This window comes from Rhinopithecus bieti, unplaced genomic scaffold, assembly GCF_001698545.2.
Source record: "Rhinopithecus bieti isolate Rb0 unplaced genomic scaffold, ASM169854v2 scaffold_315, whole genome shotgun sequence".
NCBI lineage: Eukaryota > Metazoa > Chordata > Mammalia > Primates > Cercopithecidae > Rhinopithecus > Rhinopithecus bieti.
In genome coordinates, this window is record NW_016803481.1 from 6,686,792 (window position 1) to 6,748,855 (window position 62,064).

The 62,064-nt window shown below is 44.6% G+C and overlaps 1 protein-coding gene, 1 long non-coding RNA gene and 1 pseudogene across 7 annotated transcripts; all 3 read left to right on the plus strand.

Moving 5' to 3' along the window:
* Positions 1–1,904: 1,904 nt before the first annotated feature.
* LOC108537221 (dnaJ homolog subfamily C member 5 pseudogene) lies at positions 1,905–3,562 on the plus strand (annotated as a pseudogene).
* A 659-nt stretch (positions 3,563–4,221) lies between these two features.
* LOC108537273 (uncharacterized) lies at positions 4,222–5,570 on the plus strand. Its single transcript, XR_001887746.1, has 2 exons — positions 4,222–5,071; positions 5,121–5,570. It is a non-coding gene; the product is annotated as an uncharacterized LOC108537273 (long non-coding RNA).
* A 22,209-nt stretch (positions 5,571–27,779) lies between these two features.
* On the plus strand, positions 27,780–60,530 carry ENTPD4 (ectonucleoside triphosphate diphosphohydrolase 4). 6 transcript variants are annotated; one of them, XR_001887948.1, is made up of 14 exons: positions 27,780–29,311; positions 37,216–37,320; positions 38,277–38,474; positions 39,296–39,501; positions 42,554–42,704; positions 43,202–43,305; positions 45,119–45,178; positions 45,460–45,614; positions 47,592–47,758; positions 50,246–50,570; positions 52,035–52,120; positions 53,338–53,499; positions 59,791–60,030; positions 60,288–60,530. XR_001887948.1 is itself a non-coding variant. In XM_017885682.1 (14 exons), the coding sequence occupies exons 3-14, from the start codon at positions 37,313–37,315 to the stop codon at positions 54,871–54,873; spliced, it is 1,851 nt and encodes a 616-aa protein (XP_017741171.1). In that variant the 5' UTR covers positions 29,144–29,311; positions 37,030–37,111; positions 37,216–37,312; the 3' UTR covers positions 54,874–54,916. The 6 variants fall into 6 exon arrangements, 4 of the variants coding, with proteins under 4 accessions (XP_017741185.1, XP_017741182.1, XP_017741171.1 ...); XR_001887955.1 differs by having other exon boundaries at positions 29,138–29,311; positions 59,851–60,030; positions 60,288–60,529; XM_017885682.1 differs by lacking the exons at positions 59,791–60,030; positions 60,288–60,530 and adding exons at positions 37,030–37,111; positions 54,645–54,916 and having other exon boundaries at positions 29,144–29,311.
* The last annotated feature ends 1,534 nt before the right edge of the window (positions 60,531–62,064 follow it).

A 62,064-nucleotide genomic window follows, 5' to 3' on the forward strand; every position in this document is an offset into this window, starting at 1 on the left:
TGACTTCAACAATGAAGCCACGGACTGTAGCAGTGAGTGTTAACAGCTCCTAAAGGCCGCGCGTCTGGAATTGTTCACGCCTCCAGGTGGGTTTGTGGTCTCGCTGGCTTCAGGAGTGAAACTGGAGACCTCAGCGGTGAGTGTCACAGCTCACCAGGGCTGCATGGACCCAAAAAGTGAGCAGCAACAAGATTTATTGTAAACAGCAAAAGAACAAATCTCACTACCAGGTGGAAGACAAGAGCACGTTGTTGCCGAGGCTGGCTCAGGCAGCCTGTATTTATTCCCTTATCTGGCCCCACCCACATCCTGCTGATTGGTCCGTTTTACAGAGAGCTGATTGGTCTGTTTTTGACAACGTGCTGATTGGTGTGTTTACAATCCCTGAGCTAGACACAGAGTGCTGATTGGTGCATTTACAATCCTCTAGCTAGACATAAAAGTTCTCCAAGTCCCCACCAGATTAGCTAGATACATAGTGCTGTTTGGTGCATCCACAAACCCGGAGCTAGACACAGATTGGTGCATTTACAATCCTCTAGCTAGATGTAAAAGTTCTCTAAGTCCCCACCAGATTAGCTAGATATAGAGTGCTGATTGGTGCATCCACAAACCCTGAACTAGACACAGAGTGCTGATTGTCACATATACAATCCTCCAGCTAGACACAAAAGTTCTCCAAGTCCCCACCCAACTCAGGAGCCCAGCTGGCTTCCCCTAGTGGAGGCTGCGGGCCCAGCTGCATGTCAGTCCTGGCACCGTGTGCAGGCACTCCCCAGCCCTTGGGCCGTGGGTGGAACCCGGCACCGTGGAGCAGGGGGCGGGGCCTGTCGGGGATGCTTGGGCTGTGGGAGCCCACCTGGGAGTGGGGGGCTTGGGCATAGTAGGCTGCAGGTCTTGAGCCCTGCCCTGTGGGGAGGCGGCTGAGGCCTGGCCATAATTCGAGTGTGGCACAGGCTGGCCAGCAGTGCTGGGGGACCCAGCACACCCTCCGCAGCTGCTGGCCCTGGTGCTAAGCCCCCCACTGCCTGGGGCCAGCAGCGCCAGCCAGTAGCTACCAGTGTGGGGCTGCCAAGCCCATGCCCACCGGGAACTCGAGCTGGCCCATGAGCCCGTGCAGCCCTGGTTCCCGCCTGCACCTCTCCCTCCACACCTTCCCGAAAGCAGAGGGAGCCGGTTCTGGCCTCGGCCAGCCCAGAGAGGGGCTCCCACAGTGCAACAGCAGGCTGAAGAGCTCCTCAAGCGCTGCCAGAGTGGACCCCGAGGCGGAGGAGGTGCTGAGAGCAAGGGCTGCTAGCACGTTGTCACCTCTCATAAGAACTCGGGAAGCTATTATCACCCATCACCATCATCATTATCAAAAAAACTGCTGATAAAAGCACTCACCAGAAAGGAGTAGGAGAAGGTGGCAATGAACCTGACAGGGGACTTTTGTGGCCGGGGCAGCCTGGGGAAGAAAGTGCTGAGAGAAGGACATTCCCTATCTCCCTGAAGATCTCCAGCAACCCTAGGAGAGACCCACATCCTGAGCTGGGCTTTCAGGGGCCCAGGCTGCATCTGGCTGGAGGGAGTTTGTTTTATGTGACAACTCGGGGCAGGGAGCCCCTACTTTGGGGGTAGGGCCTTAAGGCCCTTGAATATGGACAGCAGTTTATCAGCCCTGTCTCCACCCATCCCCAGGAAGCTCTCAACTCATCAATCTCCCTTCCGTAGAGCAGGTATTTTTTTATTTTAAAATAATTGTAGCGTCTCTGTTGCCGCTGACAGTGCTGCACCCGCACCTTCTGCTGCCGCCGCCACCGCTGCCACCCGGGGTCTCTAGGCTGAGGAGTGTGTCGGCCGCTGCCCAGCAGCACCACAAAGCGGGGAGCAAGAGCCATGGAGCCGGCGGGAGGGCTGGCGGACCGGCAGATTAGCCTAACATGGCAGACCAGAGACAGCACTCACTGTCTACCTCTGGGGAATCATTGTACCACGTTCTTGGGCTGGACAAGAACGCAACCTCAGATGACATTAAAAAGTCCTGTCAGAAACTTACCTCGAAATACCACCTCGACAAGAACCCTGACAACCCAGAGGCCACAGACAAGTTTAACAAGGCCCATGCCATCCTGACGGACGCCAAAAAAAGGAACATCTATGACAACTACGGCTCGCTGGGGCTCTACCTGGCCAAACAGTTTGGGGAAGAGAACGTGAACACCTACCTCGTGCTGTCCAGGAGGTGGGCCAAGGCCCTGTTTGTCTTCTGCAGCCTCCTCAGGTGCTGCTGCTGCTGCTTCTGTGGTGCTGCTTCAACCGCTGCTGTGCTGTGGGAAGTGTAGGCTCAAGGCGCCTGAGGGCAAGGAGACAGAGTTCTACGTGTCTCCCGAGGCTGCAGTCTGACGAAAGGGAGGCCACAGACACACCCATCGTCCTACAGCTGATGATGCGGCTAGGGGCCGTGTCCTCCTGGCATCACCGGCATCACCGTCATTCCTTGGTGTCTGTGCTGGGCACAGCTGGCTTGGGGTCTGTGGTTTCCTGGGCCTTGTGGCAGGGTTTCTCCCATGGGGGAAGTCGGTATGGAAAGCATAGGAGGCCCCTTCCGACCTTCCGAGGTTGACATCGCGTCCTCCGCACAGTGTTTTGATCCTGGGTCTCCTTGTCACATGGGCTCTGCGACTCCTGTCCTTGGAGGTGTGTCTTTCGCCCGCGTTGGAGTCATTTGTCTGTCTTCCTGCACTTTTCCAGGCTGTGAGCTGGATTGATGGGGCCAGTCTCCTCCTCCTCTAACCTGGGGTCATTCTCCACATTCCTTCCAGCCCACCGGTCCTTTCCGTAGCCCTTTTTGGATATTTACAACCACAGATGGTAGCACCAGCCCAATGAGCACAGTCAGAGAGTAGATTGTCTGTGTGTGAGCACCCAGCTGCTGCAGACGGGGGCTCTTCCAAGACCCCTCCTCCCGTGTTTGCCAGAGCTCCCATCTGCCCCACTTGCCTTTGCCCCATCATCGATTATTCAAGCAGAGCCGGATTCGTTAGGTCCCTGGAGGAAGGACTGACTGGACCAGAGGGACCCTCTAGCTCAGGAGGGTTGGGTCCCTGGGAGGCCAGCAACCAGACCGCAGAATCCATCTGTGGACTATTGGAAGTCAGTCTCTTGTCTGTCCTAGACCTTTTGGGTGGCACCCTGGGTAGGGGAACAGGTGAAATGAGCCTGATGTGCTTGTGCTGGCTGAGGGCTCAGAGCTGCCCCCACTCTGTGGCTCTGAGCCCTCGATGTACTGGGCCTGCCTTTGGCCCCATGCTGCAGACTCCAGTGGGCCTGGTTTCTGCAGAACGTCCGTGGTGACCACAGCAGAGCTGCAGAGTTCTCAGTGGAGATGAAGCTGAGGAAGAGGCTGTGTGTGGTGGCTGTGGCTTGGATCAACCAGATGAGTCTCCTGAGGTCCCTTTTCCCTGCCTGCCTGCTGACTCGTGGCCCCAGCTCAGTCATTACCCTCAGTGGCCCACCCAAGGCTGTGCAGAGGGGTAGGTTCAGGTTCACCAGGAAATTGCCAAAAAAGACATGGATGTGAGGACAAATCTGGACATGCTTAGGAGCGGGTTGCTGGTTGAGGGCCCCCAGCTGACCCCTACTGCAGATCCCCATGTGGGTGATGAGCTGGCTGCCAGCACCAGGTCCTGGGGCAGTTTTGTTTGTCCCACTTTTCTTTGGTTTTTCTCCCTAAAACGATCATGAAGACCTTTGATGAGAGGAGAGCTATGCACTGTGATATTAAATCAGAAAGAATTTGTCAAAATCAGACCTCTCCTAAAAGAGTAAGAAATTCATTGTTTGGCCTGTCCTGAAATGCTAGGCAGCGAGACGGTGGGGTGCCTTCATGCCGCTCAACACAGCAGCAAGTTCAGCCTGAGATGCCGGCTGTACTCAGTCTTTGTGATTTTTGTAGATGTAGCTTAGGAAGTGAGTTATTTTTCCCCAGACTGGCAAAGAGCCAGGTTCTAACCTTGGACCTAAACTAGAAAGCCGCCCGTCGGGAGTCCTGGCTCAGCCCCACCAGGCCGTCTGTTGGGCCTGCACACAGCTCTGTGGCTAGAACACTCCAAGGCCTTTTGGTACTCATCAGAGTGGGCCCCTTGGCAGGTGACTTTTCAGTTACAGAGTCCAATGAACCATTTTTTAGAACCATGCAGCTCCCTGCAAAGGGTGGGGTAGAGTGGGAAAGAGGAGCACGTCTGGAGGTTTGTGGAATCCGGTCCCTGCAGAATTTGTAAAACCTAAATAAATCATGGCCATGACAATTCTCACATTGTGATTATAAGACCCCCAGGAAGCCCAGACACTCGGGGCCTGGAGTTCCTCCCACTGCCTGACCCGGAAGCAAAACCGTTTCTGGTGTTCTTCCCTATTGGTTTCAAGGCCTTGTCTTAATTCAAGGAAAGAGAACCTCCCAGGTTTTCTCTTTTTCTTGAGTGGACTGTTTCCCTATTAATTAAAAGAGGTGGTGAGTCCCCTGGGGGAGCTTACATGCCTCCCTGTCCACGTGCGAACAGATCAGGATGCCCCCAGCACCCCTGACTGCTGGTGGCAGTGACAGGACCCCAACTCCTCACTCTTGGGCTGCGGACGATGCTGTGAGCAACTGTGGCCATGGGCACAGAACGTCCCACTGGACGCTGCTGCTGGGTGCTGCCAGGGGCCTGCTGGGGTCATTGTGCTTTGAGGCCTGTCTGGTTCACAAGGGGGTCCAGGCAGCACTGACTGCTTCCCACCTGCAGGAGGCGTAGGAGCAGCCCCGGGAGCCCTTTCATGGCAGCTGCCGGTGTGTAGATTTGTCTCCACTCAGTGACGTGGGATTTGTCTTCCTTTTGGCTTTATTTTTAAAATGCTTTAGATACCACTGCTCAGTGTTTCGAACTTTCCCAGTTCTCTGATGTTCAGTTAATGCGACCAGCACCCAGTGGGGACCTATTAGAAAAAGAAACTGGCATGCGCACGTGCCCAGCAGGAAGCTTCAGCTCCGTGTCGGCTGCTGCCGTCCAGGAAAAGCCCTGAAGCCTCACACAGTCGAGGCTGCTCTCGGGTGCTACATGTTGCCCATGGTGGCACCCGTTGCCCTGCCGAGACCAGAGCGTCTGTTCCAGGCGAGCCTTGTGCCGCAGGGGCACCAGCATGCAGGCTGCCACTGGAGGGTCCGGGTGCTGCGGGCAGAGTTCGACGTGGGGCTTGTCCGCCCTCCCTTAGCTCTGGCTCAGTGCATCCTGCTGTGGGACATCTCGTGAGGGGACACGAAGTGACTAATCTCACCCTTTGCCAGTATTTGGAGCTGCGAACCCACGTGGCACAGGACTGGCCTGTGTCTGTTATTTAGGTTGTGAATCATACTGTGGAATTGGCAAAAGCTACATTTTTACTGTCCTTACCAGCAACGGTTCGCGTCGTCACATGCTGTGAGTGTGGGCTGTGGTGTGTCCGTGTGTGTACATATGTGTATATGTATATATCACACAGCAAGCGTGTCATTTGTGCTGCTGTCCCGTGGTGAAGCCACAAGTACAATTTAAGGTGGCTCTGAAACGGCCTTTGGTTTCTTGGGAGTTGGGCAGGGANGTATTTGGAGCTGCGAACCCACGTGGCACAGGACTGGCCTGTGTCTGTTATTTAGGTTGTGAATCATACTGTGGAATTGGCAAAAGCTACATTTTTACTGTCCTTACCAGCAACGATTCGCGTCATCACATGCTGTCAGTATGGGCTGTGGTGGGTCTGTGTGTGCACATATGTGTACATATGACACAGCAAGCATGTCATGTTGATGTCCAGCAGTGAAGCAAACAGTACAATAAAAGGTGGCTCTAAAACAGCCTCTGGTTTCTTGACGAGTCGGGCAGGGACCTTTAGGAGGCTTTCCTGGCAGGTGCACAAAAGGAACGGCTGAGCCTACTGTGTGCAGAGTGTGTGTGCCCAGGGCACTGCCATGGCCCCCAACGGCATTGGCCTCTGGTCTGCAGGGTCAGGTGCCCATCCTGGGGGCTCTGTGTCATGCTCACCTGACCCAGGTATGTGTCCCAGTGTGAAATCTAGGAGGTGACTGGAAACCCTTTCCTCCCCTAAAATATTAAAGATGATTTTCTAAGCAACAGATACAATCAATGGCAAAGCTGCATCTGAAGGGCAGCCCAGAAAGGGGCCCTGTCCTGGCCCTAGAGGAACTGGGCCCAGGGTCCTGCAGGTGGCACCTTTTGGTATATTTTGTTTCCCTGGAAAATGGGGAAAATGTTTCAAGCCAGGTGAGGGGAGGAAGTTAACACTGAAATATGTATTGTTTTTAAAAATTAAACGCAGGCCGGGCACGGTGGCTCAAGCCTGTAATCCCAGCACTTTGGGAGGCCGAGAAGGGAGGATCACAAGGTCAGGAGATTGAGACCATCCTGGCTAACACAGTGAAACCCCGTCTCTACTAAAAATACAAAAAACTAGCCGGGCGAGGTGGCGGGCATCTGTAGTCCCAGCTACTCGGGAGGCTGAGGCAGGAGAATGGCGTAAACCCGGGAGGCGGAGCTTGCAGTGAGCTGAGATCTGGCCACTGCACTCCAGGCTGGGCGACAGAGCGAGACTCCATCTCAAAAAAAAAAAAAAAAAAATTAAATGCAAATGCATGGAGGCTGGTTGTCCATTCTCTGGTTTTGTCACTGGCATCCTGGAATCCAACCGTGTTGGGGTGGAGGTGCTGTCAGACTCTGACTGATCCTGGCTCGAGCACACACATCTAAGGGCCAGACTGGTTTTGCATGGTGATCTCTGTCTTATATGTCTGAATGTTGACCTAAAATAAAGATTACTGTTGTAAAATAAATGTTTTCACTGCAGAAAACAACAACAATAATAATAATTACACGTTTTCATGTTTACATAAATAACAAGTAACTATTTATTAGGTTGGTGCAAACATAGAAAAGCCAAGTCATATTTTATAATTACCTGAAGTCTCACCACCCAAAATAATCACCTTTCTTTATTCCAGATTATTTCAATGGATTATTTTTGTTTGTTTTAAATGTCATAGACATCATCAGAATATAATTTTATTGTTTCTCACTTAACATTCCTTCATAAACTTTCTTTGTTATTACAGACTTCATATACACAATTTTAAAAGTCCACCTTTGATTTTAATTAGATGGTGTATCCTTCTCTGAGCATTCCTGCATTATTAGGCTGTTTCCAATTTTACAGTATTACACAGAATGTTACATTAACATCTGTGTATTATAGCATACTCTATAATTTTAATTACTGTCTGATAGTAAATCTCCAAAATGAAATTTTTATAGTTAAAGGGCATAAACATGTATAAGGCATATAATTTAGAATATATAGATCAGGTATCTCAAAATGTTTTTCAGTTTTTTTTTCTTACAGTATATGTCACACATATTCATTGTAAAAATGTTAAAACACAGAGACAAGTATATGTAATGGAAAAAATGATTAACAACCCTGCCACCCCCAAATAATCACCTTAATATTTTCATATATTCCCTTCCTCCCACATTGTTCTGGGACCACTTTGTATATAAAAAATTGTATTTTTCTCTTATTTTAACTTATTTCTCCACATCAAGAATCCTTCTAAAACATGATTTTTAGCTACCACCAAATGGCCCATTATGTGTGTATATCCAAATTTATCCTTTATTGGTGGTTATTCGTGGTTTTCCCAAATTTTTCAGTATTATAAATGACACTAAAGCAGATGCTAAAATGTCACCACATTTATGATGAGGACTTTAGTGGAAGTCACAGAATTATAGATCTTGAGCACTCGTACACCTCGAGAAATTCACTTACCCAGGACCCTGCAACTAATCTCAAGTATATCTATATACTTATTTTATAGAGGTAGTATCCTGCACTTAAGAGAATGGGAATGGAGGCCGGGCATGGTGGCTCACACCTGTAACGCGAGCACTTTGGGAGGCCTAGGCGGGTGAATCACCAGAGGTCAGGAGTTCGAGACTAGCCTGGCCAACATGGCAAAACCCTGTCTCTACTAAAAATACAAAAATTAGCAGGGCATGGTAGCACGCACCTGTAATCCCAGCTACTCAGGAAGCTGAGGCGGAAAAACCGCTTGAACCTGGGAGGCAAAGGTTGCAGTGAGCTGAGATTGCACCGCCACACTCCAGCCTGGGTGACAGAGTGAGACTCTGTCTCAAAAAAAAAAAAAAAAAAAGAAGAAGAAGAATGGGAGTGGCTTGTGCAAGTTCACAGATCTGGGACGTATCAAAGAAAACAACTGGAAAGCTAATGTGTTGGGTCCAAGGCTCTTTCCCACGTGATTCAATGAGATCTTGTTATTCTGAAACATTTCTGGATCTTGAGTATTGTGAAAGCTAGGAAAGCACGCCATGATGATATGGTAAGGAGAGCCTAGAGAAGATTGATCTTTTATTCAGTATCAGCCTGAGCAAAGGGAAGGTCTCTCGTGGTGTGTCAAAGGTCTCTAGCTTTAACTCTATTCTGTCCAGCACTGGGATGACAATGGATAAAGCTGGCAAGCCTTAGACTTGGACTCTGGCTAAGTTCAACAACAAATCTATTGGAAGAATGAAGAGTAGTTCACATGGTCAAGGAAAAAGCTGAAGGAGCGGAGTTCTCGGTAGCAGGAACTCATGGACGGCAGTCATGGATTGCAGCTGTTGGGATGAAAGAGTTCCATTGCTCTGCATCCTGATTCCAAGGAGAGAGCAACTGATTGGCCAGACTGAGTCAAAGGACAATAGCCCCCAGACTGTGTTCAGTGGGGTCTGGAGACTTCCTCCAGCAACATCGTGCTGTTATTACTTGCAGAAGAAGGAAAGGGTCTACACAGACAAAACTGGATGACTACAATGCAGTTATTAATTAAAGTGTAATCAGTCACTAGGGTTGTGTGTTTTCTCCAGCAATATTCAGTCTCTCTGGGGCAAGCTCAAAGAAAAGCAAATCAGTGAGACTGAACAAGGTGAGTATTGTGTAATAAGGAACTTACTCTAGCAATTAGAACTTACACAATTGTAGGAGGAGCCAGGGAAGTAAGAATCCAAATATGGAACTGAAGGATCAGAAAAAAGCCACTAACCAGGCCTGCACCAGAGAACGGCTGGGCAGCTGCAGGCTATGTGGAAGCTAGCCACATTTGGTTGCTGAAAGTGGACTGCAAAGGGGGATGGTGTCAAAGTTCATAGAAGAGTGCTGCTGCTCTGTGAGTTCACATCAAAGTACCTGGAGATGGGCCTGAGGTCACTGTTGGTCAGTACAGCCAGCAGTTGGGAAGAGAGTCCCAGCAAGGGAAAAAGGGAGTGCACCCTGGAATCTCTGGCACCCCTGTGTCTACCCCTAACCAATGACAAACACCAGCCTGGGTGTCTACCTCTAATCAATGACAACCTTCAGAATAATGGCTGCTGTTTCACCTTGACTCCCAAATCTTGCACATTTTCACTGTTGGCCAAATCTAACACTCTGAACCTTTCAAAGAAAGGAATCTGAGAAACAGCTCCCAGTGTAAAGAAGTCATCAATAGAAAAATGGCACGGTGAGTATAATGGAAGAAAAGACAGACAAAGGGATTTAGGGTATTTTCAGAGGAGTGAAATTATGACACGGGATCATAAAATCTAGAATACAGGGACCCAGGCCAGGCACGATGGCTCACGCCTGTAATCCCAGCACTTTGAGAGGCCAAGGTGGGCGGAACATGAGGTCAGGAGATCGAGACCATCCTAGCTAACAAAGTGAAACCCCATCTCCACTAAAAAAAATACAAAAAATTAGCTGGGCGCAGTGGCGGGTGCCTGTAGTCCAGGAGAATGGCGTGAACCTGGGAGGCAGAGCTTGCAGTGAGCCAAGATCGCACTCCAGCCTGGGTGACAGAGCAAGACTCCGTCTCAAAAAAAAAAAAAAAAAAAAAGAATACAGGGACCCCATAACATTGGCAGTCTCAAGGTCAAAGACACTGTGGGTGGTAGAGTCAGTGAACTGTAAGCATAAAAGATGATAGTCAAAGTGGCATTGTTTGAACTTGAGATTTTGGATATTGTGACGTGGTGACCTGTGATAATGAGGTATAAGGTGGCTAAAGTGATGAAGACCAGGGCATTGGAAGAATCATCCATGTGGATGTTGAAATAGCTGGGTACAGTGGCTAGGACTGGGCAGAGAGAAAGTCAATGAGTCTTGAGCTGAGGTCTTCAGTAAGCACGGGGCAGCTGCCAGTAGACTGTTAGGCACAGTAGCGAGGATGGGTGGCGGCAGCTCAGCCTTCAGGTACATGAAGGTGAGGGGGAAAACTCCACCCTTCTGAGAGGGTTACAGGGGAACCAGTGTCCTGAAGGAAGGAGCCAGATTTAAGGTAACAAAAGCAGGTAGCAGGAAAGAGAGATTACAAGGCCAGGTACGTGACTCACGCCTGTCATCCCAGCACTTTGGGAGGCTGAGGTGGGAGGATCGCTTAGGGCCAGGAGTTCGAGACCAACTTAGGCAACATAGCGAAACCCTTGTCTCTACAAAATATTTAAAAATTAGCCAGGCATGGTGGGTGTACACTTGTTGTCTCAGCTCCTCAGAAGGCTAAAACAAAAGGATTGCTTGAGCCCAGGAGGTCGACACTGCAGTGAGCTGTGATCACACGGCCCCCTGGGCAACAGGGTGAGACCTTGTCTCTTTAAAGAAAAAAAAGAATACCAGAGAATGTGCTGATCACTCCGTAAGTGCTCCAAGGGAGGGTAACAAAATGTACAACCCTCCACCCCAGAGGAGGCGTGGGAGATCGAGTCAGGTTAGGGATTATATTAGGACTCTCCATTTCCAAATGTCAGAAATCCAACTCAAGCTAGATTCAGCAAAAGAGAAGAGAATGTGTTTATCCATATAACTGGAAGTGTAGTGGTGCTGCTTGCTGGCTTCAGTGCTGATCACAGGGACCCAAGCCACGTCCTCGAGGGGCTCTCCTTCGGTCTCCCTGCTGTGCCGTCCTCTGTGTTGGCCACGCTCCCAGGCAGCCTCTCCCCATGCAGCAGCAGATGGTGGCCCAACAACCCTGGGAAGTGTGGACCTCCCTTATGGCACCGGGGAAATTTCAGCCTGAGCCATCCATGGTGGTTAGTGAGGCTGCATCTCTAGTGGCCATTGAGAGGGCAGAACCCACCAGAATCACATGTTGGCAAGTGGGGAAGTGGTCCTTCAAAGGAAAACTGCTTTGCTGACATCAGGAGGAGGGCAGGGCCAGGCATGGTGGCTCACGCCTGTAATCCCAACACTTTGGAAGTCCAAGGCAGAGGATCACTTGAGCCCGTGAGTTGAAGTCCAGCCAGGGCAACATAGGGAGACCCTGTCTCTACAAAAAAAAATTTTTTTAATTAGCCGGGCAGGGTGGCACATGCCTGTGGCAGAAGGCTCTCTTGAGCCCGGGAGATCGAGGCTGCAGTGACTGTGCCACTGCACTCCAACCTGGGTGACAGAGTGAGACCCTTTTTCAAAAAGAAAGGAGTGAAGTGTACTGGATAGGCATAACCTCAGATACCCTCCTCAGACAGACACAGAGGTCGGGAACGAGAGTGAAGGTGACACTGAGTCACTCCAGAGGCTGGATTTGGACTTCTAGTGGTCACTGAGGAAGACAGGGATATGAGGCAAGATGACGTAGGCACTGGCTTCTTAGGGGAGCCCTCAAGTCACTCCTGAGTACCTGGAGTACCCGGGTGGGGCCGTGGTCACAGCGCCATCTAGTGCCATGTCATGATGTAGCCGGGAAGCCGAGGGGCAAGATGCCCCCTTGATGCTCCTTTCGCTCCAAACAGGGTGGTCTACGAGGGGCAAGGAGCTGCTTGACAAATATTTGAAGGCAGGGGGACGTTTGGAGAGAAAAAGTTAGGGAAGATGTAATGGCAGCTCTTGGCTATTTGAAGAACTGACCTCTGGGAGAGGGATGAAACTCACAGAACTAGTACCCTTAAGGGGAGCTACAGGAATTTGGGGTGAATGATGACAACTAGAACTGTCTAATGAAGAAGTGGGCTTTCTTCCGAGGGAATGGATTCCCATCCCTGAAAGTGTTTAAGCTGTGATTTGGATGTCTTTAGTCAATGATGTGACATAAAATCTCCTATATTGGGTGCAAGATCAAGCCGCAACACGTTTAAGGTAGCTTCCAGATTATAATTACATGAGTTATTCACAACCTGAATGAGGAAGGAATCATCCACCAAATGGTGCAGTAGCTAAATGTTGTCTTCAGTGTCCTTTCACTTCCCTTTTGGGGCTCCTTATTCCTGTCTCCAGGCACCTCTATTTCATACTTGGAAGCTTGAAGCTCTCATGAGGTCTACCTGCTCCCAGGGTTGCCTTCTAGACATAACAATATCCCCATTGTAAAATTTGTCCTCTTCTTCCCATAAAAACTTCTAGGATCTGACAAACAGCCTGTAATCAACAAATAATCCAGATGTCAACTCACCTCTTGAATGTCAGAATTCAAGAAAGTGAGCTCTGTTTGAGGAGCTATAAACTTAATTAGAAACAGCCAATATCATACTTTTTATTTAATTAATTTATTTTTTTGAGACAGAGACTCCCTCTGTTGCCCAGACTGGAGTGCAATGGTACAATCTCGGCTCACTACAACCTCCACCTCCAGGTTCAAGTGATTCTCCAGCCTCAGCCTCCTGAGTAGCTGGGATTACAGGCATGTACCACCACACTCAGCTAATTTTTGTATTTTTAGTAGAGACAGGGTTCCACCATGTTGGTCAGGCTGATCTTGAACTCCTGACCTCAAGTGATCTGCCCGCCTCAGCCTCCCAAAGTGCTGGGATTACAACCATGAGCCACCACACATGGCCGATCATACATTTTTAATTACTTTTCATTTAGTAGCTTCTGTGTTCACTGTTAAATGTGTTTTCATTAATCTTGTCTTCTCCGGTCATTTTGTTAGACCCCGTAGGCAACAGTTTCATAATATAATCTTCTGAATGCTCCACAAAATTTAGTGTTTCAGTAATAGAATACTTGATGAAGATCAATGTTTGCAAATTCCATTTGTGAGTTTGTTCCTCTGCATGGAGGATGTCAGGCGCTGTGATAGACAAGAACGTGTAAAGGTGAATAAATAGAGCTCCAATCCACCTGGAATAGAAGTAATATATAAAGCGCCTACTAAGTGCCAGAAACTGTGCCACACACATGACACAGCATTATTGCGTTTTACTCAGGCAGTTTCATGAGGCAGGAACTTCTAGTTTCATTTTATAAACTAGAAATTTAGGCCCGGAGAGGACTTTGCCTAGAAAATAAGAGCCAAAACTCAAGCCCAAATTAGTATGCCTCTCCTTTTCCTATTAAAAAAAAACAAAACAAAACAAAACAAAACAAACAAACAAAATAAATTACAAAACAAATTAGTTTTTACTGGAAAAGGTGCACGTTTCCTTTTGAGAGTCCCCAGAAGCAAAAGGACCACATTTTCCCTAGGATTGGATCCAGGGAATGGAGGAGCAAAAACTTCCTAGTTTAGTCTTGATGGATACTCCAAGGGAATCAGGCAAAACCAGGGGCGGGAGTGGCTGTGTCTGATGGGGTAGAACTCTTGTCACCTCACTGTCCGTGGCCACTGAGGCACCTCTGGACCGCTTCCTGCCGCCTTCCTGCGCCGCGGTGGAGAGCTCGGACGCCATCTAGTGGTAAGTCCGAGGCTTCACTGGAGGGTTCAAAGAGGATCTGGTGCCAACGTGCGTTGAGGATTCGCGAAGAGCTGAGATTCAGAGTCAAAGGCAGTGGGTCCTGAATCCCAGGTCAGAACACATCATAGCATCCCAAAAGAAAGCCACTTGCTGCCCGTGTTGCGCTCAGTTCCATGTCCCGGAGCTCAGTGGCTTCTCTCCACCCATACCCTCAACTTCCAGGCTTCCGGGAGAGATGCTCTCCTATCCTTCTTTGTATTACACTTCCATTCATGTTAGTCACAAGTGAAAAACAAAAGCCTCAGCTAATCAAGTCTTGCAACTCCAAGACACACACACACACCCACACACACACGCACACACACTAAACTGTGGCAGAGTCATTCATCACACAGCCTCTCTAGGGGAACTTTTGCTAAACACAAGATCCAGGCGAGAAAAATCCAACAGCCTGGGGAGGCAGATGGATGAGGCCCACCAAGGAGGAAGATGTCCTTGCAAAAGGAAGCTCTGCACACAGAAGCTAGAAACCGGAGACATCCTCAGCAGGTCCACCTTGAGGGCCTCGCTCCTGCTCTCACCCCCTCTCTCTACCTGATGCCATGCCAGGTCATGCCTCTGCCCTAGCCCCACTTTCCCACAATGGCAGGCAGTTGTGCCAAGCTTGAAGAAGGGAGGCAGGCCTGGCCCTGGGGTCACAGGCGATGGACAGCCAGGCTGCGTGGTATCCCAGAGAGCTTTCTCTGAATGCCTCCAGGGGATGAAGAGTTCTCTGAGCTCATTTTTATGCTTCACTCACCCAATTTAGTCACTTGTTATGTAAGTGGATAAATAGTTATATGTTCTATGGATGCATATATATATATATATTTAATTTTTTTATTTCCATAGGTTTTGGGGGAACAGGTGGTATTTGGTAAAATGAGTAAGTTCTTTAGTGGTGATTTTTGAAATTTCGGTGCACCCATCTCCCAAGTAGTCTACACTCAGCCCAATTTGTAGTCTTTTATCCCTCACCCCTTCCTACCCTTTCCCCCTGAGTCCCTGAAGTCTATTATGTCATTCTTAAGATGCATATATTTTTAATTAAAGAAATATATTCCCATTTTAGGTCTTGTAGTAGCCAAAATAATCCCTCTCTCCACCTCTCTCACTCCCACGCATGTCCCTGATCTAATCCTTGGAACCTATAATACATTACCTTACATAACAAAGGGGATTTTACAGATTGATTAAGGACCTTGAAATGGGAGAGTAGCTTGGATTAACCAGGTGAGCCCAATGTAATCACATGAGTCCTTTAACATCAGAGAGACTTTCCAGGCTTTGGGAAGAGAGAGTTGATCACTGCTGACTGTGAAGATGGAGGAAGAGGCCCAAGCAGCAACCAAGGAACGATCTCTGGAATTTGCAAGTGGCAAGGGTGGTCTCTGGAAGTTGGAAGTGGCAAGGAAGCAGATTCCCGCTAGAGCCTCCAGAAAAGTATGCAGCCTTGTGGCTGGTGAGACCCTTGTAGGCCCATGTCAACCTAACTGTAGGGTAATAAACTCGCATTGTTTTTAGCCACTAAGTTTGTGACAGTTCATTAGAGAAGCAATAAAAGCTATTAATAGAGTTCTCACATAGGCTTTATGATCACACAGTTTCATTTAATATCAAAGCAAGACCTGCCTGGAGCTATGCTGCCTCTCAGAGAGTTTGTATTACCGTAGGGCACATTTTTGGATTTTGTTTCAGGACCTAAGAGGAAAGGCATCATTTCTGTTAATAATCCATGCTAATACTCAGAAACCAGAAGATCTACTCTGTTCCACCTAACAGAGATGGCCCCTAGTGCTCCTGGCCTCCAATGAACGTCTTCAGACCCTTCAAAGAGATCTCAGTTAGGGGCTTTTGGAAATGGCCTCTGGGCCTTTCATGATTCACTAGGACATATTTAGAGAGAGATGCATGAATATGTTCTGTAGAAAGGGCAAACCCTTAAGAAATACACCTTGAACCATAAAATTGTCCACACCTCCGAAAGGCAGTAATTCCATTCTTGGGAATTGATTCTAAGGCATTTAATTCCAAAGGTGCTAAAAAATGTGCATGAACATTTTTATGATAATATTATGTACAACAGTAAAAACAACAAAGGAAACAGTCAAAATTCAAACTAAATGAAACCTTTAATAAATTATGATTCTCTGCTGGTATGGAAACATTAAAAATTACAATTGTTTATACTCCAGAAGCATAGGGAAATGTTCCTATGATACTCAATGAAAACAGTGTATTAAAAAAATATCATTCAGGCCACGTGCAGTGGCTCACGCCTATAATCCCAGCACTTTGGGAGGCCAAGGCGGGTAGATCACTTGAGGCCAGGAGTTCAAAACCAGTCCGGCCAACACGGTGAAACCCCATCTCTATTAAAAATACAAAAACTAGCCGGGCAAGGTGGCAAGTGCCTGTAAGCCCAGCTACTCCAGGAGGCCAAGGCATGAGAATTGCTTGAACCCTGGGCAGCAGAGGTTGCAGTGAGCCAAGATCGTGCCACAGCACTCCAGCCTGGGCGACAGAGCGAGACTCTCTCCCAAAAAAAAAACAAGTCTTTATTCAATAATCATTTGTTGGCCACATGCTATGTATCAAGTATTGCACCAAGCACCAAGTAATGAAAGGGTACCAAAGTAAATATAGTCACTGCCCTTGTAAATTGAAGTTTGCCACGATGGCAAAAATGTAAAGTGATCCATTCAAGTGGCAGGTGACATACCAAAAAAAAAAAAAAAAAAAAAAAAAAAAAAAATAAAAGCAAGTTGTTTTGTTAGAGTATAGTTAATATTCTGATTAACCTTCTTACATTACCTTTTCAGTTATGATAATTATATTAAAGTACAGGGCAGGAAGAAAACATAGACCTCTTGATCCAAGTCCCGATGCAGTGGACTCCTCACCGAGGAAGCCAGCCCTGAAAGCATTGTTTAGAAACACAACAAACAACAGCCTCTTCCCCAGCGAGGGAGCAGGAAGCCAGCTGTACACACAGGTCACTCCCGAGGGGTGGTCAGCTTTGGGAGGCCACCTTTGAGCCTGAACTGACACCCTCTGTGTGTGCGTATCTGGGAAACTTTCACAGGACTGACTAAGCATGGCCCTGAAAGACAGCAACTCCTGTCTCTACCTGTCCCCCAGCTGCTGAGAGGAGAACTGTGAAAGCAGATGTGTTGCTTTGCTCATCACTGTTTTTATGCTGCCATTGGTGTGGGGCAAGTCACATACACTGGCCTCCATCTCCCTTCGTGGACAAGGAGGCTCTGAGCTTGTTCATTTCTTTTTTGTTTGTTTGTTTTGTTTTTGAGACAAGAGTCTCACTCTGTCGCCCAGGCTGCAGTGCAGTGGCGTGATCTTGGCTCACTGCAACCTCCGCCTCCCGGGTTCAAGCGATTCTCCCATCTCAGCCTCTCGAGTAGCTGGGATTACAGGCAGCCACCATCACGCCTGGCTAACTTTTGTGTTTTTTAGTAGAGACGGAGTTTCACCACGTTGACCAGGCTGGTCTTAAACTCCTGACCTCAGGTGATCCACCAGCCTCAGCCTCTCAAAGTGCTGGGATTATAGGCTGAGCTTGTTCATTTCTAAAGTGCCTTCTGAAACTGCAGCTATGGGAGCTGTCCGGGTCTCTAGGACAAGTAAGAGGAAACCCAGGTAGGCAGAGCCCCTGACCACTGGATTGGAATCTGAAGACACCTTTAGGATGGTGCAGACATGAAGAACATTTGGATCACCAAACAACTACAGAGCAAATGACATGAGTGAAAGAGAGACTCATTAGTAATGTACATTAATTTTCCAACAAGTAGCATAGCTTGATTAGGAAGGGCATTTATAGGCCGGGCGCGGTGGCTGAAGCCTGTAATCCCAGCACTTTGGGAGGAGGCGCTGACGGGGGTGGATCACGGGGCAGGGAAGATCGAGAACCATCCTGGCTAGATCACTGTGAAACCCGTCGTCTACTAAAAAAACAATAACAAAAAAACTAGCCGGACACCTTGTGTGAGGTGGGCGGGCCACCTGCTAGTCCCAGCTACTCGGCAGGCCTGAGGGCAGGAGAATGGCGTGAACCCGGGGGAGGCGGAAGCTTGCAGTGGGAGGCTGGAGTCGCGCTCATCTGCAGCTCCAGCCTGGCCCTCCTACAGGAGGCGAGAGCTGCCATCTTCAGAAGAAAGTAGAAAAAAAAGAAAAAAAAAAAGGAAGGGCGCTTATAGAGATGTATTCTTCTCCCTTGACTTACCGTCCACTATCAAATTAGGAGGTGCCATTTAATAATGATTCACAGTGGACTTTGTATCAATTATTATTATATGTCAAGCTTTGTACTTAGCACTTCACTTGGATTATTTCATTTAATTCTCACAGCAATCTAAACAGGTGAATAATGTTATCTCCATTTTACCATTGAGAAAATGGGAGCTTAAAAAAGTAATAACGTGGCCAGGCACAGTGGCTCTTACCTGTAATCCCAGCACTTTGGGAGGCCAAGGTGGGTGGATCATTTGAGGTCAGGAGTTGGGGACCAGCCTGGCCAATGTGGTGAAACCCTATCTCTACCAAAAATACAAACATTAGCTGAGTGTGGTGGTGCACACCTGTAATCCCAGCTACTTGGGAGGCTGAGGCAGGAGAATTGCTTGAACACGGGAGATAGAGATTGCAGTGAGCCAAGATTGTGCCACTGCACTCCAGCTGGGTGACAGAATGAGACTCTGTCTCAAAAAAAAAAAGTAGTAACTTGCCCAAGGTCTCATAAGTGACTAATGGTTCAGTTCTTGGAAGTCCAGATTGAGGACTTCATGTATTGTCATTACAATTGGAACTTTGTGTGTGGTTATTTCTACTTGTTCTTCCAAATCCAGCACATGAAACTGCCTACCCTGCCCTCCCACTGCCCCACCTCCAACCAGTTTCCAGCTTACTGTGATCTGTGTCTCTGTGATCTGTGATTGCTGCCCACGTGATGTCCCTGCTGCCAGCCCCTTGGTCTTGGACCTCCCAGTCTCTAGGACCGTAAAATAACACATTCTTTTCTCTTTCCTTCTTTTTTTTTTTTTTTTTTTTTTTTTGAGACAGAGTCTTGCTCTGTCACCCAGGCTGGAGTGCAGTGGTGCGATCTGGCTCACTGCAACTTCCACCTCCTGGGTTCCAGCGATTCTCCTGCCTCAGCCTCCTGAGTAGCTGGGACTATAGGCGTATGCTGCCACGCCCAGCTAATTTTTATATTTTTAGTAGAGACAGGGTTTCACCATGTTGGCCAGGCTGGTCTTGAACCTCTGACCTCAAGTGATCCACCCGCCTCAACCTCCCAAAGTGCTGACATTGCAGGTATGAGCCACCTCGTCTGGCCATAAATTTGTTTCTTTTAAAATCTAAATTTCATTGTAAATTACCCAGTTTGTGGTATTCTGTTAGAGCAACACAAAATGGACTAAGACATCCCCCATTTCTGGGCATACATCCAAAGGATTAAAAGCAGAGTCCCAAAGACACATTTGTATACCCATGTTCATAGCAGCAGTATTTACAATACCCAAAGGTGGAGGCTACCCACATGTCCATCAACAGATGAATGGATAAATAAAATGCAGTATATCCACACAGTGGAATATTATTTGGTCTTAAAGAGGAAAGACATTCCAACACATGCTGCAACACAGATGAACCTTGAAAACCTTATGCTAATTGAAATAAGCCAGTCACAAAAAGACCAATGCTGTATGGTTCCACATATATGAGGTGTCTACAGTAGTCAAATTTATAGGCAGAAAGCAGACTGGGGGTTGCCAGGGGATGGAAAAGAAAGGAATGGGGAGTTATTTAACAGGTATAGAGTTTCAGTTATGCAAGATGAAAAAGTTCTGGAGATTGGTGGCACAGTAATATGAATACGCTTAACATTACTGAAGTGTACACTTAAAAATGATCAAGATGGGCTGGGTGCAGTGGCTCACGCCTGTAATCCCAGCACTTTGGGAGGTTGAAGCAGGAGGATCTCTTGAGCCCAGGAGTTTGAGGTTACAGTGAGCTGCTATTGTACCACTGCACTCCAGGCTGGGTGACAGAGACACTGTCTCTATAAATAAATAAATAAATAAATAAATAAATAAATAAATAAATAAATAAATTTAAGATGTTAAATTTTATGTTATGTGCATTTTACCACAATTTTTTTTTAACAAAAAAGGAATCCTTCCTCCTCTTCACATTTATCGTTCTCCTTGTGTCTTCAATCCCATCTCATGCCACCTCTTCAAGGAGGCTTATTCATTCCTTCTGCATTCTCCACTCTGGGATTGCCACAGACAGTTGGAGCGGCAAGGCTAAGAGGACGCACACGTTTTAAGATGTTTAAGATGATAAATTCAGATAAACTAGTAAATCAAATGTTACAGCCCCTTTAAGTTTTACTTTTTTGCATTTATTTTTACACACACACATATATATATATAATCTATATATCTTTGTAACAACAACATGGAAAAGTCTGTCATGCTGCGGTTTCTGTACGATTGAAAGTCAGGCAAGTATCAAGGCTCAAGCTCTGCCCTGAAGCCCCACACTCCCCACCCATCCTCCCAGCTGCTCAGGCCAGCCCACAGCCTTGGGCAACAGCAGAGGCTTCCATAGTCAAGGCCACAGGGCTCCACTTTCCTGGGGTAGCTACAGAGCTGCTTCTAGGACATGGGATCTGTGCAGTCAGTCACAGATGGCTGGCACTTAGAAAAGCCCTGCTCACTGGGCGGAACATGAGGTCAGGAGTTCGAGACCAGCCTGACCAACATGGTGAAACCCCATCGCTACTAAAAATACAAAAATTAGCCAGGCATAGTAGCACGCGCCTGAAGTCCCAGCTACTCGGGAAGCTGAGTCAGAAGAATCACTTGAACCCGGGAGGCAGAGGTTGCAGTAAGCCAAGATCACACCACTGCACTCCAAGGGAAGAGAAGGGAAGGAGGGAGGGGAGGGGGAAAGGGAAGGGGAAGGGGAGGGGAGGAGGGGCACAATGAAAACAAGCAAATAGTCTACTAAATATGTTAGAACACAGGGAAAATATATACGGGGAAGTGTCTGGACATCAGGCTTAAAAGTTGACAGCGACTTAACCATGGCCTTGGGGTATCATGCTAAGGAGACTAGTCTGAAGCCATCCTGTCCATGACAGCTGATCACCCCATTGATTTGCGGCTGATTTGCTCAGGAATTTCAACCTTAACCTAAAGATGATGGTGCATTCGGGAAGGATGCTGAGAGGAAGAATGGTATGTTATCTGGTGTGAGGAAGGAACAGAGGTTTAGAGGTTTAAGGGGTCCAATAAAGTACCCACTGCTTCCTGCTTAAGTATGAATAATTTTAGAAATGAAACAAAACTGTATGAGAACCTGTGAAAGGAAAATGTCTTGGGGCCCCAAAATCACTAAGCCAAAGGGAAAATTCAAGCTGGAAACTGCTCAGAACAAACCTGCCTCCCAATCTACTCAAAGTCATCCCTCTGCTCACTGACATAGATGCATATTCGGATTGCCTCCTTTAGAAAGGTTTATCAGAAACTCAAAAGAAAGCAACCATTTTCCTCTCACCTACCAGTGATCTGGAAGCTCCCTCCTTGCTTTGAGTTGTCCCCGCCTTTCTGGACAGAACCAAAGTACTTCTTACATATATCGATTGATGTCTCATGACTCCCTAAAATGTATAAAACGAAGCAGCACCCCAGCCACCTTGGGCACATGTCATCAGGCCTTCCTGAGTGTGTGTCACAGGCACACATCCTCAACCTTGGCAAAATAAATTTTCTAAATTAACTGAGACCTGTCTCAGATTTTCTGGGTTTACAAACCAAAGTATCATCTTTATCACAGATGAAGCTGATACTGAAAAATGGGGCTTATATCTGATCAGAACAACATTGACTCATGTGCCAGTCATCATGCTAGGAGACAAAATTACCTTGATTAACCAGGCCAGGGTCATAATTTCTGACCCAAACGGACCAAGTATGACGTAAGTATATTCCTTCAGAAATTTGAGGTACTGTTCCCAAAACTAGAGAGATGGGTCCCGAGCAGTAAAAGCAACCATGTCTGCTGCCTACATGTGCGTGCGTGTGTGTGTGTGTGTGTTCAGTTACTCGTCTCCCATGTGACTCCTTTATGGTACAGTTTGATCACTCTGCTTTGATAAGAAAAGTTTGGAACCCTAGATTTTGATGTTGCTTTGAACAAGTCACTTTCTCTTTCTCTCCACAACAAAACACCATGAAATAAAAATCCCTTTGCCTTAGGAATGCTGGGCTCATAAATGAGACCATGCCTGTAAAGTGACATGATCTTCTGAAGACAAACGCTGTGTAAATATGTAGGATTATTAGCCAAGCCACTCAAGACTAACCTGTGCGTGAATGTATTGGAAAGCAAACAGGGCCAGGGAAGAGGATTCCTCATTTACAAGGGCCACAGGATTCCTTTGTTTCCTGACATCTAGCGTGGTTACCTCCCCACAACACCCACACACAGCCAGGAGGGACAGGTGAGCCAATTTAGTTTCATTGGAATGATGGATTAAAACATTTGGAGAGCAGAATTTCAAGCAATTGCCATGTTGGAGGGTTTTCTAGACAGATAATTAAAGAGAAATCATAATTGCATTTTAGATATTGATTGTTGTTCATCTGCCCTAATCCACTCATCAACATTCCCGTATACACTGTTACAAAGAAATCTCAAGTTCAACAAAAGAAGGAAAGAGATCTTCTATCTTATGTTTGATTTTTTTTTTAAAGTTTTCTTTGGAGACAGGACCTTGCTCTGTCACCCAGGATGGAGTGCAGTGGTGCAATCACAGCTCACTGCAGCTTCAAACTCCTGGGCTCAAGCAATCCTCCCACTTTCACCTCCCAAAGCCCTGGGATTATAGGCATGAGCCCCTATGCCTGGCCCTTATGTTTTATTTCTTAAGAAGAAAGAGGCCGGGTGCGGTGGCTCATGCATATAATCCTAGCACTTTGCGAGGCAGAGGCAGGTGGATCACGAGGTCAGGAGATCAAGACCATCCTGGTTAACACGGTGAAACCCTGTCTCCACTAAAAACACACACAAAAAAATAGCTGGGAGTGGTGGCAGGCGCCTGTAGTCTCAGCTACTTGGGAGGTTGAGGCAGGAGAATGGCATGAACCTGGGAGGCAGAGCTTGCCATGAGCTGAGATGGCGCCACTGCACTTCAGCCTGGGTGACAGAGTGAGACTCCGTCTCAAAAAAAAAAAAAAAGAAAGAAAGAAAGAAAGAAAGAAAAAAGGAAAAAAAAAAAGAAGAAGAAGAAAGAGAAGGAAGGGAAAGAGGAGGGAGAAGAAAAGACTGTCTTAGTTCATTTGTGCCACTATAACAAAGTACCACAGACTGGATAATTTATAAAGGACAGAAATTTATTTTCTCACAGTTCTGGAGGCTGGGAAGTCCAAAGCACATTTTGTATCTGGTAAAAACCTGTTCCTCAAAGATTGAGCCATCTAGATGTCTTCATCTGACAGAAGGTACGGAAAGACAGAAAGGATTGAGTACTAGGTACTTACAGGGTAGAAGAGCAGAAGAGAGTAAACACATTTCCTCAAGCCCTTTTATAAGGCCTCTAATCCTACTCCTGAGGGCTCCACCCTCATGACTTAATTAATGCTGAGAGGCAGAACCCCCTAACACTAATCACATTGGCCATTACGTTTCAACACATGAAAACTGGGGGGCACATTCAGACCACAGCAGAGAGGGAAAGTAGAAGAGAGAAACGGAAAACCTTACTTCTAGTCTTCTCTTTTGCCTCTCAGAAATCATAGATTTTAGACCTGGAAAGAACCTTAAAGGTCAGCCTAGCCATCTCCAAGAACCCCTTTCCTTTTAAAAATTATACATGGTTGGTGAGGACCAGTGAGGCAAACTAAAGTTTCTAAGCTTACACAGCCTATTGGTAGCATAGCGGGATAAGGATTCAGGTTTCCTGCCTCCCAGTTGGGTACTTTTTACATTAAGTCATCCTGTCTCTCATTCAGTTTTACGACCTTGAGCAAGTTACCCAACCAGTCAACAAATATTTTTAAAGACCTAACAACAAGTAATGGAATATCCAACAAAAGAAATTTAAACAAATAAAGAGCTTATTTTTCTCTCCTAATAAGAAGTCAGGGGGTAGACATAGTCACTGGTACTAGTTCAGCAGCTTCATGATACCTTCATGGACCCAAACAATTCTATCTTTCAGTTCCATTGCATTTATTGTTGGCTCTTACCAGCATGACTGTTGTCCCATGGTTGCAAAATGGTCACGTATCTCCACATATTTTTTCAATATTTCATTTAACACTTTTTAAGTCCCATGCATGTAATGAGTTACTTTGATTTTACAAGCATGATAGCTGTATTCTTTTGTAGATGCTCCATCAAACTGAGGAAAATCATTCCCTTTATAGTTGATAAAGGCTTCTTTAAAAAATCATGAATGGATGTTGAATTTTGCCAAATTTTTTTTACATTGACTGAGATCATATAAATCATATGAATTTTCTTCTTTATTCTGTTTATGTAGTGAATGACATTGATTGACTTTCAAATGTTGAGCCAACTTTCCATTCCTCAAAAAAAATCCCACCTGGTAATGCTATCTTCCTCTTTTCAGATGTTGCTGGATTTGATTTGCCAATTCTGTTTTGTTTTGTTTTGTTTTGTTTTGTTTTTTTGAGATGGAGTCTCGCTCTGTCACCCAGGCTGGGTGCAGTGGCACAATCTCAGCTCACTGCCACCTCCACCTCCCATTTTCAAGCAATTCTCCTGCCTCAGCCTCCTGAGTAGCTGGGATTAAAGGTGCCCACCACCTTGCCTAGCTAATTTTTTTTTTTTTTTTTTTGAGATGGAGTCTTGCTCTGTCACCCAGGCTGGAGTGCACTGGCACGATCTCCTGCAAGCTCCGCTTCCCGGGTTCACACCATTCTCCTGCCTCAGCCTCCCGTGTAGCTGGGACTACAGGCGCCCGCCACTGGGCCCGGCTAATTTTTTTAAATGTATTTTTAGTACAGACGGGGTTTCACCATGTTAGCCACGATGGTCTCGATCTCCTGACCTCGTGATCCACCCGTCTCGGCCTCCCAAAGTGCTGGGATTACAGGCTTGAGCCACCGCGCCCGGCCACTAATTTTTGTATTTTTAGTAGAGACGGGGTTTCACCATGTTGGCCAGGCTGGTCTCAAACTCCTGACCTCAGGTGACCCACCTGCCTCAGCCTCCCAAAGTGCTGAGATTACAGGCATGAGTCATTACACCCCACCTTGATTTACTGACACTTTGTAAAATGTTTGCACCTATGTAAGAAATATAGGTGTGTGATTTTCTTTCCTTTTTATTTCTTGGTATCAGGATTATTCTGAACTTACAAATTAAAAAGTGTTCTCTCNTTTTTTGAGATGGAGTCTTGCTCTGTCACCCAGGCTGGAGTGCACTGGCACGATCTCCTGCAAGCTCCGCTTCCCGGGTTCACACCATTCTCCTGCCTCAGCCTCCCGTGTAGCTGGGACTACAGGCGCCCGCCACTGGGCCCGGCTAATTTTTTTAAATGTATTTTAGTACAGACGGGGTTTCACCATGTTAGCCACGATGGTCTCGATCTCCTGACCTCGTGATCCACCTGTCTCGGCCTCCCAAAGTGCTGGGATTACAGGCGTGAGCCACCGCGCCCGGCCACTAATTTTGTATTTTAGTAGAGACGGGGTTTCACCATGTTGGCCAGGCTGGTCTCAAACTCCTGACCTCAGGTGACCCACCTGCCTCAGCCTCCCAAAGTGCTGAGATTACAGGCATGAGTCATTACACCCCACCTTGATTTACTGACACTTTGTAAAATGTTTGCACCTATGTAAGAAATATAGGTGTGTGATTTTCTTTCCTTTTATTTCTTGGTATCAGGATTATTCTGAACTTACAAATTAAAAAGTGTTCTCTCTTCCTTTGTTCTTTCAAACGAGTTTATATAAAATCAATATTACCTTTCTTAAATGATTGATAAACATTTACTAGTGAAACCATCTTGCTCTGGAATTTTCTTTTTAGGACCTTAAAGATATGGGGTGAGTCAAATGTTCTATTTCTTCTTGTGCCAGTTTTGGGAAGTTGTATTTTCAAAGACTTTTCCATTGAATGTAAATTATTGAAATCATCAGCATAAAGTTATTCATAATGTTTTCTTATTATATTTTCAATTTCTGTGTATCTGTAGGGATGTTCCTCTTTTATTCTTGATATTTGTTATTAGTGTTTTTCTCTCCTGTTCAGTCTCACCAGGAGTTTAGCAATTTTGTTAATATTTTCAAAGAACCAACTTGTAAGTTGGTTAATGTCTCACATTATTTTTTATTATTTTTTTCCTCCTATTCACTTCGACTTTAATCTGCTTTCTTATTCTAACTTCATAAGGTGGAAACTTAAGACAATTGATTTCAAACCTTTTTTCTTTACTAAAATAAACTTTTAAAGCTATGAATCTCTTTAAGGACTGCTCTGACTGCATTCCACATATTTTAATGTAGTTTCACTATCATTCAGTATGCAGTGTTTTCTAATGTTTTTACAACCATGCCTGGCATCATAAAGTTCTCAATAAGTGTTCCCTCCTGTTAGCTCCAGTTTTGGTTTTTTTTGTTGTTGTTTTTTGTTGTTTTTTTGTTCTGTTTTGTTTTGTTTTTTTGAGACGGAATCTTGCTCTGTGGCCCAGGCTAGAGTGCAGTGGTGCGGTCTCAGCTCACTGCGAGCTCTGCCTCCTGGATTCTCGCCATTCTCCTGCCTCAGCCTCCCGAGTAGCTGAGACTACAGGCACCCACCACCATGCCCGGCTAATTTTTTGTGTTTTTAGTAGAGACGAGGTTTCACCGTGTTAGCCAGATGTTAGTCACGATCTCCTGACCTCGTGATCAGCCCACCTCAGTCTCCCAAAGTGTTGGAATTACAGGCGTGAGCCATTGCGCCTGGCCTAGCTCCAGTTTTTGTTTCTCTTATTAACAAGTGAGAAAGAGCCCCTTCAGAGCCTCTTTGCTGTTTCCACTGACTGAAATACCATTCCTTCATATAGGCCCAGAATTCTAATAAATTCCCATTCATTGTGACCTCAGACATCCTTGCCTCAAAGAAGCTTTCCCTGATGACCCAGACCAGGATGGTCCTCTTACCTACTAAGTTGTATAGTGACCACCCCCAGAAAATTCATGTCCACCCAGAACCCGTGAATGTGACCTTATTTGGAAACAGGGTCTTTGCAAATATAATCAAGTTAATATGAGATCATAAGATCACATTGGATTAGGGTGAGCCTTGAATCTAATATGGCTGGTGTCTTTATGAGAAGAGAGAAACTTGGAGACAGAGACACAGACACACAGAGATAATACCATGTGACAACAGAGGCAGAGACCAAAGTGATGCATCTTCAAGCTGAGGAAGGCCAAGGATGGCCAGTAGCCACCAGAAGCTAGGAAGAGGTAAAGAAGGATCCTCCCCTAGATCTTTAGAGAGAGCACAGCCCTGCTGACACCTTGATTTCAGGCTTCTACCATCTAGAACTGGAAGACAATAAATTCTCTTGCTTTAAGCCACCCAGTTTAGGGCAATTTGTCACTGCAGCTCTAGGATGTAATACCCCAAGTTATATGTTTCCATACTTTACTGTATTTTTCTTACCTAGCTCTTTTCAGACAATTATTACATATAAATTATCAGGAAATATGGATGGCGTGATAATACATACTAGTCTGGCTTTTTTTCCTCTCTCTCTGAGACAGAGTCTCACTCTGTCACCCAGGCTGGAGTGCATTGGCGTAATCTCAGCTCACTGCAACCTCCGCCTCCCGGGTTCAAGCAAGTGTGCTGTCTCAGCCTCCTGAGTAGCTGTGATTACAGGCACAAAAAAGTCACCATGCCCGGCTAGTGTTTCTATTTTTAATAGAAATTTCACCATGTTGGTCAGTTGAACTCCTAATCTCAGGCAGTCCACCTGCCTTGGCCTCCCAAAGTGCTGGGATTATAGGCGTGAGCCACCATGCCCAGCCTAGTCTGGCATTTTAGTAGAGTCCTCCTTAAGAAAGACTAACATAACCCCAACCAGTGTCTCCAATGGTAAGGATTTTGAAAGGCAGATAATTTCAAAGGAGCCTGTCCTTAAAATCACAGTATGTCAGTGGCCACGGTTAGCTTCTCAATGCTGTCCTTGGGTCACAGGGTTTTCTAGTGTATAAATTATCCAAACGAGTAATTTCTTATAGCAACAGGTTGTCAAAAAAAGACACTGATGCGCGAGTCATGTGAGAGTCAGAAACATTGGTTCTGCTCTCCTCTCTGCCTCCAGGGGGTCTTGGCCAAGTCACTCAACCTCTCCGGGTTCCAGGCTCTTAACTGTAAAAGAAGGTGATTGGGGCTAGACAGTAGAGTCCCTTTGGCTCTAATCTTCTGAGGCTTCATGGTTTGTTCCATTAACAGTAGCTGAATCCAGGTGGAGGAGGTGACCCAGGTGGGTGCTGGACCAAGAAGGATTCTGTGTTAAGATGTAGAACTGCGAGTTCTGTCTAAGCTTGTTTTACTTGATAAATGGAATTGAGTAGACGTTTCTAGGACCCTTGTTTTTAAAAATCTTTTAAAGTGGCTGGATTGGCTGGTCACTTCCTATCTCTGGGCCACAGTGCATTCACCTGTATACAAGGCGGAAGAAAGGATGGAACCCGGGATTCCCAAGGTCTCTTCCAGCTCTCAAGTGCAAAGTTGTGTGTCTTCAAAGCAGTTTATTGCTAAGCTAGAGAGCTAAGAGAGCTTAGCCTTGAGCTAAGTGTAGGCCATGGGGTCAATCTCAGGAACACTCTTCACTTGATTTCTTCTCATAACCATTGCGTGTGTTAGGGAGGGATGGGGCAGTCTGTCTCCCCTAACACAGGCTCTAACATATGCCATTGGCAGGCAAGAATGAAATCCTGGCTCTACCTCTCACGAATTAGGTGATCTCAAGAGAGACTGAATAAGTGTGAGCCTCCGTTTCCCCATGACGGGTGAAACAGGGAGAGTTACCGGCAAAGGTGTAAATGTCAAGAGTTGAGCAACAACGCCTAGTCCTTACTAGGTTTTCAACCGCTATTTTCCATAACCGTTAGGAGCGCTAAGGACAGATAAACTGCGGTGTCCTAAGTACGCTGCGGCTCGCTGACAACCAGACGAGCACCACGCCACAGTACTGGGTGCCTCCGTGCCGCCACTTCCATACTTCTGGCGCACTGCGCGGTGCCACGGCGACGCGGATCCACGAAACAACCTAGCTCTCGGACGCCAATCACCCCGGATCAGGCTCCGCCCCCCGGCGCTCAACGCGCCCGTCGGCGTGCGCGCTCCCGCCACCAGCGTGCGCGCTCCGGGCGCAAGCGGTGACGCGTCGCCGGCTGGTGCCGGGCGGGGGCGCGGCTCCAGGAAAGGAGCGCGGCCTCCAGGAAGCCGGCTGGCGGTGATGTTGCCAGTTGGTGGTCCCCCGCTCCCGGGGTCCCCGGCCGGCCAAGCAGGTGAGGCCGCCTTTCGGGCGCGAGTGAGGGAAGGGCGGGCGGCCGAAGGGGCCGGCATCGGCGGGTGGGTTGGAGTGCGGCTGTCGGCTGCTCGGCGAGCGGGCCGCGGACGAGTCTCTCTGCCTCAGGCCCCAGCAACCGCCCGCTCAGCTCCGCGGACCGATTCCCGCCGCCCCTGCTGCGCGGCCACATCCGGGCGCCCCGGGACCAGCGCCTGTGAGCCTTGGCGGCCGGCGCGCTCCTCCAGCCCCTCGCAGGGGACATCTGGCGGTCGCGCGCCTCGGGTGACCGCTCGGGATCACCCCCTCGAATGGGCGGAGCTTGGCGGGGCAGCAAAGATGCTGCACCGGGGACCCAGCCGGCTCCGCCTGCCGCTTTAAATGACATTCGCACGTCTTATCGTTTTCGCTTTGCTTTGCTTTTGCTAGATTTCATGTTAGATTTCTTCTTGGAAAGATGGAGCTCATTGGGCAGTAAAGAGATGATGCACAGCATTGTTTCTGAACTTGAGTAATGCGCGGACGCCTTTTAAAGGGACAATTCTCTCATGGTCTAGAATATGTCCCAGAACCCTTAGGGTGCTCCAGACCCCAGTTAGATGAACCCTGGTGCAGAGCGTTTTCAGAGAACGTTTATCACGAAGGAAACCAAAGAGATTCTTTATGATTCAGGAACTTTCAGGCTAGAAGGTAAACTAGAGGTAATGGAAGAATTCCAAATTAGAGACGCAAAGCCCAGGTTAATTTCACATTGCGCTCTCTGTTGTCTTCTGCTTTTTGTGATGAAAATACCAAATTATCCAGCTTTAGAGAGGCCTAGAAGAGTTATATTATTTGTGTTACCATATATTTGATGTTTTTGTATTAGATTTGTTAATTCTGTTTGACGTATTAGAATTATAAAATGGAATGCTAATTTGTATAGTTTAATCGTTTATTTCGGTGTTTACCTTAACATTGATTTCTCTCTTGTAGTTGTTGCATATTGAATCTATGGCTTATATTCTTCTCCTCTAATAGGAAATGTGTGACCGAGGCCCTTGAGGATGTAGTCTAGGAAGGAGACAAAAATGAACATTTATGTAAGGATTTATATTCTCTACGTATTTACTCAGCATGTTTACTTAAAATAGACTACCCATAAATAAAGAGACGATTCCAATTGTGAGAAAACCTCAGGATGTGTAACAGGTTAAATCTTGACAAAGAAAAATGTTGACTTGTGCTTTGAAAGAAGTGTAATGTTGAGAGGAGGACAGGGTGCCTTGGAGGAAGTGCTGTTAGTAAGTGCCTGAGGCAGGCGTGGGGACAGCTTGTGTGGGAGAAAAGAGAGAGAACTGCCGCACTAGAGGGGAGAGATGGTATCTGGGACTGATGAGAGGATAGGTTGGTGAGATAAGATGGACCAGTTGATGGATAAAAGGTTTCAGGTGCCACACAGGAAACTTAGTGTTGATCCTTGGGCTTCCAGAAGGTTCTTAGCTGGTCATATTTTGAAGGCCGTGTTTTACAAAGAGTTGCTTGCAAAATGTGATGTGCACAGTGAAGGCAGAAGGTGGGTGAGTCGCCAAGAGATCTGTCTTGAGGTAGTGATGCCTGCTGTGGTCATCTTAGATATGAGGGATATCTGAGGAAGAATCGACGGGCTTGGAGAATGATAGAATATGTCAACACAGGAAGTGGGAATCAAAGCTGAGAACCAGGTAATCCAGGTCAATGGGGATTGGTGATACCCGTCTTAGACCTGGAGAATTTGGAGGGTGATATTAGTTTGCATCAAAAGATTTCAACCCCAGACTTGGACTAGTTGAGTTTGCGGTAACAGGGCTTCAATGAGCTTGGAATGTGGAACTGGAACTTGAGGAAAGTCAGAGTTAATGCAGGAAAAGTGACCAGAAAAAGACTAAAATGGGAACTAGAATTTTGCAAATGAATAGAGAGGGAGGAAGAGGTTAAGACTTTATATTGAAAAATAAAATTAAAATGGTTAAGATAAATATTGGAGAACATACAGATCATAAATAGCAATTACGTACATTTCTTCTTAAAGAATAAATCAAGTTGTCTTCATGTATCCTTTTTCACAGCTGAGTAATGGTGCTACCCTACCACCTGGCAGCCTTCACATCAGCCTCTCACTCTCAGAAAGCAAAACGCCGCTGGAATGGTTGAGAGCAAATTTAATTTTTCCAGGTTCTCTTGAATGCTTTGATAGTCAAATCATTCTTTCTGAAGTACCCTTCCCTGTGGTACCTTTGCTTATTCAGAAGCCAAGCTCTCTCAGAGGCTGACTTCTCTGTGATTTTGTTTGCCTGTGATTTGAGTTCACTAACATCTGTTTCCTTGGATCTTGCGTTTTTTCACCAGTGGAACCATTTCCCTTTGTGATTGATTTGCGTTGTTTTTGTCGTTGTCTGTAGAACTGTCAGTGAGAGACTGACGAAAACATTGACACCTGACCATGGGCTTTATTCCAATAAAGAATGATCAGCCAAGCAGGGTCCCCCAGCTGAGATCATGAGAGTTAATGCATCTCTCTGGTGATAGGTCTCACACAATTTAGGCCTTTTTAAAACATGTCAGTTTTGGCCGGGCGCGGTGACTCAAGCCTGTAATCCCAGCACTTTGGGAGGCCGAGACAGGCGGATCACGAGGTCAGGAGATCGAGACCATCCTGGGTAACACGGTGAAACCCTGTCTCTACTAAAAAATATAAAAAAAACTAGCCGGTTGAGGTGGTGGGCGCCTGTAGTCCCAGCTACTCGGGAGGCTGAGGCAGGAGAATGGCATAAACCCGGGAGGCGGAGCTTGCAGTGAGCTGAGATCCAGCCACTGCACTCCAGCCGACAGAGCGAGACTCTGTCTCAAAAAAAAAAATCAGTTTTATGTGGTAGTACTGAATTTGCCTCCCAGAGCCCTGGTGCGAAGATTCTTAGCTAGAAGGACAATTGGAGTTTACATTTGAAGATCAGCTTACCATATTGTTAACTTTTAGGCAATAATCCGTCGTACTTTTGTCCTGAGTAAAAATGATAGTGCTTCAGCAGTTACAAGCTGTCCTATTTTCTCTGCTTTTAAACACAAGTTTTGTAACTTAAAATATCTGTTTATCCTTTTGATCAAAATCATCACATATCTCAAAAGAAAAAAAATAAGTCCTGAGACAAACCTCAGATGACGCAAAGTTTCCTAAGTGTGCTGTGATCATTCTCGCGGTCACCTTCCTCTTCGAAGTGTGTTCTTCTCACCCCATCCAGAATCGACCTCCCACCTCCAGAAATCTTTTCCTGCTAAAGCTAGCCTTCGCTGTGCTCTTCTCTGAGCTCTTATAACGAGAATCCAAGTAATTTAACATTGCCTTGAATTAGTAGCTTGGTTGTTTTCTGGGTATTAGTATTTTCTCTGTAGCAATCTGCAAACTCCTTGAAATTTGGAGTTGGGTTTGTTACTCCTCATATCACCTTTGTAGTCCTGATTTTCTTCCCCAAGGACCAGTTTGCCTTTAACTATGACTTTAAGCTGCTAACTAAAACTTTCTTTTCTTTGGTTCTCAGTTCAGCTATCACACAGCTCTCACTGATTTTTATTTTTAGTGTTGGGATTGGAATTCCTGTGTCCTGATAGGCTTTTAAGATAGACTTTTTCAGTATGTTCAGAAAAGTATTTGATCCTGGAAACAAGGTTTCATCAGTCAAAGGTAGCTTGTTAAAAATCGTTATTTCTTCTGATGATAAAATTAATATATGTCCTTTGAAAAATATAGGCAAGCCTAGGGAAGAAAATAAAGATGATACCTGATCTCATTGCCCAGAAATAACTAAGCACTGTTAACATTTTGGTTTCTTTCCTAACATTTTATCCCTCCCCAAGCATGGTGACATTTTTTCACTTAATATATCATGAACATCTTTTCATGTCAATAAATAGATCTGTATCATCACCTTTAATAGTCACATTGTATTCCACTGCATAAATGTACCCCACAGTGGACATTAGTAACAGTGTTTTGCTGTTACACACAATACTATGATGAACATCCTATAGATATTTTAGTGAGTTTACCCCATGACTTCCTAAAGATGAATTTCTGGAAGTGTGATTGGTAGAGCAGAGGGTCGGCACACGTAAATGTTTGTGTGTGTCACCCCAATACCCCCAGAATGTTAGTGATGTGCCTGTCCAGAGTCTCACAGCACTACTCACCGACCTTTTCCCCATCCCCTGTTAGCCAAGTATCACCAGGCCTTCATGACTGCCAATCTGATAGCTGTTTTTATTTCTATTTATCTGAATACTGATAGTTCTATTTTATCAGCCGTTTCAATGAGATCATTTCAATAATCTCAAATTGTCTTTGCTTATTTTTCTATTCAGTCTGTCTCTTATTTCTTTATGAGAACTTTGGATATGTAAAGGTTATTTACTCTTTGTCACGTACTTTGCGAGTACTTTTCCCAAGTTGTGTGTATTCGTAGCGGGGAAGGATTTTTTTTTTTTTTTAAGCACATAGAAGTTTTAAACTTGTGTAGCTATTTTATAAAAACATTAAAATCCATTTAAACATCTAGATCACTGATTTTTTTTTTCTTTTTACTTTTTGTGTAAACTTTTAAATCACAGACATTGTTTGTCCTAAATTTGGGGTACAGAGTACAATATGGAAACCATATTAAAACTTGAACTAATTAAAGTGATTTTTTTTCCCTTTGTCAGGTAGGCAGTATTCATACTTTTTACTGTCTTATATCTTTGTGTGTATGTTTTATTTCCTCCACTGCATTATAGATTCTTTAAGGTCTGGGCCTGTATCTGATTCATCTTTGTGTCTCCCATTTCCAGCCATTTTTGAAACCTGCAAGAGTTACTCATGATTTGTGTGGCAGGCACTGGTCACTGGGGAAACCGAAGAATAAGAGGCTGTCCCTGCCCTAGTGGGACTTGTCATGTAATGAGGAAGCCAACCACAAGTGTAATACTTCATCCCACTGCTGTGATAAGCAAATACTTTGGGGATATGAGGATTAGGGAAACTCCAGCCAGGACTCATGCTTGATTTGTGTCAGGACTGATTCTTAGTCATGCAACTGACGACCCAAGGGAGAGGTTCATTCTGCAAATGCCAAGGAATGAGAGGCATTTCAGTGATGTGTAGCTTGTGTTTTGTGTGGCTGGAGCCTAGGGTACATAGGAGGGGTCTGTCCGGATGAGACAGAAGATGGGCCCCAGATCAGTACTTTGCAAAGAGCTTTCTGCGATGATGTCAGTGTTTTATGTCTGGACTGACTAATGCAGATGCTGTATGTGGCAGTTGAGCACTTCAAAGGTGGCTAGTACAACTGAGGAACTCAATTTTTAATTTTATTTAATTTTAATAACTTTTGATAACCACATGTGGCAAGTGGCTACTTTTATTTAATTTTAATTGGCTAATTTTATTTAATTTTAATTACTTTAACCTCATGTGGCAAGTGGCTACCTCAGTGGACAGCACCGGACTAGATCATGAAGGATCTCTTTTATACCCTAAGGAGTAAGAAAGAAAAGTTGGGGGATGGGGAGGTATGATTCCCTGTTTGTTTTGGAAAGGTCACTCTAGTGTAGAGGTTCTTAACCCTTTTGGGTCCTAGAACTCTAAAACTTGACTTCTTGCCAGGCCCTTTCCTGGGGTCTGCAGAGCTGCAACTAGCACTCAACTGAGCAGACCAAAACCTGGGCCTGGGGGAGCTCCCATTCTGGAGGAAGAGACAAAAAAGAGAAACGTAACATACGCATTATATTAGAGGACGAGGGTGAGTCGATTCTCACACTTGCATCCCACCTCTCCCTCCCAGGAGCTGTGTGACCTTAGACAAGTTACTTAGCCTCTCTGCCTCATCCATAGAGTGTTGTGATAATAGTGTTTGTCTTGTAAGTTGTTAGGAGGATGAAGTTAGTACTTGTGCAATGTGTGGAGCAAGGGCTGGCACATAATGAGCACTATATAAGCGTTTAATAAATAAATGCTGAGGAGAAAAGATCAATCAGGGAAAGGAGTTGGTGGGGAGGGGGTAGGCATTACAGTTATTGATCAGGTGACCAGGGAAGTCCTCCTTGAGAAGGTGACATTTGGGTAAAGACCTGACGGGAATGAAAAAGTGAGCCATATAGGTTACTCCCTAGCAGTAGGGGGGGCAACAAGTTGAGAGATCCTGAGACCAGAAAGTGCCTGGCATTTTTGAAGATCACTCGGCACATCAGTGTGACTGGAATGCAGTGTTAAAGGAGGAGAGAGTAGACGATGAGGTCAGAGCCTTAACAGGTGGTCAGATCCTCTACGACTTTGTAGGTTGCAGTCTTTGGTGGATTTTGAGTACAGAAGTAATCTGATCAGGGTTCTGAGCAAGGGGTGGGAGTGTGGAGCTATCAATTTCCAAGAAAGTATCTGTGTCTGAGGGTGTTGGAGGCAGCATTGTGGGGCCGCTGGTTGAGACTGCCCATAGAAGACTAGTTAGTCTGCTCTTTTGATAGAGCAGGCAAGAGATAAGAGCCTGATCTCAGGAGAAGGTGATAACGAAAGGGATTTTAGATAAGCTGAGGTTAAAGAAATTAAAGGAATTGGTAAGAAATTACATTTGGGGCCGGGCGCAGTGGCTCACGCCTGTAGTCCCAGCACTTTGGGAGGCTGAGGCGGTTGGATCACGGGGTCAGGGGTTCGAGACCAGCCTGGCCCACATGGCGAAACCTCATCTCTACTAAAAATACAAAAATTAGCTGGGCGTGGTGGCAGGCACCTGTAATCCCAGCTTCTCAGGATTACAGGAGAATCGCTTGAACCCAGGAGGTGGAGGCTGCAGTGAGCCATTGCACTCCACCAGCCTGGGTGACAAGAACAAGACTCCATCTCAAATAAAAAAAAAGAAATTACATTTGGAAGATGAAGGAAGAGGGATCACACGTGAGTCTGGTTTCCGATTTGTGTAGCTCGGTGGGATCAAGATTGAGACTGCAGGGGCAGAGCAGATTAGGAGAAAAAGCAGTGAAGACTGCAGTTGTTAAGGGTGCAGTTTTAGAATTTTCTCATGGTTCTGTGCAACATTCAGATAGAGACAGCTCATAGGCTGTTTAAGATGCGTAGAAGAGAAGCCTGGGGTGGAGAAAGAAAAATTGGAGTTATCTGATCATTGAAGCCTCAGTAGTGATTGTGTTAGAAGAGAATGAGGCTAGACAGAGAGCCTGGAAACATAAGAGTAGTCAGGGTTGGCAGAGAACAACGCTTAAAGGATCCTGAGCAGCAGTTATTCCAGAGCTCAGAAGCAGACCAGACGAGACAGCTGTCTTGAGAGGTCAAGCAGCTTTGCGAGACCGAGGAAAGATAGAGAATGCTTGTCCTTTGGCTTCAGCAGATTGGAAGGAGGCCCTGGCTGAAAGCCCTTGTCTGCTCTGCAGTTTGAGGCCTGGAGGCTGGAGGAGTAGTGATAATGGTGTAGTCAGAGAACTAACTAGGGATACAGTGCCTTGCACAGTACTTTGTATATAAAAGGGAAGTATAATAGACATTTATCAAGTGAATGGACATTTCAGGTTCACATTCAACTAATTCTGCCTGTCTCCTACCTCCACGCCAAATCTCCCTTGTACCATAAGGTATTTATGGCGTATTTGATATCCTGATATTTTGGGATCACTTTTGGTTAGAGAGCACTAACTAGTACCAGACGATTATCATCTCTTTTGATTTAGGTCTATACTGGACAGTATGAAATTAACTTAGAAGTGTGTTGCTCAGAATAAACCCTTCCAACAGCTTCGATGCGAGGATCATGTATGTATATATTATATGTGGCTGGATTTAAGCACACACTTAAAGAACGTAGACGTTTTCTTTGATGATACTATCTTTGTGATTTGTCTCACTTCCTGGAACAGGAGGGCTCTAACTCCATGAGGACCCCAGCATTATTTCTATAATTGTTTGTGAGAAGGACTGAATCCCAGAGCATTGCCTTGTTGCTGACCTTTCAGTATGGGGAGGTGAGTGATGGGCCTATCACCATGAAACATGAAATCTTGGTGACACAAAAACAGGTCTCGAGAGGAAAAAAAATCTAAATCACAAGTGAAAAATGTGAAGTTGTGCTGTGCTTCTGTTTAATACCTTTTTTCTTCCAGGACCCAGTGAGGTATTTTAATGCATGAAGCACTCTTCAAGGTGAAGAATAAAGAAATTAAGTGTAAAATAATAAAATTTATCCCAAAGGCAGTGCAGCTTTTTTAAAGCCAAATCATATTTCTAGAATGAGCCTCTCATTCTTGACATAAACTGAGGGGAAAAGTTGCTAATTATTTGCAGAAATGTCTTGTAGGAATATTTCTAAAAGCACAGGACATAGAAAACTCATTTATTGACTTTGTTATGGAGGTGTTGTTAAAATGCTGTTTTCTCCCATTCCTCGAGTCATCTGGGAGAGATTTGCCTTGGACTTCAGTGTTAAGCAAATGTGCTCCTCCTGAGCTATTTGTGTATTTCTGGTGTAATGGGCAGTGAGCTCAGTCGCATTTGCAACAGGCCCACCTTACAACATGCGTTTGTGTCCATACTATGTTCCCGTTTGGTCTCATCAGCCTCATACCCGATTTCATGATCAATTTATATATTTATGTTACTGAACTTATTCTTGTAAGTTGTCTCTAATTCTGTATTTGTTTTGGAACAAAGCAGGGTAAAATAAAAAATCTACATGATACTGTCAAGAAAAGGGGAAAACACAGAAGTGTCATAACCATCAGGGCCTAATTCTCATTTAGATGGTTTTATGATAATGGGTTGTGTAGCTGTTGTATAGCACATGCAAGATGCCAGTATACAGATACCTACAGATAGGGAAATCCAGGTAGCTCAAGCCAAATATCTTATTTTAGGATCACTTTAGGTGAAGGAAGCCTCATTGGAGCAGATTCCTTTAAAATCTTTTTCTTTCTGCTTTCAGGATTGGCATCTCCTGTCTTTTTCCTGCTTCTTGGCATTTTAGCATATCTCCAGTAGGGTGTCCTCGAATTCTGAACACCAATTTACGCCAAATTATTGTCATTAGTGTCCTGGCTGCTGCTGTTTCACTTTTATATTTTTCTGTTGTCATAATCCGAAATAAGTATGGGCGACTAACCAGAGACAAGAAATTTCAAAGGTAAGGGATAAAAACATTTGCTTTCTAGACCAGAAGCCATACTTTCTGTCTTACCTGTTTTAGGCTGCTGGAACGGAATTCCATAGACTGGGTGGCTTATCAACAACAGCAATTTGTTTCTCCTCGATCAAGGTGTCATAGGTTTTGTGTGTGGTGAGGGCCTGTTTCCTTGTCCTGAGATGAGGAGTCTTCTTGTTGTGTCCTCACATGATGGAAAGGGGCGAGGGGGCTCCCTGAGGTTTCTGCCCTCATGAACTAATCACCCCCCTGAGGCCCCACCTCCTAATAGCATCACATTGGTGATTAGGTCTCCAACATACTAATTTTGGGGGTCCGCAAACATTCAGACCATAACACAATCATTTCGTGACTTCACGACGTTTGGCTTTAGGTTGGAATTTAAGGAACTGTAGGAACTAGATTCTGTACCATATACATCATGGCATGAACAGTTAAACCATTTGAAGCTAGTTAACTGCTAACTACCAAATCCATATCATAAGACTCCCTGGAATAATTATTTATGCATAAGCGTCTCCTGTAACATACTTTAAGCTGATTTTTGAGTTGGTAGTTTAGAAGTAGAATTTTGCATTTTGGAATTTGAACTTCTGTAAAGGAGTGTGTGTCTGATTTAGATGATCTTTATCATTATCACTTGTTTTCTTTTGACTCTTCAATTATTCGACAGTTGTATTAACGTTATAGCGGGGCTGCTACATAGCTTAGAAATTATGACTTGGTGTTCGTTGCATTTTTTCTGTTAGGCATAAGATGATATTCTCTGTCTAAATCAAAGCATACATGTGTTTCTATCTAAGGTACCTGGCACGAGTTACCGACATTGAAGCTACAGACACCAATAACCCCAGTGTGAACTATGGGATCGTGGTGGACTGTGGCAGCAGTGGCTCTCGAGTATTTGTCTATTGCTGGCCAAGGCATAATGGCAATCCACGTGATCTGTTGGATATCAGGCAAATGAGGGATAAAAACCGAAAGCCAGTGGTCATGAAGATAAAACCGGGTATGTAAATGAGAATATCTGCCTGGTAACCAGGGTGCGTCCCGTCATTCTCCGCGGCGTCTTTCATATCGTTCCCTTTCTGCACCGTCATAGCCCTGAGTCAAATCTCACACCGGGACCTGATGGGTCTCCTTGTTTCACTTTCTTTTCCCTTTTCTGTCCATTTTGCATAGGGTGACTAACACCTTGATAAAACATCCAAACAGACATGTCTTTTTGTCTCCTATAGCATTTTAATAGTGCCTTACTCATAGTATCTACTCAGATGGTTGCTGGTTGGCATTAACTATGGAGAGTTTTTTCCTGTTTAGTAGTCATTGGTCTCTATCGTTAATGACAAGGTAATTTCAGATAATTCATGAAAATCTATAATATATTGGCATATATTTTTCATTTTTAAAAATTGCTGGCCAAATATAGTTCTAGTCATCTAGATTGTTTGGTGAGTGTGACCACAGAACTTAGAGCTAATAATAATTATGTATAGTTTTTAAAGATACTATAATTTCTAAGCCAGTGTGACATGTAAAAGTTTAGATTTGGCTTCCTTATTAGGTAATTTACGTCAGTGGTGCTCTTTTTTCTGTGTCATCACCATTTCCATGGACAGCAGCTTCTGTCAGGAGCGTTTAGAATGGGAGATACAAGCTTTTTATGTCTTGATAGTTGATCACTGATTTCAAACCGTGGACCACTGATCTTAATAGAGATGCAGCACTTTTATTTCATCTTTCTAATGTATTAAAGTAGTAAAATATAAAATGCAAACAATCCAGGAAATTTATCTTGTAAATTATTAGAGAATATTGATAAATAATAATTTTGTAGTTTATTATCCCCATTTCAGAAATAAAATTTAAAAGGATGTTCAGGTTAATGTGAGAAAAATGCATATCCTCATAGAAGAGTCTCCAACCACGTAGAATGGTGACCCCTTGAGTCCTCATTCTTCGTGGAATAATTCAGACCCCACCTCCTCCTTCAGGCAGCCCTCAACAAGTTGATTATCCTTTGATGTGTGGGCAGCTAGGAACCAGCATATTACTCAGAAAATCTAAAGTCTGTACCTCACTTTTCAGGTTAAAGAGAGAACCTACTCTATGTCTATATACCAGCATTATTTTATCAGAGTACATTTCCGTGTAATTTTTTAGTGAGTGTCTGAAGTTTTAGTTGTATGTATTTCTACCCCTTAAATTTTTATGTATCCCTAATCTAGAAACATTTTTAGTTAAATTAATGTTGATCAAATAAAAAATTTATGAGAAAACTAAAAAAATAAAGCATTTTGCATTTCATCTAGCTTCACATACCAGGTCCCATCATTGACTAAACAGGTCTCATGGAATAAGATGAAAACTTCCATGCCTTGGAGTTGTTTAGAACAAACGGTCAACTACATTATCATCCTAGAGTATATACGAAAATCTCATTAAAATCAGGCTTAACATGGGTCTGTCTTGCACTATACAAAGTTATGAAATGGAAGTCAGAATACCTTTTTATTGCACTACTCTGTCCTCAAGCATGGATTTCCGTGTATAGCATTGCAGCAAAGCTCTAGAAATTTCCTTCATAGGGTCTGGCTAGTTTAGGACTTTGACTGCATTGAAATTGAATTGTATGTGGCGTCAAAAGACTTATAGTTTAGTTCTTTTTTTGCTAATTCCTTTGATGAATCACTTAATCTTTGTGGGTTTATAATTTTCTAATGTGTGAAATAAGGAATTTTTAGACTTCTAAAGTGCCCCTCATTTTTAATATTGTAGGCTAAATGACACCTAGAAATATTCATTGATGTACTCATTCATCAGATACATGCTGGGCACCTGCCATTTGCTAGGCACTGTGTTAGGTGCTGGGAATATAAGTTTGAATAGACACATTTTGTGCCCTTGAGAAGCTTTCAGTTGTAATGAGACAGGCAAGTAAATAGGTAATTTTGATATGGTGTAATGAATGTACATCTAGCAAAAGGAAGTAAGCATGGAATTTAACAAGAGTCGTCTTCAGGGTTCTGTTAGGGTGACTTCCATGGAGGGTGGAGCTGAGTGGGTATGCAGGAATTAACCAGGTGAAAAGGGATAGGGAGGTGGATGGAGAAGACTCTTCCTGGTGGTGGAGTTTGAGCAAGGCCCTAAGGCCACAGTAAGGTGCACTATGGAAATGTTAGTTCAGTGTAGCTGAAGGCAGCGGAAGAAACATGGGAAGAGATAAGGGTGGGTAAGTTATGCAGGGCAGGATGTGCTGTTCTGGAGTTGAGCCTTATCTGGAGGGCACTGAACCACAAAAGAATTGGAAGCCTGAAGAGGCATCATTTGGGTAGGGAATGGTGGGGAGATGGTCAGGATCAGAGGGTGGGATGTGCTGTGGCAGGCTGGCAGAAGATGTGTCCAAAGGGATGAGGAGTAAAGTCATGTGAGAGGCACCGAGGAGAGGGCATCTATGAAACCCAGGTTGTGTGTTGGGATGAGGGAGAGGGACTTCATTTAAGGCCCTGGCTTGGGCCTCTGGGTGCCCAGCGCTGATAACCTCGGAGGGAGGTAACCAGCAGTGAGACCAGGTTTGTAGCGAAAGTTGAATTCAGATTTTGCTATGGTGTGTTGGGGGTGGCTGTGAGGACAAGCACGGGCAGTGTCTGGTGGACAGTTACCCCACGCTCACTTGGAGGCTAATGAGCGCTGCATGGCCGGTGGCACAGTTAGGAGTTCGTGGCATGCTGATGGTGATAGCGGCCTCAGGAGGTACTGAGCTCACCTGGCGAGATGGGGAGCACGTTTCTTGAGGGTGGGCAAGAGCCCATCCACATGGCAGTGACACACAGCAGATGCTCAGTCAGGTCTGTGTGCTTTGATGAAGAAGAAAAGGACATAGCACTGAATAGTGCCACCAACATTTAAGTAAGGTCTGCAGAAGAAGTTGCTAGAGGGATAGGAAAAACTAAGCAAGTGTAATGTGTAGCATGATTTCCCTAAAACTAGCCACTCTGAAGAAGCATCACATGTTATAGCTAAAATATCTGCTTCTTAACTAAAGTATCCTGTTTCTCTAGGCATTTCAGAATTTGCTACCTCTCCAGAGAAAGTCAGTGATTACATTTCTCCACTTTTGAACTTTGCTGCAGAGCATGTGCCACGGGCAAAACACAAAGAGACACCTCTCTACATTCTCTGCACGGCTGGAATGAGAATCCTCCCTGAAAGGTGATCCTCCACAGAAGGGCAAGGGTGAGGGTGGGCTCCTGGAGGGGAGAGGGGTGTTCTCCCCCTCCTCCTCCTCCTCCATCATCATCGTCACTGTCAAAAGGAAAACATTCAAAATTCTTTCTTCAAATCTGGAATAGTATCAGAACTCTTCCTTCAGCCAGAATCTACCAAATAGTCTTTAATTGACTTAGGACTATAGTCAACTGTAAAGTTGTCATTTTTAAAAATCTAATCTATTTTATGTAGTTGAGGAATGCTTGCAGTTGCAGTTTTACATCTAGATATCACATAATTCACACAACTTGTTCATTTTGAAAATTCATTCCTAATATCTTTCTAAGGAATTTCTTTGTTTTTAAAATTAACTGTTTCATACAAGATATACCAGAGCCCTGGTTTGTTTTTTGTTTTTGTTTTGTTTTGTTTTTTCTTTCCTAAACAGAAGATATCAAGCTGTAATCTTTTGATTTGTAAATGTGTTTGTTGCCTGACAGCCAGCAGAAAGCTATTCTGGAAGACCTTCTGACCGATATTCCCGTGCACTTTGACTTTCTGTTTTCTGACTCTCATGCAGAAGTAATTTCTGGGAAACAAGAAGGTTGGTATATTGGTCTTCAGTTTAAAATTTGGGACACTATTCCTTTAAATCCTCCCCATTTTCACCAGCGTACCCTTTGTTACACTCCTGTTATCTTAACATTTGGGAAATAATAGACTTGAAATATTATAATTTTTAAATAACTAAACCAGTTTCTTACATGACTAGTCTTTGTTGCCCAAACATTAAGCCACTGAAAAATAGCTATTTGTCTTCACCACATGTAGGGACATAGCTTGATGTAAACTCAACTTTGATAGAAAAGGCTTGTGTGCCTTGCCTCAGTTGTGTGGCTTCCTGGGACTTTGATCATTATTAAGCTGTTGGAGCTTCTTCTCAACTTTGGTACACTGAGAAATATCAAATCTTTGTTCTATTTTCAAAGAAATGATTCTCCTTGAGAATGAAATGCCAAGTCAATGAAATAATTTGGGGTATAGCTTGCTAGAAATGTATACCAAAAAGTATTTCAAAAGTCATCTGTCATTTCAGCATTAATACTTCCTATGTGAAAGACACTAGAAAATACAAAAATGGGGTGAAATTTACACATTGCCATTCAGCTGCTTACAGACAAATGAGCTACACAATTAGCTGTTCTATGAGGGTTTTAGGTACCAGAAAAAAGATAGGAAAAAATATCACAGGCGTTCTTAAGAGGGAGGCATTTTTTTTTTCCAGCTAGGGCCCTGTTGGAGAAAGTGACATCTGAATTGCACCTCAAGGGAGGGGATAGTTCTTAATAGAACATGCCAGAGCATGGGAAGGGCGAGGCTCTGAGGGAGGGGCAGGAAGCACATGCCAGGCAGAAGAAAGGACTTGACTCAGGTCAGATTGGAAAGAGGGTACTGTAGACAAAGAAACACAAATGTTTTAGTGTGGGTGGTGGACCTTCTGGAAGGAGTGGCGGGAGTGTTAGCGATTGGCTGGCTCTTGAATTGTCAGTCCAGGAATTTGGACTTCTTTCTGTAGAGGAGTCCAATGCAGAGAGTAGAGCAGGTGGCAACAGAGGAATAGGGGCATGGATGGATTAGATGGGCTTCCCCCCATCTGTAATGGTTCGAATCAAGGTGGCAATGAAAACCAGGTGTAGGGAATGTGAAAATAGAATCAGACTTGTCAGCTGAGTGAATGGAGAGATAAAGGAAAAAGGAGAAGATACCTTGAAATTTTTTTTCATTTTTTGTTTTGTTTTGTTTTTTTTGAGATGGAATCTCGCTCTTTCGCCAGGCTGGAGTGCAGTGGCACGCTCTTGGCTTACCGCAACCTCCGCCTCCCAGGTTCAAGCGATTGTCCTGCCTCAGCCTCCCGAGTAGCTGGGACTACAGGCGCCTGCCACCACGCCCAGCTAATTTTTGTATTTTCAGTAGAGACGGGGTTTCACCTTGTTGGCCAGGATAGTCTCAATCTCTTGACCTCATGATCCACCTGCCTCGGCCTCCCAAAGTGCTGGGATTACAGGCATGAGCCACCCTGCCCAGCCGATACCTTGATGTAAAACTTGGCAGGTTTAACATCATAAAAGTGAAAATTCCAGTATTTTGAAAGAACTCATAAATTTCTAAAGAAAACTAGCACGTAGCGTATTGTATTTTCAACCTATGTAGATGGTATAACTATAAGCATTGAAGTTGAGAGTTCTTGGAAAGCCATTTGGAGTAATAAAAACATCAGTAGCAAGGTGTTATTTCAGATGATTTTACAGGTTATCAGGGAGTGAAATAAATGAGATGTTTGTACAGACTGCGCTAATAAGAGTTACACAAAATGTTTTAAAATTTTTTCTTCTCTTCACCCTGTGAAATGTCTATAGGTGTGTATGCTTGGATTGGCATTAATTTTGTCCTTGGACGATTTGAGCATATTGAAGATGGTAAGTGTCATGTTTCCAGCAAATGTATCTAGTTGGAAATTGGTGCTTTTCTGTTTAATCCAAAGGCTGAAAAAAGCTAAGCTTTGTGACACTTCTAAGCGTGTAGGAGTAGAATGAGAGGAGCTGCAGTTGAACATAATTCAACTTGATTTTAATTGGAAGGAGTAGACTGGGTTTGCCTGAATATGCTTGAAATAGACCATGGAAAGAAGGTGACTCTTCAGAAGAGCCCAGTTCTCTGGATTAGTTCTGTTCCAATGAACACTTTCTGTTCTTTCCAGATGATGAGGCAGTTGTGGAAGTTAACATTCCTGGAAGTGAAAGCAGTGAAGCCATTGTCCGTAAAAGGACAGCGGGCATTCTCGACATGGGCGGCGTGTCGACTCAGATAGCGTACGAAGTCCCCAAAACTGTAAGCTTTGCGTCCTCACAGCAGGTCATTATCTGTACAAATTTCCTTCTGTTTGGTTTGGTTTTCATTTAACATGTGTCCATCGTTCTTGTTTTGTTTTCTGAGTCTGAACACATCTTTACTGTGCTTGCTGAGGTGCCGCCTCTCAACCCAGGAGAAAGGAGACAGGAGGAACAAGGCAGACCTCAGCTGAGCCGCTTGTGTGTGTTCATTGAAATCAGCTGGTTTGTTTTCTGACCGTAGTTTTTCTTTGGTATATACGCAGTCGCATGCTTGAGTTTCTGTTTATGTTTTCTCTTCAGTCATGTCTTTTCTCAACAGGTTTTATAAAATGTAACATAATAATATCTAAATTTTTTAAGTTAGAATTGGGGGAAATTCTTTTTTTTAATGGTTCAGACGTTGAGCTTCCTTGGGGAGGATTGAGGTTTGTATCCACTGCTTCCACATCTTTCGAATGGTGGTTTACCCGAACTGTTCTCCAGCCGGTTCTGTGCCCTCTCAGTTGCTGCCTGGGCAACCTTGTCTAGAGAACCCCGGCACAGTTTCCAGATGTATTTCTGAATTACTGCACGTCTTTTTTACTCCATTTGTGTTCAGCTGTAGATTAACGCCAAAGCCTAGCTTCCTGCATTTTCGCCTCAAAGGTGGGAGGCAGCATGGCGTGGCGCGGAGGGGGAGGGTTCAAAGTGAGACCGTGGAGCTAGACAGGCCTGGGTTTCTTCATCCTCCTCCTCACTAGTTAAGGGACCTTATGCGAGTCATGTACCTTCTTTTTTATTTTTATTTATTTATTGTTTTTGAGACAGAGTCTCGCTCTGTCACCCAGGCTAGAGTGCAGTGGCCGGATCTCAGCTCACTGCAAGCTCCGCCTCCCGGGTTCACGCCATTCTCCTGCCTCAGCCTCCGGAGTAGCTGGGACTACAGGCGCCCGCCACCTCGCCCAGCTAGTTTTTTGTATTTTTTAGTAGAGACGGGGTTTCACCGTGTTAGCCAGGATGGTCTCGATCTCCTGACCTTGTGATCCGCCTGTCTCGGCCTCCCAAAGTGCTGGAATTACAGGCTTGAGCCACCGCGCCCGGCCAGCATGTACCTTCTTTAAGCTGGTTTCTTCATCTGTAAATGTGAATGAAAGTACCTACAACATAGGGTTGTAAGAAGGTTTAAATGAGATAATGCATCCAGTGTATCTGTGCACTGCCAGGCAGCTAGTATGTTCTCAATAAATGTTACTGACATCTTTATTAAGCTTCTTGGAAAAATACTTTGTAAATTCAAGTATTAGAATTTGTGTTTCCTACCTCCCATTCCAGACATGCCTCTAGAGACTGTTATGCTCTTTGTAAAAAATCATGTTTTCCCCTCTCGATATAAAGTAAAAAAATACATAGAAACAATGTTTGGAACAAATACTGAAAAATCAAGATTAAAATTTCTCATGGATTCATCACCTAAAAAAGCCCTTGTTAGCCTTTTAGTGAATTTCCTTTCTTTTTTTTTTTCTACTCATAGTTTTAAAAAATATGGTTGTGATAATCTTAGTTTATGTGATTTTTGTCCTTTATTTAACACTGCATGAGCATGTTCCTCCGTAAGCTATTGATTGCTGTAATTAACCTTTCCTTGTTAGTGTATATTTAGATGACATCTAGTTTTTTCTGCCATAGAATGACAAAGGACATATTTGCACATAAAAACATTTCCATATTTAGGTTTATTTCCACAGCATAGGATTACATAAATAATGTCAGAGGGTATGAACTGTTTTGGTCACTTCCTCTTTCAAAAAGTCGTAACAGTATCACAAATTTGCAGCCCCATCTGAAATTTCCTGAATCAGAATTGTCATATTGAATTATGAAGGATGCTTAGAAGGGTCTTTGGGAAGTGCAGAAGCAGATGTTTTTGTCCCTCTTAGATGTGACTGTTATTAGACCCTTCTTTTTAGTAGAAGGTTAAAGTAGCTTAAGCTATTAAAGTTTGTTATGCTTATGTTTGCAGGAAGAAGTAGCTAAAAACTTGTTAGCTGAATTTAACTTGGGATGTGATGTTCACCAAACTGAGCATGTGTATCGAGTCTATGTGGCCACGTTTCTTGGGTTTGGTGGCAATGCTGCTCGACAGAGATACGAAGACAGAATATTTGCCAACACCATTCAAAAGAACAGGTAAAGCACCTTTCACTCCTTGGCAGTCACTTGCAAACCTAGGTCTCTCCTCCTAAAAAACAGACCCAGGCAAAGCAGGAAGAACTCAATTAGCAAAAGTGTGTTGCACTGTTAGCTTTTTATTCCCCCACTAGCTGAGCAGGGAGAAGAGATGAAAGCACACCAGGGTCCTGCCTTCGGCCCTCTGTCCCACGTGCCCTGAAGGAGGTGCGTGCGTGTTCTCTGTCTCTCACCCGCATCTCAACTGATGGATTAGAAATTTCACCATCAGACTATAGAATAGTTTGGAGCCCTGGGTGGTGCTACTCATGATTCAGAGTCCTTGGAAAACCCAGTATCTGGAGCACTCCTGGTGTCCTGGAGGCCTCAGGTAGTGTGTTGTCTTGTTGTTGCTGAGGAGATTGAAATATGTGATGTTCTGGAGACTATGGATGAACCAGCCTGTGCAGCTAGTTAGTGGATAAAAACCATCTTGAAGGGAATTATTCAAGAGAAATAAATTATCTAGAAGAGTCAGAGTTAGTGGCTTTTAAATTTAGCAGTGAAGCTTTAAAAAATGAGTATATGTAGAATTGTGGTATAGAAAATATATAAAAAAAAAAACAGCACTCTATTGGTTTAAATTGACTTTATAAGTGTAAGTATATAGCAATTATTTATTTGAAATTTGTAAGAACAGAAAAGCTATTTGGATGAATACAAAAAAATCTGACTCTGGGGTTATGTAAGCTATCCTATTTATTACTGTGTTTTGTTTGTTTATTTTGATATAACAATTTTGAGGGGAAAAAATCCTAATTCATTGAGCTAAGAGATTGTATACTTCATTGATTAATCTTAGTAAACCTGTGAAGGCCTGAACTTGAAAAAAGACCAAGTTGGAACTGTTCAGTACATTTACCACAAAGTCATGTGTGTAAATAGGAAAAGCAATAAAAACCTTTTCCTATGTCTGAATAGTTTTAATTATAAAATTGGTAGTCCCATGGTTTTGTATTTTAATTGGTATTTAGCATATCTTGGTATAATCATTTTATAGTAGTCTTAAACTAGAAATATTTTATAAACATTTGAAATATATTTTTTCCGAAACATTAATTTTTACTCATTGGTTTTAATGTCAGAAAGCTTTATATAATGGATAGTTTAGTAGTACTTCTTAATTTAGATACAGGACAACTAAAAATAATAGCTTGAAATATGTATTTGACTACTCTTTGACTTTTATAATAATTACAAATGTTTCATTTATCATGAATTGAGCATTGAAGTACACATTTATCTGTTTGCCATTTGTAGTGGTGATTAATTTTTTTTAATTAAGTGAACATTTTTATGGCAAAGACCTTAATTTATTACATTCAACTGCATGATGAGTAACCCTGATCTGAGGAATGCACAACTTGTGAGTGAAGTGAAAAGTGAAAACTTGACTGTTGGTGATGAATATTGAATTCTGACCATGCTTAACTCTACCAGTTCAACACCTGTCAGGCCCCTGTGATTTCACAGTATCCAGCACCAACATCACTTGACATTTCGTGAGCTCCTCTCTGTTTCTCATTGCTTTAAGGCGTGCACACACAATGGGATGACAGATGTTCGCTCCCAGAAATTTCATTAGCAAGTAATAAGCCTAGTGCCTTTCAGTTAACAAAACTAATGTTTATTACAGGGCTTCTACAGGGCTTCTCAGAGCCCATCGTGCAATGGAAACTGCTGTCTACTGCAGTTGGGACCCATAGTTGATCAAGAAAAAAAATAAGTTGAAACAGAATCTAAAAATAGAGCCAGGCCTTAAACATTCTGTCTTAACTTCTATATTCATTTGCTAATCTTTTGCTCTGAACCAAGGTCTGTTTTTAGACTCCATCCTTTCTTCGGCATGCACTGCACCCCTCATTGAGATACCAGTTTGTCTTTGTTTAAAGAACACTGAGTTCTTAAAGAGATTTGCAAAGCAATCTGATACCAAATCCTTATAGACGTTTGCTAATTTTTCCCAGTTTTAAAAATCCTGCCCACACCTGGTTTGATAATTTTCTAGTAACTTGACCTTAGTTTTCTAAAGCATCTAACCTGCTTTGCCCAGGACCAGATCTTGTCACAGTCACGTTCTTTCCATCTGTATTAGGTAAAATCACCAGCACTAGTGGCGGAAATGGGGCTGGCAACAGCACAGTTGTCTTGTGCCCAGCAACTGGGAACGTCAGGCCCAATTGCCGGGATCATCAGGTAATCGGATAGGTTGTCTAACTGGACTCTGGTAGCCTGTCTGCTGCAGACAAGTTTGTATCCTGACTCTCCAAGAAAGTCTTAAGTGCGTATTTTCCTAACTAATTATCTCAGAACCCTTTTCTGTTCCACAGACACCATCCTGCGGGTCTCATGTCCCACAGAGCGTATTTTGAGAAACTGGTTTGCAGCTACTTCTTGAAAACACAGTTTTCTGTAGGACTCACGATAAAGTTTCTTGTTTTGCCGTAGGCTCCTGGGTAAACAGACTGGTCTGACTCCTGATATGCCGTACCTGGACCCCTGCCTACCCCTAGACATTAAAGATGAAATCCAGCAAAATGGACAAACCATATACCTACGAGGGACTGGAGACTTTGACCTGTGTCGAGAGACTATCCAGCCTTTCATGAATAAAACAAACGAGACCCAGACTTCCCTCAATGGGGTCTACCAGCCCCCAATTCACTTCCAGAACAGTGAATTCTATGGCTTTTCCGAATTCTACTACTGCACCGAGGATGTGTTACGAATGGGGGGAGACTACAATGCTGCTAAATTTACTAAAGCTGCAAAGGTACCCTTGAGAGACGCCATCTGCTCCGCATGCTTTTGAGAGACCAGCGTGGACGGTGACGGGTTGTGTCCTCACTTCACACTGGCAGGGAAGGATGGAGTGTGGAAGGCTGCACTGCAGCATGTTGGAATCCTGTTCCCTTTGCTTGGAGGGAGGTTGAATAGTCACAGCAGAAGTAAAAAATGTACTGTAAGCTGACTTCTGCCCACCACTCCATTAGCTACCCTGGTCATCAGTTACCTCCAAATTACAGTGTTTTATGTCATTTTTGTGCTTTGCTGCCATCTGACAATTCTCCTACTAGCCTTCCCCCTCCCTGACCTGCCAGGACACTCCTGTTCTTGTGTTCTCTCTGCCTTCCTGACACACCTTAAACTTAGGTGATGCCAGACTTCCACACTTGGCCCCTGACCTTCAGGTTCTTGGATGGTCTCATCCATGCTCAGGGTTTGCTACTGCCTCTCAAGAGGAGGCTCCAATCCTGACCCCTGCCCGGTTGCCTGCAGATTCCACAGCTCCAGACAAACCCACCATTTTCTCTCCATTCTGTTCCTGTTGTTCTCTCTTGGTTAGTGGCATCACCAACCATCCAGTCCCCCTCCCTACAGCCTAGGAGTCATGGACTTCTCCCTCTAACCAATTCATCTCTCCCTGTACACCCCAGTGTAATCAGTCAAATGTAATATTTTATCTCCCAAGTGTTCCTCAAACCTGTCTCGAAGCACAGAGCACTGTATGCTGTAATCATGTCAAACAGCTAGCTTCCCTCACGCTCTCCACGACTTCTCCTCTGTGTCCATGTTCATGTTCCTGAAGTGCCTATGCCGAGCCCTTTCTCTAGGCCAAGTGCTTTTTTCTTGAGCTCCCTGTCACACACTCAGGCCCATCTCCCACATCTCTCAGCAGTGTCTTCATCCTTTAAATAGAGGTCAGGATAGTAGCCACCTCGAGGAGTTAAGTATTACATTGAGAAGATGCACTTACACAATGCTCAATAAAAGTTACTAATGTAACAAATAACTTCAGGAAATAGTGGGATCTCTTTCCCTTCTGTTAAAGACAAAAGCCTTTTGTAATGATTTTCCCAGTAGCTTGTACTGTGTCCTCAGCAGATAAAGGATTTAGTTTGAAGTAGCTAAAATACTGCTTCACTTTTCCAAAAATGTATGTCTGTACCATGCAATCATGGAGGGAGAAACTAAACAGTTTTGGAGAGGTTGGTTGTGTACAGCAAAGCCCTCTTTAACAATACCTGGACGGAATTTTAAGGCAAAGCGTTGTGTTTGCGAATCAGTAAGTATTCCCTGAGTGTTTGTGTATATCTTGCATTTATTGTATAAGTTAAGCTTGTGTGTTTCCTAATGGGAAGGATATGCTTGTTACAAATATAAATTGGGTAAACCATTTTTAAAGTGAGAATTTTAATAATTTAGTAGTGATTTATTTTGGTGAATTTATTTTCAGGATTATTGTGCAACAAAGTGGTCCATTTTGCGGGAACGCTTTGACCGAGGACTGTACGCCTCTCATGCTGACCTCCACAGGCTTAAGTAAGTACTAGAAGGTCAAGCCCAGGGCACTCTTAAGAACCATAATTCATTGTTGGCCCCACTGGCTGGCCACACCCTGGCCTCAGTCCAGCTTCTCCTCACTCACTGTTCTTCCCATCTACCCTGGACCCCTTTCAAACAGTACAAATACTTGTGCCCAGACATATTCCATATCTTTTTTGTTTTGGTCACTTTTACTATCTCTTCCCCCTGAAATTCCCCTGTTCATACCTTTGCTTGTTCAAGTCCTGCCCAGACATCAGAGTCCAGTCAGAGGCTATCCCTTTCCAGTCTTCCTCTGTCCCCTCAATCAGACTTCATCCCTTTCTCTGAGTCTCAAGAATTCATCCTACTTCGTTAATGCATTTATCATGTTCTGCTTTGTTTTTCTCTTCCTTTTTAAAAATCCCCTTTCAGGCCGGGCGCGGTGGCTCAAGCCTGTAATCCCAGCACTTTGGGAGGCCGAGACGGGTGGATCACGAGGTCAGGAGATCGAGACCATCCTGGCTAACACAGTGAAACCCCGTCTCTACTAAAAAAATACAAAAAACTAGCCGGGCGAGGTGGCAGGCACCTGTAGTCCCAGCTACTCGGGAGGCTGAGGCAGGAGAATGGCGTAAACCCGGGAGGCGGAGCTTGCAGTGAGCTGAGATCCGGCCACTGCACTCCAGCCTGGGCGACAGAGCGAGACTCTGTCTCAAAAAAAAAAAAAAAATCCCCTTTCATCGTAAGTCATTTAAGTGTAGACACTGTATCTTACTAATTATTCTATCTTATTGCTTGCTTAGCACAGTGCTTGGCCAAAAGTAAACCTCTAATAAATATTTAGAGTCATAGAATATCAGAGCTAAAAAGAACCTTTCTACCATCTCATTTTATAATAAACTGAGGTACAAAGAGGTTGGAACCTGTTCAGTATTCATTCAGGGAATGAATGGTGAAATGCCAGAGGGAAAAGAAATCTGTCTCAGGGATATATGACATTACACAGAGACCGGGTTCATGCACGAATTATTTGACAGGTGAACTGCTCCATGTTGTGGAACTAGGGATGTGAACCAAGTACATCAACCTTGAAACGCACGCAGTTGGTTTGGGAGAGCCGGCCTGAGGAAGCCCGTGCCCCAGGGCTGCCTGGAGAGGGAAGGATTGTCTGTGTGCCTGCCGTCTTCACAGAGCGAGTCAGTCTGACTTGCCTTTGTGCTTGCCGTTTGTAGGTATCAGTGCTTCAAATCGGCCTGGATGTTTGAGGTGTTTCATAGGGGCTTCTCGTTTCCTGTCAACTATAAAAGCTTCAAGACTGCCTTGCAAGTTTATGACAAGGAGGTTCAGTGGACCCTTGGAGCCATCCTCTACAGGACCCGCTTTCTACCATTAAGGTAGGGCTGTGAATTTGGTAACAGGAATCTGCAGTTACAGTGCCTCATGGCAGCTGTGGCCTGTGCCTGTTTGGGGCATTGCTGTTAGAGCCAGCCACGGCAGAATTGTGGGGACAGTGATGCTTGCTTTTGGTCTTGCCCCCTCCCCACAAGTGCTTCCTCCCTTCCCACCCTACCATCCCATAATACACAGCCCTCCTATCCCACTGCCCTGTGTTTGGTTATTCTCAACTGTCTGTTCCCCAACCCTGGTAAAAGGTCAGTTCCGGGGTTCTTAACCTTTATGACTAAGGCCTCTTCTCCAAATACTGTTTTTAAATGCATGTATAAATACATAGGATTACAGAAGAAACCATCATATTGAAATTATATTCATCAAAATATTACAGAAAACAAGTTTGTGATACTATAATATGTGTTCTTCTTAACATATTAAATAACAGGATCTGGCAGCAGAATTAGCACTTTCTGTAATTTGTGTAGTCAATGAGCGTCAATGATATTTTGAGGCATTAGTGATAACATAATGTGATGTGAAAGATCTGTGATTTTCATTAGTAACAAAGTTGCAGGTGCTGCCAACGCTACTGATCGTTTGTTGTCTGCATTTCTGGTCAAAGAAATGCTACATTCAGTCAGCGCTTGGGTATAACAAAGATGTGCATTTTTCCCCATTCACGTTTGCAGATCTGCTGTCAGTTGACCTGTGGTATGAACCTGAGTTACCAGATAGATGAGATATTTGCCCTTCCCCCCACCCCCTCCATTTAATTGAGCATTTCTCAGCAACCTTTTAACTGGGTTAACTGTAAAAATAGTTGAGTCGTGGGTGTTACTGATCACAAGCATGCAGTTTGTTTACACGTTGACTACTTTGTATCAGCAAATCCCTCTCTACTCTTCTAAATTCCTCTGATTTTGGTTACCCAAATTATAATGACAGACTTCAGAGTATACTTTCAGGTGTTATCTCATTGACACTTAGAAGTTCCCTGCATTGGGCTGTTCTGTTCTCCATTTCAGAGATAGGGTTGCGGTTCCTGAAGTACAGCTCTGGGGCCTGGGCCCCGCCATCCCCCTGTGCACTGTGTCCACCCCTTTCCTTGCTTACTGGCCTGTTTGTTGTTTGGTGTTCACATGGACAGAGACATCCAGCAGGAGGCCTTCCGGGCCAGTCACACCCACTGGCGGGGCGTCTCCTTTGTCTACAACCACTACCTGTTCTCTGGCTGCTTCCTGGTGGTGCTGCTGGCCATCCTGCTGTACCTGCTGCGGCTGCGGCGCATCCACCGGCGCACTCTCCGGAGCAGCTCGGCCACCGCCCTCTGGATGGAGGAGGGTCTTCCTGCCCAGAACGCTGCGGGGACCTTGTGATCTTGTGATCTTGTGATCCGGCTCATAGCTCCACGAAGACTCAAAGACTNTGCACTGTGTCCACCCCTTTCCTTGCTTACTGGCCTGTTTGTTGTTTGGTGTTCACATGGACAGAGACATCCAGCAGGAGGCCTTCCGGGCCAGTCACACCCACTGGCGGGGCGTCTCCTTTGTCTACAACCACTACCTGTTCTCTGGCTGCTTCCTGGTGGTGCTGCTGGCCATCCTGCTGTACCTGCTGCGGCTGCGGCGCATCCACCGGCGCACTCTCCGGAGCAGCTCGGCCACCGCCCTCTGGATGGAGGAGGGTCTTCCTGCCCAGAACGCTGCGGGGACCTTGTGATCTTGTGATCTTGTGATCCGGCTCATAGCTCCACGAAGACTCAAAGACTCGAAAGGAAAAGCCATTTTTGCCTCAGGGTTTCTCCTCTTTATTTTCCTGTGGTTTTGTTTTTTATTTCCCTTTTTTGTTCCTCCAAACAAAAACAAAATCCATTGTTTGTAAGCCCTGCTGTCTAGAAGTATTGCATTTAGCCATTTTGAGTACAGCTTTAAATTGAGGAGTGGGGAAAAGGGAAATTCACTTGATTTTTGCTGCACAGGGTATCTGCCAAAAGTAAATGAGATTTCTGGGGTGTCTTTAAGGAATGTTAAATGTAAACAGATGCACTTTGATACCGGAGGGAGGTGGAAAGCCACATTCTGTCAGTGGAGAGGGGACTGAATAGTGATGCTTTTATAGAACCAAACAACTTCCTGCCTGAAATGATAATCCTCTGTTTTCTCTGTCTTGAAAGCTCTAACCTGAAGAGGGTGATGTTTAGTTTTTATTTATTGTTCAGGTCTGTTACTGTGTATGTTTTCTTTGCAAATTTAAATTTTTTAAACCATGTATATCTAAAACAGAGAAATATAGGCACCAGGAGATAACCATTTATGAAAGTGATAGTGAACTATCAACTAGAGCTTTGTGTGAGTGTGTGAAAAATCTCCAGGAACCAGAGTGAGGGGAGGCAATGCTGGTTCTTCAAAAACACACACTTCAGAATTTACTGGTTCATTTTATTTGGAAAAATCCTTGTTACTATTATCTTTTCCTGACCGCAGGTAATTACTCTCCTTATTCCATATTTCAGTGGCATTAGAACACTTTGGTTTTGAAAGAATTGGAAAAATCCTAGTTTCACCAGTTTCGGTTTTATTGGAACTAGAGCACATGCCCACTCCTTGCTCTTCAGTATTTCTCAGTGTTTCTGCTTAATTGTGCCTCCGTTTCTTCCAGCTTCCAATTGGTGTTCCCCGCCCCACCCTCCTTAATTAAAAGTCATCTCAGCTTTTAATCGTGCTGGGAGACCCCACGCACAGCCTGCCAAGTGCTCTTCCTCACTGCTTTGGCTGAGGCTGTCGTTGTCAGTGCCACTGTAAATCCAGAAGGAAAGAGTCTGCATCCAATACAGAAAATAAATTCACATGTGAAGGAAAAAAAAATGACAATTTAAGCCAAAATCTAAAAGGGACAATTGGATTGGCATATATGACATTGCGTTTTTTCACCCATTTATTTAGTTGAGAAGTTTGGGGGATTCTCGTACAGTTTTTTAGGTGGCGTTTGTTTTGTGCGAGTGTCTGTATGCTGTTCCCTAACTCCAAGAACAGTTAAATTCATGTACTTGGTAGCAGATTAGTGGGGTTGTTGCTATAACAGATAGCTGAGGATATGGAAGTGGCTTTGGAACTAGGTACTGGGCAGAGGCTGGACGAGCTTGGAGAAACATGAGAGAAAAGGCCTGTATTGCCATGAACTGAGCATTAGAGGCAGTTCTGCTGAGGGGTCAGAAGAGAAGACTAAGGGAGTTCTGTCCCAGTTGTGGCTCATACTGCCTCAGGTGTGGCTTAACCTGCCTCTCTGGAAGGTAAAATGCATCTAATCCTTGAGGCAAGAGCTGTGGGGGCATGGCTCCCTCCACCTAGATCTCAAAGCATGTTACTAGCAGCCTGGGGACCCAGGCAGAGGCTTGTCACAGGGCAGAGGCGAGAGCCAGTTCATCTCCAGCAGTGCCTTGTGCAGCCGCAGAGCCTCGGAAGAGGCTCTGCCTGTCTGGATTTGCCTGCATCATATTTGTGCTTCATGGTCAAAGTTGTTAAGAAAGGGGGTGAGCTTCTGGCTACCTAATAAGTTGGTCCTGGCCACCTAATAAATTGGTCTTGGCCACCTGCCTGTGACTCCTCATATAGGAGCCATGGATTATTGGTGGAGGCTGCAGGGAGCTGGCGATGGAGCCACTAGGGGTCAGCAGCAGAGACAGAAGAAAGGGCCACAAATGGGTGAAGTTGGCAGATGGGCACCCAGGGAGTTAGGAGACCCCCGCCTTCCAGCTCTGGACATAAAAGTTAGTCACATACCTGAGGGTCCTGAAACAAAGGCTGAGAAAACCTCGCTGCTCCAGCTGAGAGGCAGCAGTGGATTTGCCATTTTTAAAGAGTTACCTAAGAAAAAACGTTGAAGAATATGCAACAGACACTATGTGTGGCCTGTAAAGCCTAGAATATTTACTAAAATATTTGCAGAAAAATTTGTTTGTCCTTTTGAGAACAATGCAGTTCAAAAAAGGATACAGACAGCAGCATCCTCTTAAATCAGGAATGTAGTTTCCATTTGTGGGCACAAAAAGATGGACAAGAGAAGTAACCAGACTTCAATCTTAAAATATTTGTTTATGCACCAGAATTTCACTTAACATTTTTCTGTCTAGATTATTTTCAAGATGAGTTTTCAAACAAACCAAGAGACCTGCCCCTCACCCAAAATCGTTTAAAAAGAGACCACTCAAGGGAGTTCATTATGCTGTGTGGAGATGTCTGCAGTCGCAGCAAATCACATTCCAGAGAAGGTCTCGCGTAGGTGAAGACAGCCAGGTGCTTTCTCTAAGAGATACAGGGTGGGTGAGAGACAAGCCAGGGAGGAGCTTAATTCTAGAGAAGAATTCATATCAAGAGCTGACCAAGAAGGCTCTGTGTACTTGTAACAGAAGAAATTGGACTAGGAACTTGCCCAAAGCTTTATCAAAGAAAAGCATCGTGTTCAATCTTGGTAGAAACATGCCAGCAATAAGTGCTTATGTTCCACAGCCGTATCATAGGCTTCTCATTTTTAAACCTCCTCCAGGGGATGTTCTCAGAGATTTCACAATCCCTCTGGGGACATTACGGTAGAAGAGAAATACATGGAATTGTACCAGTGCTTTTTGCCCATGTTCATCCTAAGCTCCGGCTTTAGGCAGTGCTTTCTGACCTGGGCAGAGTGAAGGCACTGCTGGTGGCTGAGGCCAGTGACATGGAGCCCCTGCCCAGCTGCCTTGAAGGCTGGGTAGGTCCCTGTTTTCACCACCAGTTTTCCACACCTGTGTACTCTAGATTAACTCTGGATAAACAGATACTTACATTTTAAACTCAGGCCTATACAGAGTAGTTTTCCTTAAGAGGAGCATGTATCACTTAGCAAGAAACTAAAAATGGCAAATGAGTTTTCCATCCTTTAAGGAAAAAAATCAGCTTTAGAATTCTGTGCGGTCGGTCGTGTGCAATGCAGCAAAACTACCTTTCAGTAAATTACTTAGTTATTTATTTCAATGTTTTGTTTCTTTTGATACCAAGTTTCCCTTTCAATAATTAATGATGTGACCAACCAAGGAGAATTTTTTTGTTCTGTGCTAAAATTCTGTTTTACAGTTAGGAATTATAAAAAGCAAGGGAGCATCTTTAAAAGTTTTTTGTTTAAGTGATGTCTTCCATCCAAAGAAAGAATAATTCTCTCGGAAGGTCCTTGTGGTGTCATGTCACTTGCTGTATGTGGCAGCCTCACATTGCCACACTTAGGTATTGAAAAATCAATAAAATGAAAGTGCATCATCCCATGGCCTGTAGTCTGTGTGGGCTTGCTTCCTTGTCATCTTTGAATCTTCTTACTCATTAGAATGCTGAGTTGAACTTGAGTCCAGATTCAGGGAAATACGTTGTCTGAGTCTGACACACACTCTTTGCATGTGTAGTGTTGGGTGTGCATACAGTGAATCACAATTGTGTGGGGTTGTGGAGAGGGCATCCACACGCTCTGCAGCTCAGAAACCAGGTATTTCACAAGTAGTGACCAATCCACGATGTTAAGCCATTTACCAACAATCATTGCCACTCGGAGATGACTGTTTATAAGGTCATCATTTTAAGGACCTACTTGTGTGTAGACAAGGAAAAGAAATAAAATGAACCAACTCTTATATATTTAATAGTAACAGCAAATGCTGACTTTGTGTTACACCGTTTCGCAGTTCGAGCTAAGCTTAGAACCTTTGGCTTATTTCCAGAAAATTATGACTGTCTTTATTAATGTTACGCGTTACAGATATGGAAGATGAAATTAGACGCTCAGCATGGAAGATGAAATTAGGCGCTGAGCATGTTTCTCAGCTGTTGGAGAATACATAGATGTTCTCCTGGAGGAGGAAGGTGGGCCTGAGCCATAACCTGAAAATAGATGACAGAGACAGATGGGAAGGGAAGGGGACCAGCTGTTAGGACCAACAAAAATAAAGGCCTGAGACATACTGGAGAGGAGAGGGAAGCGCAAAACAAAATGAGAGAACAGAGCCAGCAAAGTGAGCTCAAGGGGGCTGCTCAAGCCATTGACCGCTAGGAAAACAGGACACAGCATTAAGATAGAACTGTCGTAAATAATTTTTGAGGCAGTGCAATAATTATAGGGCTTTTTGCCTGAGTATAAATACATTAAAATATCTAAGATGTCAAAAGGCATCTAAATTTTTATTCCACTTGGTGGAAGAGAAGTCAGTGCCTGTTTCCAACACTAACCATATTGACAGGTCTGAAAAGCCATGCTTCTGTGTTTCTGTTTGTTTTCAGTCTGTTTCCATTTGTCCTGTGAATCGGCATGTACTGGTGGTGTTTTTTGGTTTTTTTGAGATCCTGAAACGCTAATGGTTTGCACAGAGTTCGTGAAGTGCAGGTCACCTCCATCAGAGTCACAGTGTCTTTTGGAAACGTCATGAAAAGACAAAGGACTGCCCAGCTAATCCCAAAGCACGCCTTGGCAGAGTGGATCTGCCTGGAGCATCCATCAGTGGCAGCATGAAAAGCAATCCTGTGAGTCTTCCCGGCCCCGCCTAGTCTGGGAGCCTGTGGCCCTCTGAGCCTGTGATCCCACCTCCTCCTAACAATAGAAGAGTGTGTCTGTTGATGTGTTTTATTTTGCTTTTAGCCAGGCTAGTCCCCCTTCCCCTGCGCAGCCCTGCCACTTTCTGTTAATAGATCCATTAAGGTTGACTGAGACCTGCTGCAGGGGACATTAGGGGCACTTTGGCCTTCGATCTTTGCCTTTCACCCTTGACACTGTTTGGCAGGTGAACGACATCCGGGCTCCAGACTTCATGACCACTTCAACATTTCTGTCAGCAGCCTGTGTCTGTTTCATGTAAGAGGCCCAAACAAGAAAACCAAGCCTTAAGAAGGATTTCTGCCCTGAGTAAAGAACTGAAAGCTCCTCACAGAACACAATGGTGACAGGCACAAAAGACAGGCTTCTTGTTTAAATATGTGAACTCCAAAGATGGAGGGAAAAGGAGTTTTTTTCCTCCTGTTCATCCAGTCATCAAATAAACATCTCAGGCATCTGGTGTTTTGTCAAGGGATTGGGATTCCAGTGGCCCCTGTGTGACTGGAAGGGGAAAAGCTGGTCTGTGGCAAGGCCACTGAAACACCAAGGAGCAGCTTTAGAATCCCCAGTGTGGGTCTTTCGTTGTGTTATTTCTACAAGGTCCCTATGCCGGCTGTTCTTGCTGTTCTCTCAGGCTTCTGATTGGGAGTGTGAATACCACCTTTCACCCTTTCTGCCTTCGTGAGAATCAGTTTGAAGTGGACAGTTCTGAAAATATTAATCATCTTTTTTTTTTTTTTTTTTTTTGGAGACAGAGTCTCGCTCTGTCGCCCAGACTGGAGTACAGTGGCGCGATCTCAGCTCACTGCAAGCTCCACCTCCTGGGTTCACACCATTCTGCCTCAGCCTCCTGAGTAGCTGGGACTACAGGTGCCCGCCACCATGCCCAGCTAATTTTTTGTATTTTTAGTAGAGATGGGGTTTCCCTGTGTTAGCCAGGATGGTCTCGATCTCCTGACCTCGTGATCCACCCGCCTTGGCCTCCCCAAGTGCTGGGATTACAGGCGTGAGCCACCACGCCGGGCCTAATCATCTTATTCTTGCCTGTGATTACACAAGACTTAAACTCCAGGGACCAGACTTAGCACTTTCTTCTCCTAAGATTGCTTCTCCCCCTTGGCCCAAGCTTTAATACCCAGATTTTAGACTCAAAACACTTAAACATTTAGCGGGCTCTCCTCAGCCTGGTAAAGTTCTTTGATGCTGGTCATGGCAGCACAAGAGAGTTTTCCAGAAGTTCCTAGCTGTTTTCTGTAATGTTCAAATTATACGTTTAAATTCTCTCCCACCTCCCGTGGCCCTGTTGTCCATCGGTGTATCTGTTTCTGCCCCAAATGTCCTTGAACATGGACCATGACAAGTCCTGTGTTTACTTTCTGTGTTTCTACATTTGTAACCCAATAAAGAAGACACCGAGTAGTACATAGGATTTCATAAATATTTGTAAACTAATGAAAATCTGGTTTCTTTCACAAATCACCTCTTTAGGTTTCTAAAATTTGTGAAACAAATCTTTTAAAAATATTTTATTCTAGGCCGGGCATGGTGGCTAACGCCTGTAATCCCTGCACTTTAGGAGGCCAAGGCAGGTGGATCACAAGGTCAGGAGTTTGAGACCAGCCTGGCCAACATAGTGAAACCCTGTCTCTACTAAAATACAAAATTAGCTGGGCAAGGTGGTGGGCGCCTGTAGTCCCAGGTACTCAGGAGGCTGAGGCAGGAGAATTGTTTGAGCCCAGGAGGCAGAGTTTGCAGTGAGCCGAGATTGTGCCACTGCACTCCAGCCTAAGCAACAGAGCGAAACTCTGTCTCAAAAAAAAAAATAATAATAATAATAATAATAATAAATATATATATGAAAAACAAGAAATGCAGAGAAAATATCCTAGTCATTGAAAAATGGGTTACTTTGTTTCTGCACTGCAAAGTTACTACTTTAAACTTTGTAATGAATCTAATCGAGA

Bases quoted from the DNA above. Each gene is read 5' to 3' on its own strand.
- ENTPD4 (XM_017885682.1), top strand. The intron at 43,306-45,118 runs GTTGGTATATTG...AAATGTCTATAG, and splicing joins AATTTCTGGGAAACAAGAAG to GTGTGTATGCTTGGATTGGC. The intron at 45,615-47,591 runs GTCATTATCTGT...TTATGTTTGCAG, and splicing joins GCTTTGCGTCCTCACAGCAG to GAAGAAGTAGCTAAAAACTT.